A 60,948-nucleotide genomic window follows, 5' to 3' on the forward strand; every position below is an offset into this window, starting at 1 on the left:
ACACTGGCCATAGTTGATAAACATGAATATTTATTAAAGAAAAATAGAGAAAGGAAAAGTAAACAAACATTATCTATTCTGCAATAAGCAAATCTCAGAATCATAACATTCCACGATAGCCCACAGTCCCTGACTATAGTAGAATAATTATTCCCCAGTGTCAAGGACAGGTTACTATTATTCTGGGACCTTCCTTGGCCTGAACCAGCCCCACAATCTCTGTGTTTTTCTGATCTATATGGTGGCCAACATATCTAGCTGGACTTGCACACACAGAGTTATCCAGGAGTGAGATTATTGTGTGTCTATATACAGTAACACAGCCTCCCTCTTGATTTGGGAGATCAATTTTTGCCCTAGGTTACCAAGGCAGCCAAAAGCGTTAATTCTGCTTATAGTCAGGGTATTCAAATTTCCTCTAAGTCCTGCTCTTCTTCTCTTTTTTCACAAGACGTTTGGGTGCCCTCTCTCTAAGAGAATATGCTTTTCTTGTTCAAAGATTGTCAAGGCAACCTACTGCTTCCCCTCTTCCTCTTATTTAGGCTCTGGATAATAATAGATTAACAAACTCAATTGCAAATGGAAATACCTGAACCCCATCAAAAAGAGAGAGACAGAGACAAAGAGAGAGAGAGAGAATAATAATAAACAACTATGTGTCAGGCACTAGTTTAAATGTTTTTATTTATTTTCTCACCTAACAAGTGCTATTGGCATCTTTTCGCACCCTACAACAGGTACCATTAGCATCTCCGTCTTACAAATGACACTCCATCTAAGAAACAGAGCCATTAAATGGCTTGATGGAGCCAGGATCAAAGATGGACAGTATGGCTACAGAGCCTATTGCATCCCTGCTTGTTTTCACCAGCCTCTTTCAGAAACGTTTCCAATTCCCACATCATGGGAGTTGAGGTCAGGTCTCCAAAGTCAGAGCCCCAACCCAGGAATGAACCATCACTGTTACTTGAGAGCCACACTATGTCAGACACTATGTCCTAGAACTACTTCTCCTACAGTTCACAAGGTAAGTGTCATTCCCATTTCCTGGGAAGGAAACGGAGACATCAGCTGCTCCCCCAACAAGAGCTTAAGCAATCTCCCCAAAGCCATGCACCTAGTAATTGACTGGTCAGACATAGGAATAGTATTCCTCCACGGGACAAGACTAGGTCATTATATATTGTGTTGGTGATGACAACCATTTTTGCAATGATCTTTAAAAAGTATAGAGAAAGAAAAAGCAAATGCTAGAAAACTGAGATTTTGGCTTTGCATAATATATTAGGAGGAAGTTAAATTAACAACAACAAATTCATTCTTACGGCCTCATTTCACTTAGTCTGCCCAGGAAGCAGAGTTCTATGCATTGATCAGACACTCATTCTCTCTAGGCAGTGCAGCAAAGCAGAAGGGTGCTGGGCCTTGGGTCAGGGCCCTAAATTGGAGTCCAAGCTCTGGCATTGCCATGGGAAGGTTGTTCAACCTCCCTGACCTTTAGTTTTCTAGTCTGTACAGTGGGAATTATAACCATCCTATCTGTCTTACCTAATTATTGTCAAGATTAAAGGAGATCAAGTATAAGACAGCGCTCTATATCTAAGATATTAAAATTGATTGTTGTTCTTATGTGAGTTACTGGGATGCTTCCACAGAAAAGAGAAAAACTGTGTGCGCATGTGTACTTATGGGTGCCTGTAATTGTGCATGTACATTCACATGTATGCATGAACAAATGTGTGTACAAGTACATATGCATAAGTAAGTTATATTGTGCAAATGAAGATAAAAAAACTAGTCAAAACCTCACAGAGGGGTGGCTGGTCAGCTCAGTTACTTAGAGCGTGGTGCTCATAACACCAAGGTTGCCGGTTTGATCTTGGCATGTGAACTGTGCCTCCTTAAAAATAAATAAATAGATAAATAAATAAAAATAAATGAAAAAGCCTCACAGGAAAAGCCTGATAAAGTGTGCTAGGGCAGGTCTGCAGGTTTCTGATTTTAGCTGCTTAACTCTCAGATATGCAGACAATGTGGAAAGATTGCGGCTGTGACCAAGATAAAAGGAACATAGCCCTCAAAGGAGAGCACCACAGCCCATGACCCCACAGGAAACTTCAGGGAGCTGCAGTGGACACCCTAACTCCAACCCAGAGGGCCCTGGAAAAGGAGCTTTGATATTCCAGGGAGTGTGGGAGCATGGAAAGGAAGGAGGAAAGATGAAGGTACTAAACGGGGCATGGGACTCTTTGACAGGTACTTATAAGGAATCAGCAATCAACACCCCTGGACACGATAAGCTTGTCGTGAGGGACCCTTTGCTGCCTTCTAACCTTTCCCTCCCAGGTCCTCCCTCATTCCCCCTTCTCTCTTTTTTGTTTCCCAATTCCTCTGCTATGTTTGCTCACCTATAGTTTTCCTGATAAAGCTTTTACTTTACTGGATTTATCACGTCTATTTTTCTTTCCTGCTGCTCAGTCTTTAAATGCATCAGCCAGAATAATCAATATCACTAACAATTATATGTGCACTTGGAATTACTTTTGTAAAGGGATGTTTCAGAACTTCCCAAGGAAATCTCTCTTTGAGAATTATATAAGTTGGAAATCATTTTTAACTGACATGTGTGATAAAACACATTATGTACCAATGAAATTGAATGCTCAAATAGAATAATAAAATATGTTCGCAGAACACATTTCCCTAGATCCTTAAAAGAAATCACATTTTCATTAGATAGTTTTCTCAAGTCAGTGACCAACTCTCTCCCATTTCTCCTGAGGTTGATATGAAGCTGGCCCATTTTAACACCACTGGAAAAATATTCTACCTAGAGAGAAGAAAGAGAGGAACAGTAGATTTAATATTTATTAGTTTGTAGTATTAAGAAGCCAGATGTAACCCTAATCCCTTGTGCTTCTCAAATCCTAGAAGTGAATAGAAAATAGAATAAGGAATGGAATATCAGCAACAGAAAGAGTTCACTAATATTTACTTCCTCCTCCCATCTGCTTTTCTGCTAACAAGTAAGTCTAACATCATAGATAGGATTGCTGGAAAATGTATGGTCTAGAACAGGGGTTGCCAACTTTTTCTATAAAAGGCCAGAGAGTAAATATTTTAGGCCTTTGCAGCTATATGGTCTCTATTGCAACCATTCAACTTTGTGGTTGAATGCCACAAAAGCAGCCATAGACAAGTGAACATGGCTGTGCTCCAATAAAACTCTATTTATAGACCTTGAAATTTGAATTTCATATGATTTTCACACATCAGAAATCATACTTTAAAAAATTTTCCCAGCCATTTAAAAATGTAAAAACTATTGCTAGCTTGCCGACCCTACAAAAACAGGCAGTGGCCTATGGGCCACAGAATGCCAATCCCTGGTCTCAATTTTTTATATATTAAGGATATTCTTCACATTAAACCCACTGAAATTGAAGTTATTTGTTTCTTTTTGCCCATCTGCTTTCCCTAAGTCTGTTATGTTTTCCTCACACCCTCCCTCCTATTCTGATTTAACAGTATATCACTTCTCATCTACCTTCAGCTATTTTTTTTTCCCACTATGAGCCTCACAAAAAATAAGGACCATTTGGCAAAGACCCAACTATAAGCACCCAGCACTGCAGTGGGCACAAACAAGGTGGAAGACACAGAGCCTGTGGCTGGCCATGATGACACAGTCAGTTATCCATTCTCTTCTCTCCTTTCCGTCCTAGTAGAGTCCACTTGAGCAATAGAGGCTGAAAATATCAATTCTGTCATCACTTTTCCACCCTTCCTTGCAGACAAGACATGGGTATGTCTGTGATCCATTCCTAGACAATGAGACCTGAGGAGAAGTCTGATTGGGTGTTTCTGGGAATGTTTTTTCTCACTGGAGAGATGATAGATAGATAGATAGATAGATAGATAGATAGATAGATAGATAGATAGATAGATAAGAAAGGCAGAAAGAAATGAAGGAAGGAAGGAAGAAAGGAAGGAAGGAAGGAAGGAAGGAAGGAAGGAAGGAAGGAAGGAAGGAAGGAAGGAAAAGAAAGAAAGAAAGAAAGAAAGAAAGAAAGAAAGAAAGAAAGAAAGAAAGAAAGAGAAAGAAAAGAAAGAAAGAAAGAAAGAAAGAAAGAAAGAAAGAAAGAAAGAAAGAAAGAAAGAAAGAAAGAAAGAAAGAAAGAAAGAAAGAAAGAGAAAGAAAAGAAACAAGAGTAGAAGCCCAAGCTTCTCCTTGCTTCCTACTTTTGGATGCGGTCATGTAATGATATGATGTTTGGAGCTGCAGCAGCCATCTTGCAGCCATGAGGAAAGTCCAAAAGATGATCCAGAGGCATAATATTGTTAATTCACTGAACTACCCCTTCAACTCTCTCCCTCTGGTTTTCGTGTTATAGGAGATAATAAATCCTGGGATAGGAATTCTGTTGTTACACAGACAGCATTCATTTTTCTGAAATTTATATTGTTAGAGGGGTGATGTGACACATAAAATGAAAAACTATTAGAGGAAAACACAAAATATAGTTTCAGTGCCTCTTGATTAAGAAAAAGCATATATCAACTACTCCCTCCCTGGCAGCCCTATTCCATCTACATTAAAATATGTTCATATCTCTCCCAATAGTTACTGGCCTATCTCCACCTTCCACTTCTTCATAAGCAAGCTTCTTGAAAGTTATTTTACTTTTAGTATTACCCTTACTACCTCCACTTCCTATGCTGTTGTCCTCACTCCTCAAATGGCAATAGTCTGCCTTTCTTTCATCCACACTATTCCATCAAATTGCTTCCAACAGTCGCCGGCTTAGGATATCTGTGTTGAAAAACCACAGCTCAGTTTTTACTTATCTTGTTTGATCTCTCAACAGTGTTGATACACTATTCACCAGATATCCCAACACCGTACTTTCCTGATTTTCTTTTCCATTTTTTCATCTTTATTGCTGTCTTCTCCTTGTCTACTGGTCTCTGAATGTTAGTGTTCCTGTGTTCTTCCCTCATCTTACACACTCTTCTTAAGTAGTCTCATCTACATGTATGGCTTTAGTTGCTACTGATCAATTAATGATGCCCACACTTATAAACCTCGCTCCCGAGTTACATACCCACGTAACTCGATGCCAAGTGGATAACTCCATTTGAATGTCTTGAGGGTACCTTGAACTCTACATGGCCAAGCCAAATCATCATCTACCCCTCATAGCTCAGTGAATGGCATTACAATCTGCCAAGCTGCTCAGGTCAGAACCCCAGACATCATCTTGACATATCCCTCCACGGTCGTGCACAAAAAATGCATTCCCTCTGCTTGCAGTGTTCTTCTCTTACTTTGTCACATGGAGAATGCCTCCTCATCCCTCATGACCCAAACGAAAAGCCAGCTCTGCTAGGAAGCCTTTTCTAACGCTTTCTAACTACAGGCTGCTTTCTCCTCCACAGTTCCTTATTTCTTAGGACACGTGTCTATCACAGCCCTAATCATATTGTGTGTATCATCTGCTTATCTGAGATGACTGAGCTGGAGAACAAGAACTGTGTGTCATTCATCTTTGTATGCCCATTGTCTAACACAGTGCTGGGTACCTTCTAGAAGACTGTCAATAAATATTTGTTGAGTGAATTAATGAATGGACACATTGTAATTATTTGTAGGATAACATTATTTTAATGAGAAAAAACTCTAAGATTTCATGCCTGATAGACAAATATTCTTTCTAATACAACACTTTTGTCAATGATTGGATAGCAAACCTACATAATTTTTAAATTTAGAGTTGGAAAAATCTGCATATATCTAGTCCAGCTGCTTTATGAATGCATTAGGGCTCATTTGTAATTGGCAATAACAACTGTCCTGTTGACAGTTAACTACTAAAATCCTTCACATGTAAGTTCTTTTAGTTAGGTTAAACATGCTCCCAGGAGTTCAAGTAATATTATTCATTTGCTTACAAACCTTTTCTTCCCATAGATGAACTTCAAACCAATTCAAATTATCCCTAATTCTCAACTCTGCACATCCAAATGAATAGAATTTTAGCATATTTTACAAGTTGCTTTATATCCTATCACTTCATTAAACTCTGTATCATAGTTTCTTAGCAAATATATGTAGACATCTGGCACTAAGTCTGGGATTTTTCTGGCACAATAATCACTGTTATCACTAGACATTGCAGGAACTACCATGTAGATGGATCAGTGTATTGTTTAATGAAGGGGAGCAGTTACTTTAAGAAATGCTAGTTGTCAAAACTCTGGACTTCTAGTTGGGTAGAAATAGTCATTAATTATAATTAATGTTCTTACAATTGCATTTCTGGCTACATTTCTAAGGAATTCTTACACAGTATATAATAAAGTATATTAAAGAAGCTTAATGAGTTTTTAAATAATCTACTTGACCCTTGGGGAAAATGAAAATGCGTGATTTTACACATTTCTTGCTTCACTAATCTTCAGTGCCTAATAACTGATAAAAACAAAATAATCTTTTAAATTCTAAAAAAAAAAAAAATGGGGTTATCACTTTGTGAGGTGTATAAACATCTAATCATTATATTGTTTTGTATACTTGAAACTAATAATAAAAAAAAGACTGAAGAAAAATTTTTACTTTTAATAGCATACTAATCAAAAGGTCCCTGTATCATTTACTTGGCCCTTATTTGCACTAACTAGTTTCCAGAGCAGCTATTTTCCTGTCATTTAATCAAGCACCTTCCTTTATTATTAACACCAAACTAAATATAGGCCGAAGTCTACATTTTCCAGCACTGTGGCATAAATGTCATCAAACTCTAGAATGTAAGCCATATTCCCTGTAAACCGTTTTTATGTTTTGTTTTTTTCTGTTTCTGTTTTGTTTGTTTATTTTGTTCTTTAGATTTCACATATAAGTGAAATTACACTGCATCTGTCTTTCTCTGTCTGACATACTCCACTCAGCACAATACCCTCCAGGTCCATCCATGTCACCGCAGTTGGCAAGAACCCATTCCTTTCCATAGCTAAGCAATATTCCATTGTATATATGTACCACCTGCTCTTTATCTGTTCATCCATTGATAGACACCCAGGTTACCTCCATATCTTGGCTCTTGTAAACAGTGCTGCAATGAACCTATGGATGCACACATCCCCTCAAAGTAGCATTTTGGGTTTCTTTGGATAAATACCCAGAAGTGGGATTACTGGGTCCCTGTTATAGACTTTGTTTTAAAGTAATTTTGTCTGGTATAAGTATTGCTACCTCAGCTTTTGTTTGTTTGTTTCTATTTTCATGAAATATCTTTTCCTCATCCTTTTACTTTCAGTCTGTATGTGTCATTCAATCTGAAGTGAGTCTCTTGTAGGCAGCATATGTCAGGGTCTCGTTTTCTTATCTATTCAGACACTCTACCCTATCTTTTGATTGGAGCACTTAATCCATTTATATTTAAAGTAATTATTGATAAATATGTCATTATTGCCATTCTATTATTCATATTTTTGTCCTTTTTTTTTTCCTATCTTAAAGAAGTCCCTGTAAGATTCCTTGTAATACTGGTTTGGTGGTGATAACCCCTTTAGTTTTTTTTCTTTTTTGGGAAGATCTTTATCTGTCCTTCAATTCTAAATGATAGCTTTCCTGGGTAGAGTAATCTTGGTTGTAGGTCCTTGCTTTTCATCATGTTGAGTATTTTGTGCCAATCCCTCCTGGCCTGCAAAGTTTCTGTTGAGAAATCAGCTGACTGTCTTATGGGAGCTCCCTTGTAGGTAACTAACTGCTTTTTTCTTGCTACTTTTAAGATTCTTTGTCTTTAACCTTTGGCATTTTAATTATGATGTGTCTTGGTGTGGGCCTCTTTGGGTTCATTTTGTTTGGGACTTTGCACTTCCCGGGCTTGTATGTATATTTCCTTTGCCAGGTTAGGGAAGTTTTCCATCATTACAAGTATTTCTTCAAGAAGGTTTTCAATTCCTTGCTGTCTCTCTTCTCCTTCTGGTACCTCTATAATGCAAATGTTGGTACACTTGATATTGTCCCAGAGGCCCTTTAAACCAGCTTCATTTTTTTGGATTCTGTTTTCTTTTTGTTGTCCTGATTGGGTGTTTTCTGCTACATTATCTTCTAAATTGCTCATTTGATCCTCTGTTTCATCTAATCTACTGTTGATTCCCTCTAATGTATTCTTCATTTCAGTTATTGTAGTCTTTATTTCTAACTGGTTCTTTTTTATGTTTTCTATCTCCATTTTTATGTTTCCTATCTCTTTGTTGAATTCCTCCCTTAGATCACTGAGCATCCTTATAATCAGTATTTTAAACTCTGCATCTGGTAGATTGCTTGTCTCCATTTTGTTTGGTTCTTTTCCAGAAGCTTTGGTCTGTTCTTTTATTTGGGACATGTTTCTTTATCTCCCCATTTTGGCAGCCACCCTGTGTTTGTTTCTGTGTATTAGACAGGAATACCATGCCTCCCGGTCTTAGTAGAGGGGACTTATGTAGTAGGTGTCCTATAGGGCCCAGTAATGCAGTCTCTCTGGTCACCAGAGCCAGGGGTTCCAGGTGTGTCTCTTGTGTGGGTTGTGTGTAGCCTATTGTAGTTGAGCCTTGGGTGCTGTTTGCACATCAATAGGAGGGACTGACCCTTGGGCTGATTGGTTGTGAGGACTGGTTGTGACTACATTGGAGGAGCTATTGTGCAGAGGCTGACCCTACAAGCAGGATTCACTTTAGCAGGGCTCTGGTGGCTTCCCAGTCTGCCCTTTGGCTGTGTCATCTTTAGAGGTGATGAGGTGATGCTCTGGCTTGGTCCAAAGCTGGCCACTTGGCATGCCAGCCTTGGGGGCCCTACTGTGGGCCAAGCTCAGAGCATGTGAGTCTGTCAGCAAGTAAGACTGTGCATGGGCCCTTTAAGAGGTGCCTGGGACTGCAGCCTCCCTTGTCTCACTCAGCCACAATCTCCACTTGTTTTCACAGCCAGAATTTATGGAGATTTCTCTCCCTGGCACTGGAACCCTGGGCTGGGGAGCCTGGTATGGGGCTGGAACCTATTGCTCCTCTGGGCAAGGGAGTGGGGGGAAGACCTCTGCAGCCATGATATTCCTCCCAATGTTTAATGATCACACGTGGGTATGGGATCAGCCTCTCTGTCCCGCCTGTCAGTCTCAACATGGCTTCTTCTGCATGTCCTTAGTTACAGGGCTTCAGTTCAGCTAGACTTCAGGTTATTCTCAGTGGTGGTGGTTCTGTAGGTTAGTTGTAATTTTGATGTGTTCCTCTGTAAACCACTTTTAAATGTCAGTCATTATCTTCCATTTCTGTTCCCTTGAAGAATTCTAATGGAAAACTTGAAATAATGATAACTTTATACAAATATCAATTAATAAATATGTATAAAACTTCTACTTAGTTTTGCCAAATAGTGTGTAATATGAGTAACTACTTCCACTTCTCAAAAACAGAAGGAGCAGGAGCAGGACGGGTGTCTCCACACCCAAAATTGGGTTTAGAATTCAAGATTGATGATGATGCCAGACATACCACAAAAGGATTTGGAAAGGTTTTTATTCACATCATGAGGCTTTCTGGAGACAGCAGGGTGGTCTGAAAGCGGCTTGAGAGATCAGGGAAAGAAGAATGGCTTTGGAATTTTTATGGTGGTTAGGGGCTGGGGCTGGGCTGAGGTTCTTGTGCATGGTCGAGGGCTTGCGCAGTTTGAACTTCCTCCTGGCACCAAAGGAAGGATCACCCAGGCTTTCTTATCAGCTTGGTCAGATGTGGGGCATGGCAGAGCTTGAAAGCTGTCAGCAAACATCAAAACTGGAATCATACTGTGTATTACAATAGTTAGAAACAGAAGGAAACCTAGTATATTGCTATATATATATATATATATATTGCTACAATAATATTAAATAACAAATAACCCTGAAATCTTAATGGCACACAAAAATAAATGTTTATTCTCACATGTCTAGAGTCACCTAGACAGCTGTGCTGATCTTGCCTGAACTCACTCACTCACCTGTCTGAGTCAGCTGTCAGCTTATCTCAGGTAGCTTTGCCTACAGTGGCTGTGGTGATTCAGCTCTGCTACATGTTCTCATTCTCCAACAGGCTAGCATAGCCGTAGCAAAGGCAGAGGTATGAGAGGAAGCAAGCCCAATCTCACAAGTACTTTTTAAGCTTCTACTTGTGGTACTTTACTAAAGTCCTGGTGTCCAAGTAAGTTACATGGCCAAGCCTAGAGTCATACATAGTGGGAAGGCAAACGATGTGTATATAGAAGAGTGAAGAATTGGGACCATTTTTGCAACCTACCACATGAATGGATTACTAACATATCACAATCTCTTACCCTACTTTACAGTATTAACAGAAGGAAAGTCAATTCAGTGAGCTACTCACTATTTAAGTGCCAGGTACTGTACTTGGAATTGGGGCTACAAAAGATAAATGAGACAGTGCTAAGGAGCTCACAGTCTGACATGGGAGTAAAAGTAAACAAATTAATACATTATTAAAATAAATTAAAATTCAGTGTGATAATGCAACAACAGATATTCTAAGGAGATAACACAGAAAACAAACTGATTAACTCTTTTACCTCCCTTACCATAGATTTCATAGCCAATTTAGTGATGTTTACTGTAATCAAACTTCCTCTTGATTCTGAGGACACAAAGAAAAAGGTGACTGAGATTTCCCAGTGAACGGCTTCATAAAAATACAGGCTCTTTAGAAGCAAAACTAGATTGTAACTTCTGTTAGGCTAGCAGAAAGTCATTTGATTCTTTTGTCGCTCCATTATACTTAGTATCCATCCAATTTCAACCAAAATGTATTGTGTGCCTATCCATGCAAGCTATTTTTCAGGGAATTTGCTAGGAATTGAGGATGCCTAGCAAAGATGACTAAAAATAAAAGACTAAAGAAAGGGGTATCTGCCTTCAAATAATTTATAGTTTAATCCTGCTTACTCTTAAATCCACTATGTAAAACATATACAAGCAAAGCTGGTCCTGAAGCAGAAACTGGGAGGCCGGAGTCCTCTCTGACCCAGGCCACGCCTGGGGACACAGTTTGGAGATCTGAAGATTCTCCAGTCTAATCCATCTCAGTAGTTTATAGTCACATTGCTGGAAATATGTACATCCTTGGTCTCTTCAGTGCTGTCTCATATGTACACATACAGTGACCCACCCTCAATACAGTGATTTTTGTGTAATGTGGCATTAAATGAAGCCTGGATTAGAACTGTATTAAACTTCAAATGGAAGAGAGTTCTGAAGATAGTTCATCAATCTCCAGGTCATTGGCTGTAAACAGAATTACTCAGAATTGGTGAGGGGTTACTCTCGCAGTTTGGGAATAAGCTGATGGATTAATCTTCCGCCTTGTGGCAGATAGCTTCTTAAATTTTGAAAGAAATTCTTTGAGACATAAAGATAGGGATAGAACTACTTTAGTAGATCTTCTCCATTAGTCAAGATTGTTTCAGAGGGAAAAGTTTGCCATTGTTCTGAAATATTTTTTCTTCTAGTTAATCCACATTATTTTTAGGTGGCTTTGCCTAGGAGGAGGACTAATTCCTTTCGTTCCTTCTCTCTCTTTCACGTCCTATTCCCACACCTTTAAACTGTCACACGGGATCTTTTGGGAGGGCTGAACAAAAATGGGCAGGCAGAAATTGAATTAAATTATAAATAAATTCTCTATGAAGCACCTCCCTCCTGTAAACAGTTCTGTCCGGATGGACTCTTTGAGATGTGTTTTATTTCCATTAAAAAACGCAAAAACTTTCAAACGTTCACTGTTCACGTCTCAAAACTTGATGGGAAAAATATTCAACATTTGAGGTATTCAAGACAAACTTGAAAGTAATGAAAGAAACCAGTTGCTCCCTGGACCGCTTTAGGAGGCAGATGTTCCCGGAGAGCCTTCAGGGTTCATTCGGAAAGGAACCCAAGATGGGCGTTAAAAGCCTGTCCAAATGATGTTCTTCTAAAAAGGAGTACAAGAGATCCGCGGACTGGTGGTGCCCACAGCGCACGGGTCAGCGTCAGTGTCTTCCTCCTTTCGCCGCTTTCCTCTCCTTCATCTTCACCCTGCCCTCCAGTGAGCCTCTCGCACAGTCCTCACTTGCTCACCAGCCCCCTCCTGCTCACCCTCTCTTCCCCGCTCCTAAGCCCCCTCGCCGTCCTGGACTGCCTACACGCCCACCCGAGAACCAGGTCGGTTCGGGGCTCCTGTGCGCCCCCACACTCACGCCTCCTTCTCCGCCTCCCAGGCTCCCCGCTCCGGCCGCCCCTACTCTTCCCGGCAAAAAAGGATCCCAGCCAAGGGGGCCGCCCCGGCCTCGGCCCTCCCCCGCCCCGGGGCCGGTCCGGCCATAAAGCGCCGGGCGGCGGCCTCCCAGCCCTGCAGCAAGCGCACCAGCTGTGTGCAGCGCCAGGACGAGAGTGCCGCCCCCGACGGCAGCCGCGGACTCCAGCCTCGCGCCTTCCCCGCGCCGCGCACCCTTCACCTGCGCCGCCAGCGAGGGGCCCCACCCAGACACAGCGCGCCGCCTGGGGACACTGAGGCAGAGCCAAAGCTGCCGTCGCTCGCGGGCACCCGCGGGGAGCAGGAAGAGCCAACATGCTGTCCCCGCGTGGAGCCGCCTTTCTGCTGCTACACCTGGCCCTGCAGCCCTGTCTGGGGGACGGCGCCCAGGCCACCCCCCAGGGTAAGTGGGCTCGAGCTGCGGCGAGGACAGCGGGCCCCGGGCTCCGTTTGCACAGAGACCGCTGTCCGCGCTCCGCTGGGGCAAGTGGGGGGGGGGGGGATCAGTTCAGCGCGCCCTTGGCTCCTGTGGCCTCGCTCGGCACCTCTCTGTCCCTCGGGGACCCGAGCCAAAGCATACTGTGATTGGAAGCCGTGATTAGAGTAGCATTTCTGAGATTCGATTATCCTGCGATGAGACCAATTCCCTAAACAGTAGTTTGTGAGGTGCAACACTTATTTTCAGTCTATGCAAATACGTGGGCTTTAACTTCAAAGCTGACTACACTGCCCCAGAATTCTAACATGCCCCGTCTGAGGTAGAGTGTAACCCGGGTTTTGTCCCCTGAGGCTGTCTGGCCGCAGCTCCCCTCTCCCCTTCCTCCCTAAATCCTTCGAGGCGGCTGGAGCTCTGTTTGCCTACAAAGTCTGACACCGACCACCCCGAGAAAGGCGCAGGATTACCCCATTTGCCCTGCCACTCATCTTTCTCTGCGCTAAATTTGCTTCAATCCCAAAACCTCCTGAGGGAGTTGGCTTGATCTCTTGATTCCTGAGATAAATAGAACAGGAATCCGTCTTTCTCTATGAAGAAGTAAAAATTCGATAAATACAGTAATTGAAAAGACACCTGGATAAGTCTCAAGCCCCTTTGTGAGATGGGGTGAAAATAGCCGTTGGGCAGAAAGCACTTAAGCTTAAACAGGAATTTTTGTAAAGGCCAAAAGGAAAAAAAATATTTAAGCAAGACCTTAGGGCTCTAACTCGCTATCCAATGATGACCTTCATCTGTTTTAAATTGGTGCCCAGGTTGATTTACTACCGACTAAGGAAATAAAGCTGGACGAGAACACACAACTTGAAGTTATTTCTCATATAGTCAGAATGAAGAATGCCTGTGAGGGCGTTCTCAAATCCCTTTCCCTCCCATTGCAGTAATCACCCATTTAAACTTTGCATTTCGCCAAATAACTCATTTTGATTCCAAACCAAGCAACCAGAATTGTGGTTTCAGGAGGGTACGGTACTACTTTTACTTTGGGTTGACATATTTGAAATACTGTAGTCTACAATATTTATTCCCTGTGACCTTGTTTCTAGGAAGGTAAGAAAGAAAACTTTTATTCCTTTAAAATAGTTGACATGTAGTGTTATATTAGTTTAAGTGTGCATGATTCAATACCATGTTTCCCCAAAAATAAGACCTAACCGGAAAATAAGCCCTAGCATGATTTTTCAGGATGCTCGTAATATGAAATAAGCCCTAATGCGTCTTTTGGAGCAAAAATTAATATAAGACCCAGTCTTATTTTTGGGGAAATATGGTAGGGCTTATTTTATATCACGAGCATCCTGAAAAATCATGCTAGGGCTTATTTTCCGGTTAGGTCTTATTTTCGGGGAAACACAGTATGTATATATTGTGCAATGATCACCACAGTAAGTAAACGTCCATCACCTCATATAGTTACAGAAATTTTTTTCATATGATGAGAACTTTTGAGATCTACTCTCTTGGCAACTTTCAAACATGCAATACAGTATTATTAATTATTGTTATGCTGTACATTACATCCCAATGATTTATTTATAACTGGAAGTTTGTACCTTTTGACCCCCTTCATCCATTTTGCCCAACTGCCACCTTTGGCAGCCACCGATCTATTCTCTATCCATGAGCTTGTTTTTTTAATTTTTTTTTTAGATTCCATATGTAAGTGAGATCATGCAGTATTTGCCTTTCTCTGTCTGACTTATTTCACTTAGCATATGCCATCATGTCACAAGTGGGAAGTTTCATCCTTTTTATGGCTGAATAATATTCCATTGTATATATGTATTTGTGTGTGTGTATGTGTGTGTGTGTGTGCATGTAGCATTTGTATCATATTTTCTTTATCCATTCATCTATCTTATGGACACTTAGGTTATTTCCATATCTTGGCTATTATAAATAATGCTGCCGTGAACATGGGGGTTTATATATCTTTTCAAGTTAGTGTTTTTCTGTTTGTTTTTTGATAAATGCCCAGAAGTAGAATTGCTGGATCATATGGTGGTCCTAGTTTTAATTTTTTTCCCCAAATACTAATTTTTCACCTTTTTTAAAAATATAAATTTCATTGGGGAATATTGGGGAACAGTGTGTTTCTCCAGGGCCCATCGGCTCCAAGTCGTTATCCTTCAATCTAGTTGTGGAGGGTGCAGCTCAGCTCCAAGTCCAGTCTCCGTTTTCATTCTTTAATTTCAGGAGGCACAGCCCACATTCCCATGCAGGAGTTCAACCGGCAACCTTGTTGGTGAGTGCTTTCGCTCTAACCAACTGAGCCATCCGGCCACCCCTATTTTTAAATTTTTTTGAGGAACCTCCGTACTGTTTTCCATAGTGACTATACCAATTTACATTCTTACCAACAGTGTACAAGTGTTCCCTTTTTTCCACATCCCCACCAACTCTTGGTGTTTCTTAACTTTTTAATTAGACATTCTAACAGGTGTGAAGTAATAGTTCATTGTGGTTTTGATTTACATTTGATTAATGATCTTGAGCATCTTCACATGTACCCATTGACCATGTGTATGTCATCTGTGGAAAAAATGTATTCAGATCTGCTTATTTTTAAATCAGATTGTTTGGGTTTTATTTATTTATTTAATTTTTTGCTATTGAATTGTATGAGTTCTTTATATATTTTGGATATTAAACCCTTTTTGGGTACATGATTTGCAAATATTTTTTCCCATTCAGTAGGTTACCTTTTCATTTTGTTGATGGTTTCCTTTGCTGTGCAGAAGCTTTTGTTTACTTTTGCTTTTGTGGCCGTTGGTGTAAGAAAGGAAGCTTTTTTACAAACAGAATTCAAAAGTTTTCTTATTGCAGACATTATTTGGCAGGTTTGAATGTATGGGTATACTATTTTGTGTTATATGAATTTCTGACATTTAAACATGCAACTTTCTAGTGTTCTACTGGTATGGATTTTGCTTCTCCTTAGACAGAGCCGCCTGTTTTATGGAGACTTGAAATCAGGCCATACTACCTAAATTATCCGGTTAATATAGTTGCCGTAGATTATCTGATTAAGTTAAGTTTCTGATAGATACTTAATGTTGAGATAATTACTCTTGGGATTATCAGCTTGATTGGATAATTTGCTTATCTCCTTTCTCCTCTGAGCTAGCCTTGCTAATCTTATTAGTATGCATTTGATTTTCATACCATGGTAGTAGGGCTCATTGGTAGCAGTAATTTCACCTCTAATACTAGAAGGTTGTGCTTAGATTCTAGCGCTATTACTAAAATGTAATAACATTCATAGAAAATTGTAGTGTCTCATTTCCATTTCAAAACACTCTCCAAATTCATTACTAACTAATGCCAATTCTGCCTCTTGAGAGAGAAGCCAGCAGATTAGACAAACCATACAGATTGAAGTACGGTAAATTTAGCTTGAGCTAAATTATGGAAATGATCATAGTCAAAGCAAGAATCAGGAATTCTTGAGTTTGGCTTTGAATGCAGTTTCCATGCCTTAAAGACACATCTCTTTTCTGAAGATGCCTTGTTCTGAATGGAACTTTTAAACATATTGCCTTATTTCCTTTTGCCCTCACTGGTGGAATTTCCAATTCTCTGGACATTTAAAAATTCTATTTCTCTTTTGAAGTATAGTAGGCAGCACTCTTCATGTTTGGGGAATGTGGGGTGCTAGAAGGAACATAATACTCTTCTTTCCAGCACTTCTAGTAGTAAATTCATTATTGTGTAAGATTTGGAACATATAAAAGAAACACTATAGATTCACTCTGAAGATAGATTGTCTTTTAAAAAGAGTAGACAATCTTGAATAACTAGGTTTTTGAATAACTAGGTATTACTTTATTTTTCTTATTACAAAAGCCATACCTGTTTATTGTAAAAAATAGAAAATTGGATAAGCAAAAGAATATTTAAAAATTTATAATTATACAACCCAGAGATAGCTACTATTCATAGCATTTTGTTATGTTGTCTTTCAAATATTTTTCTATGCAAGTATATATTTCAAATGGAATCCTGTTATATGTATAGTTTTATAATCTTTTTTTCCACTTAATATCAACATCTTTCCATATCTATAAGTGTTTAGCTACATTACCTTTGTAATAGATAGTATTCTACTTTTTGGAAGGACCAAAATTTACTTATCCAGGGCTCTACTATAAGTTGTTTCCAGTGTTTTGATATTACAAATAGTAATTGCTGAACAGTTGCAGTGCCACAGGTTGGCTTTGGATGGCTAAAATCCCCTTAATCTCTATCAAGTCCTTCTTTCTCCGCTGAGGACACTTTCTTTTCGTAACAAAGTGCTGTGCCAACAGAGCTTCAGATTTCCCACCTCTTACAATTAGATTTTGACATAACTCCTTCCAAAATAGAAATTCTAGAATTACCACTGGGGGTGAATATCATTGTACCCAAATAATTTATCATGTTATCCATTATTTCCTTAGGGTAAATTCCTGTATGTAGAATTGCTGAATCAAAAAGCATGTTTGTCTTAGAGCCTTTGATACTGTTATTTAAACTGTCTTCAAAATGCTTATACTCATTTAAACCTTACCCACCAGTATATGAGTTCCCATTTCCCTGAACCCTCATTAACAGTTAGGTATTATTTATTGTATTTATTGTTTTTCCAATTTTGATGTGAAAATACCTTATTGTTTAAGTTAGCGATTCCTTCATCATTAGTTAAACATATAAACATTTATATTTATATATGTGTATGTATGTGTGTGTGTGTGTGTATATATATATATCTTTGCCATTGTAACTCTTTTCTGTAAATGGCTTTTTCATGTTCTTTGCGCATTTTTCCATAAGGATGCTTATTTTATTGATTTTTAACAGCTCTTTATAAATTATGAGTACTATTACGCTTTTAGTAACCAGATTATTGTATCCAGGAGACAGCTCAGAGGCTGAAGTTCATGCAGGCTGTGGAATTGTTCAAGCAATATTTGCATAAACCAACAGAAATACTAAGTAGCTTCTAGTGAATATGACCCAAATTTGGCCATTTCCTTTTAAATAACTCTGGATGTACTCTCTCGTAGCTTTCTTAGATATTACAAAGTTGGAGAGAAAGTGCTGGTAGCTTGATCAAAAGCAATTTATACAAATGCAGATTCTAGTTTTTGTACACCAACTCTATGTCAGGTACAGTCAAGAAATAGAGACCACTTTGTTTTGTTTTGTTTCTGCATTTGGGATGTTTTAACAGAGAAATACTGAAGAACTGTAAATGTCCAAAGGGAACACTTAGGTCTCACAAAGGTAGTGAATTGTTTTTCTGACACTTTATCTCCCACCACATCCATGATTTCTGCTGTGTTCCTATGTCATTTATCATTGACCAGGAAAATATAATTGGCTCTGGCCCAAGAGGTGTATGAGTAACCCCAGGGACCCCAGAAATTCACTACTTGAGGACATAAGAAAAGCAATGACTTGGATGCTCTCACCTGTCCCCTTGTACTTTAATCCTTCAGTGCTTTTCCCAGTGGGCATTTTCAGAGCCACTTCTTCAGCCAAATGCAATTTTGGATTTGAAAACTTAGTCTTCTCTTGGGGGCTGTAACATAGTGATAAATACTGTGCTATATTTCTTCTGGTTCAAATGTTCAGCCCCTGTAAGAGTAATAAGGAAGAACCAAGGAATTCGGCAATGTTGAAAAATAATTACCATGTTAGTATACATTACCTCATAGCTTAATGTCAAATTGTCCCCCCTCAAAAAAAGCATGTTTACCCCAAAGTTAAATCTTTTGCTGATGACCCCTCTCTCCCCTTCCTCCCCAGTCTTTGACCTTCTGCCATCCTCCAGCCAGAGGCTGAACCCAGGTGCCTTACAGCCAATCCTGACAGACCCCACCCTGAATGAGCTCTATGTGATCTCCACGTTCAAGCTGCAGACTAAAAGTTCAGCCACCATCTTCGGCCTTTACTCTTCAACTGACAATAGCAAATACTTTGAATTTACTGTGATGGGACGCTTAAACAAAGGTAAGCAAATTTGCATACATCATTTTCTTGGAAATCCTCTTTTTCTGTTCCAGGATTTGGGATCTACTTTTCAGAAGATGGTTCTCTTGTACAATTTTAGTCTCAGCCACTATTCATTTCAGTTTTCAATACCGAATTCTTCTAATTGTATATTTACCTATCTAGGGAGCGTGAGTTGATATTGGGAGAGAAAAATGAAGGACTGCGTGTGGTGAAAATGTTCTTTGACATTGTCCCTCATGTTGTTCTGGATCCAGTTCTGGAAGGGATAGGACCCAGGACAGTTAGGCCGCTATCTTAGTCAGCTCCGGCTGCTATAACAAATACCTTAGACGGGGTGGCTTAAACAACAGATGTTTATTTCTCACAGTTCTGGAAGCTGGTAGGTCCAAGATCAAGGTGCCAGCAGTTTCAGTTCCAAATGAGAAACTGGGTCCTCATATGGCCTCTCCTCAGCGCATGCCAGTGGAGAGAGAGCGCGCTTTTTGTCTTCCTTTTCTTATAAGAACACTAATGCCATGATGGGGTGTCCTACCTTTCTTACCTAATTTATATCTCATTACCCCCTGAAAGCCCACTCTAATACCATCTCATTGAGAGGTAGGAGTTCAACATAGGAATTTGGGGCGGGGACCACAAATATTCAGCGCTTAACCACCACACCATTTGATGTTAACTTGGAAGCATGTGGCTGAGCAAACCTAACTCCTAGCTTTGTAAGCACCTTTCTGGACTTAATGGAGAGACTATACCTCAACCAATAGAATTAAATGAACAGATCTCTTTTCCACCTGTTTTGTGCCAGTTTACACAAGTCTGTCACCTGTTTGGTCCCTTTGCTGTCAAATGTTTCACTGTCAAAATGAGTTGCTACAAAAAATGACTCCCAAAGAAAAAGATCGTTCTTTTGTCGTCTCCTTCCCCTCTGCCGGTACCCTGGGGACAACACCTGTTCCTGCTTATTGAGGAATATGACAGTTACGTCTTCATGCTGCCTCATGCTTTTAATAAAAGAAAGAGGACCAGTCCTTCCAACTAGATTTTATATTTATTTCAGTTTGCTTTACAAAGAACATGGATACCGTGTTGCCCCAAAAATAAGACGTAGCCAGGCAATCAGCTCTAATGCGTCTTTTGGAGCAAACATTAATATTCTTATTCTACTATAAGATCCAGCATAATATAATATAGTATAATATAATATATTAATGTTTTCTCCAAAAGACGCATTAGAGCTGATTGTCCGGCTAGGTCTTATTTTTGGGGAAACATGTAATAACAGTGCTCCAGACTCTTAGATTCTAATTGTGATTGAACACTTAGCTACTCAGCAGGCATTAGTTGCTGAAAAACATTCCCAATTCTTAGCTTTCATAGGACTATAGAATTAAAAGCAAGAAGGAATGGGATTTTTAACCCCTCCTATGTCAAGTTCCAACATCCTCCTCCCCTACTCCCACCCCACTCACAAGTCTGCTTTCTCTATCTGTGTGTCTCACAGCTCTTTGGGGTCTGTGGTGAGGTTTCACATAATGAAGAGCGTCTGGGGACATCGCTCCTGCTCCCTTTCCTTCTCCCTTTGCCCCACCTCCAACCCTGGTAGAAGGTAATTTTGCCCATCTCTCTGTCTTGAATCAGCCCCATTTTGCCTCGCATCTATTGAAGGAATATCATCTTCTACTAATATAGCTACTCAGTTTGTGATCTGTAAAAACCACCCTTCATCTAAAGATCAGTAGCTTTGCACTAAACTGTCTATTTTAGATGCATGGAAGATTTTTCTTTTAGCTCATTCAGCTTAGTGGCTAAAAGGCCCTCTGTAGAGTGAAAAACTCTGCTTCTAGCATTTCACCCTCACTGAATCTCACCCTCTTGGCCAGTATGTGTGAACCCATTGTGGAAAGTCTGTTACCTAGAAACATAGGAAGCACTTCCACTAAACTAATTCTTACTGTAAATTTTAATAAGCAGGGGTAATGCTAGATATATGGGCAGGTAGATGGATAGGTAAGGGACTTGTTAGTATGTTTCCTTCGAAGAATCACCCATCATGTGATTCAGTTGTAAATCCCAGCTGATCACCATGTTAGAGGAGAAAATGAGAGGAATGATAAACACCTCTGCATCCTCCAACCTATTGGAGGAGACAAATAGCTCTTAGGGGGGGAAAAATTTTTTTTTTAATAATCTAAAAAGAATCAGGAAATGAAAATTCTCAGGAAACAAAGGAATTTATACTGGTATTAGAGTTCATAGAGATGAAGAATTTGACATAGGGAAGTTTCACTGGAGCAATAGGAAAAAGTACAGAGATTTACCGTCGTTGGTGAATCTGGAAGTTCTAGGAAAGAGGAGCAACCCATTCTGACTGGGACAAGGAAAGGTGCTGTGAGACAAGAAAAAGGTCCAAGGAAAAGACCTGGTATATAGTTGTGACACCCCGTTGAGGTACTCAGTGGTGGCCATACAGACCTGACATAATTTGTGGGGGGTGGGGGGAGAATCATCTTCCTGGAAGGTGAGTCCCTGTCATTACTCAACTGGGAAGGCTTAGCTGATCTCCTGTTCTCTGGATTTGCATGGAAAAAGTGAAACAGTCAGAAGAAATTCAGATGTATCTCTACTGACTTAAAACATCTGACTAGGAAATAGGACCCATCTTTCCCTGCATTGAAGGCCATGATTTGGGAGAGAGTGACTTCACAGACAGTGAGAGATTTGATTGTCTGGGCCCTAGGTGAGCTCCTATAACAAACTGAAGTGTATCCCATGAAGACTGCCAAGAATTACTTTACCACTGAGCGCTCTGCTCCACGTCATCCTACCCACGGCAGCTTCATTACTGTTTATAAAGCATAGCTGGGATCAAGTTATGCTCACCTCAGAGACCTTTCATGGCTCCCCATTCCAAACTGAATAAGATATAAACAAACACCCCATCTGTGCATTCAGGGTTTTCCACTGCATGACCCCCAACCAACCTTTCCAATTTATCTCTCCTTCCAGCCCTCCATGCAGCCTTTACTTCAGCTAGATGGACTGGCTACCGTTCCCTGGACCCACCCATGCTGTCTTTCCTTCTCCATCCTCTTGCCCTGTGCTCCCCTTGGTACATGCCCTGCACCATCTCCAAATGCCAAAATCCCACACATTCAAAACTCATCTCAAGTTCCTGACATCTTTCCTTATATTACTTTGTACCTCTATGGAAGGCACTGATCTTTGATTGTCTTAGTACTCGAATTACTTCTAGGTTTTCTCTTCACAAGGTTGTAAGCTCCCTGAAGGCAGGGACTGAGCATCCCTTAACTCACCTTTGTTTCAGCACCTAGCACAGGGCCTTGTACATAAAAGTGGCTCCTGAACGGATTGAATAGAATAAGTAGAGGCCGAGAAGAGTAGATTTGTTTGTTAAAGAAGACACACACTATTATGGAAATTTTGGAAGTATACAATATCTGACATGTAGTAAGCTCCGATTCATTTTTGAATGAATGAATGTTGACAATTAAGATGAGGATATTTAAGAAATATAGGTAGTATTTCTGGTAAAAATTATCTATCAGATTATTAGTAATATAGGTGGTATAACCTTGATAAAAATAGGCATTCTATAGAAACAATCTGACTGGATAGAAGATATGGTTGATGCTTTTGTCATATCTGGAATAGAGGCAACTTTCCAGTTAGTATCTGCATGTGAGTCACAGTTAAAACCTTAACAACTGTGTCACTGTGACTATATGTCTGAATCGCTCTTAGCTTTAATTACGATCTCTAAAGTGAGATAATAGCCGCCTCACAGGTTGATTGCAAGAAGTGAATTATATAAAGTATAATAACTTTTTTTAGACTGTGATGCTCAGTAAAAATGTCAGATTCTTATATAAAGAAGGGAGGGAGGGAGGGAGGGGAGGAAGAAAAGGACAGCAGGAAGGGAGGGGAGCTGGGGAAGGAGGGAGAGAGAGAGAGAGGGAGATGGAGGTGGCAGTGTAGCGGTAGATAGATATCTCTCTACTGTTTAGGTAACTATCTTCCAAAGACAGTGATGATTTGGTGAACTCTTCTTGGCTTGCCTTGATGAAAGCTTTAACCTTTTAGAAAAAGCAAATGAGAAGAACTGCTTCTTTAGTTAATTTGATCACCACAGAAGAACAACTTGGTGCTGTGGAAATTAAGGGAACCCCAAGAATTTGCAGTAATGACTGGAAAGAGTCAGGCAAGCTCCTTAGCCTGAAGGTATCTTATGTCAGATAGTTCAGAGTAGTGGTTCTGAAGCCTGTGGCCTAAAGAGAGATACAGCTTGAGAGAGATGAAAGAGTTTAAAAATTAGAATTCTGAACCCAATAATGAATGGCAAAAAAATGAGGTGCCTCAAACAGTAATAATATTTATGGAACCCTGACAGTGTATCAGGACTGTGCTAAATGCTCAACACTCATTTTCCCTTTTAACTTTCACAATATTCTTATGAGGTGCCTTTGAATGAACTCAATTTTAAATTGGTCATATGCAGAAAATGGAAAGAGTTTAGTGAACTTTAGGACAGACCCCAAGAGGGTTAGATTATTATTCATGTATTTTAGGATTACCTAGAAAAGAAAGCTAGGATTATTTGAAGACAAATAGGTTTACTAAAAATAAGTCATGCCAAACTTTTTTTGTAAGTAAAGTCTCTACACTGATAGAGCAAAAAGATGCTATGAATATAATGTATCTCGACTTCAGAAAAGAATTTTATTAAGTTACTCATTATACCCTTCTGAATAACATTTTAAAAGTGAGCTACATAAATAGTACTGTTAGGAGTTGGTAGGTTGCCTTATAGCAAATTATCTGGTGGTTTTTGACAAGGCTCTATCTTGGGCATTGAACTCTTCAACTTCTTAGTGACTTAGGTGAAGACATAGACAGTATTTTATCATGTTTGCAATTGGTACAAAGCTGAAAAAGACAGTAGAACATATTGGATGCCATCATCAAGATTTATAAGGACCTACCAGGATGACATGATATGCCACCACCAGTCAGATAAAATTTAACAGGAATAAATGTAAATTCATCATCTAGGCATGAGAAGGAAATTGCAGAAATACAGGATGTGGGAGATCTATCCTAAGGGTTCTAGTCACCAACATTAAGGACAAATCATTGTTGATCACAATGCCTCACATAGTCGTTGCTCAAAAATATTTGCTGAATGAACAAACAGATACAGTGATGCAATGGTTTTATAAAGCTCCTTAAATTATAGGCTTTGTTAATGCATGCATGTGGCCAGATGAAGGGAGCTAATAGTCCGACTGCACTCTGAATTGTCCAGCCCACATCTGGAATCTCGTGTCTATTCCTGGACACATTTCATGGGGACACCATCAAGTCAGAGATTACCTTGAGAGTCACCAAAACAGCACCCCTCTGAACTTATTGTTTACTGCATCATAAGTCAAAAAATTAAAGGAATTGGAGAAATAAAGGAGCCAGACGGAAGAGAAAGAGAGGTAAAAGTTGCCTTAAACTATTTGAAGACTATCATTCAGATTGAGGATAAGACTAAATCTGTCTATAGCTCTGAAGAGTAAAATGAGGACCCACTGGTGGAAGGGAGAGGAAACAAATACTGGCTCTATATTAGGAAAATCTTGGAGAGCAATCCAAAACTGAAATGGTTTTCTCCACAAAGTAATGAGTTCCTTGTTACTGGAAATGTGCTGGTAGAGGCTGCATTTGTATTGAAGGAATTTGTGAAATGAGATATTAAGCTGGATAACTTATAATGCTAATATTCTGTGGCTCTTCCAAGGCTAGAGAGGTTCCGTGGGCACTTAAGAAATTGCTTTGCAACTCTCTCCTATAACATGACCTTCGGATTCTGTGCATACTCCCTGCTTTTTCATCCACAAGATAGTTGTGTACAGTGATGAGTCTCATAATTCCTCAAAATATAAAGCCTGCTGCAGATGCTTAATATAATTACTGTGCTTCCTTTCAGTGGATGATTTCTTTGCGCTCTCTGTGAGTGTGTGTGTGTGTGTGTGTGTGTGTGTGTGTGTGTGTACACTCTGTAAACTGCATTTTTTCAAACCACTGTAAGAAAATTTTGAACCACACAAACTACATTTATCACACCTGGGAGTTACCCAGAATACTTACAGGAAAAGCAATTTGATGATTTGCTTTTTATATATTTCCAAAGCGCTAAAGTTACAAAGACCTAGAGTATAGGGCATAAAGATAAATAAGCAAAGACAAACAAGAATATCCATCACAAGAGACATTAATGGCAATAAAGCTTTTTGAAATATACAATTATTTTAAAAGGAGAGGAAAGGTTGACACCAATGGCTTTCATCATATATTTAAAAGTGCCAAAGAGCAAAGCCATTTGCCAAGCAAAGCAGAGAGTGCTACCTTCCCGAGTTTGCTGCCTGCAGGCCAGGTCACTCTGAACTCCTTTGCCCAAGCAGACAAAATATAATTTCCAGTTCTTTAAAGCTGACACTGCTTCATTGCTTTGACATTCAACACATCATAATATTTTTGACTACCGGGTCCGTTTAAAAAAAAAAAAAAAAGAACTCTTTGGAAATTCTTCCCCAAGATAGCAATATTTCAAATCTTTATTGCTTGGGTTTGCTTTTTCATCTCCTGCCTGTCACTGAGATGGTATTTAACCAGGCCGAGCTGTGTGGTTCCTATGTTAGCTTGATACCGAGGCATGGGAATGTAGCCATAAAATCTGGCCCCAAATTATCAAGTACACGAAGGTGCTAAGGTTAGAAGGAAAGGATTTAGGTAAATAAACCAAAAGATACCTGCCCCCCACATTTTTAAAAAGACTGTAGTTTTTAAAATATCAGAGTGAACATGTGATACTCTATTTTTTGTGTGCAATAAATAGTTGTATTTGGTGCTCTCTGATGCTATGGTACATGGGAAAATTAGTAAGAAATAGATCCCTAGAGTTTATGCTCTAGTAGAGAAGATAAGAGAAATAAACACAAATAGATATACTAATGCCTACATTTGTATAGCAGTTTATAGTTTTGCATTTTCTTATTTGACTACCACTGAAATCAAAATGAAGTAGGAAAAACAGCTTCTTAACACTCCATTTAGAAGCTTAAGAAGTGGACACAGTTACGTGACCCTAGGCTTGTTAGTTTTGCTATTAAGTATCTGAGCCGTAACTGGAATTTGAATCATGGAAAAGTTCCAAGAAAGTGTTATGGGACTATAAATGAGACATATAACTTTCAAGCATGGGGAAGAAGGAAGACTCCAGGGAGTGGGGTGCATTTGAGCTGAATATTCGCTTCAGATGTGTAGCAATGGACAGCTATGGAGAAGAAAACATTCCACACAGGAAGAACAGGATGAGGCAGGCTGGAGAAAGCTAGAGAGGGGTGAAAACCTAGAACAAGTTGTTTAGCTTGGCTGGGCATCGGCAGCATGGAGAGTCATGAAGGTGGCAGAAGGTTGGGGTTAGTCCTGGGGTAAGGAATGCAGGCATTATTTAGGACCCACTAGGGAGCTCTTAAAGGAGTTCATTTGCTTGTTCCTGGGTTGATTTGAGAAGGCAATAACTTGGTCAGAAGAGTCCTCTAAGAAGCTCCAGTTGTCCAGAAAAACTGCAGAAAGAGACTTAAGTAGGAAGGTGAGTCAGAAATCTGACAAAGCAACCCAGAGATGGAACAGGGTAGAGGCAGAAACGCCATTTGAAGATCTACAGCCTTCAGCTCTATCAGATGAGCAGAGTTCTTTGTATGGGCCGAGGGAGAGAGCTAGGACGAAATCACCAAGCAAACTTGTTTCAGTTCGTGGTGAATGCAAAGGTTGCAAGAGAACTGAATATGCCACAGCTAAAGAAACAAGAGTTGTTTTCCTGAGAGAGATGCTCCAGGAGGCATGCGGAGATGTGGGAGACCCAGGAGAAGACCATGCCTACCAATCTCAGGACACCGGCTTGTCACTCCTCCAGAAGGGGAAATGATTGTCTCGTTCTGTAGTATTTTGTCCTCTGGTTTGATCCCTCTGCTATGTGTGTGTGCTGGGCTAAGATAGGATGAGGTGATCACTCGGAAAGGGGGGCCAGAGAGAAGAGGGAACCATGTCTGTTGTCTCCACTCTGATGGTGCTGCTTCTGGAGAAGGTCACCCAGCAGGCTGCAAGCTCTGGGCCAGAGCTTTAGGCTGTTTCTGGACTCTGTATGACTGATGTGAAAATGTTGAGTTTTCTGAGCAGGTGCCTGTCTGCCCTCTGGGGTAGTCTTACTGCTCTGAAGATGAAATAAGTATAGAAGCACTGAAGTAAGGAATTTGCAATAAAAAAGAAAAATGAAAAATGGAAGCCATAAGAGAAACAAGAATTATTGGATCAAGTATGAAGAATGGTAAATGTCAAAGCACTTGATAATATTTCTGCTAACAGACACTGTGAAGATGGAAGTTTCCATAATTCTTCTTTTCCTTTTTTCTTCTTCTTGCTATTGTCACGAGATCTAGGAGCATAAGGAATTTGTCATTTCAGTGTTCATTGCAGCACAGAGCAAGGCAGAAGTACCCTTAAATGGCAGCATGAACACAATAGTAGGTTTTGCTACCTGCAATAAATGTTGAATTGCCACTCTCTAAACTTTTTATATTTTATGTGAAAAGCTTTAAATGCAATCATTTAGTTATTCATTGTAAGTTCATATTCACAACATTTAATGTGCACCTGTTATGTGTAAAGTACTCCACTAGGTTCTGTATTTATAAATTAAACTTAGCTGTTCAGCTATGAAAATAAATCATGGCTCACATGCCCTGGAAGGTCTGTTAAAAGCAGGCAAGATGCCTGTGAAAATATGCTTCCTTTGAATTCCACAGAAATCTCAGTTTGGGGAACAAAAACAAGAGTATTTGTTTTAAGCCACTCTGTGTATCCTCTGAAATTGTTAATATGAGGAACAGAGGTTGTAGCTGTCATGAGAATAAGGAGATATTGAGTATATGTGTCTGTGACCTAATTGAAGTTTGGTGGTCCAAGTGGTATTTTTATGACCTGTAAAAACTCCAGGTATTTGGAAAAAATAAAGACATAGAAGTTTAAAAAATGTAATGAATGCCTGTTTGGGTTCAATTTCTCCTTCTTTTGGGTATTTTATACACCTCTAATTTCCAGCCATGCAGTTACTATTGTAAATTCTTAACAATTTTAAATAAAGGGGTAAAAATTCTGTTCTATCCCATATTTAAAAGACCTCAAGAATTTTAATTCATGTTTATTTTCCTCCATCCCACTATTTTCTTTCTCTTCCTACCATAGTTATTTAAGTCCTCGATATTTTACTTCAGGAAACATAGTATTGTTCTAGAGTCTAGCCAATCTGTCCTGCCAGGTCTTATCAGTTCTTTTCTCTCAGTAAGCAAGTGGTGGTGACCACGTAGGTGGAAGAGAGCTTTTGTCTGACTCCTCCTGGCATCTCCGAACGTCGCAGAACCTGATGCCAGCTGGCCCTCGCCAGCCATGGTCAAATGGAAGCTTAAATCTAGTCAGAGCTTAAAGGGGTGTGAACATCAACCGAGAAAGTGTCATGTGGAGAAAGCCTTCAAGTTGCACAGTAGTGATTCTTTTCTTTGGCAAGACAGCAACATAAGCAGGTATTCCTGGCTGGCTACTCCATGGGGCAGCACCAAGTTGGCATTTACACTACAAAACAGGGACCTGAGGAAAGATGATCCGAATTACTTGCTGCAAATCGTGCAGATTGAGAGAAGCACCTTTTGGGTATATGTGTGTAATTCATTTCTGTTTTACTTTTTTGTATTATAAAAGTAATACAGGTTTCGTGTAGAAAAATGAGACAATGAAGATAGGCAAGAGAAAAAATACATCATCTAAGCACACAGCAATGAGCAGATTAACATTGACATATGTCCTTCTAATTTTATATATATGCATATATACATATATACATACACATGTATTATTTTCCTAAATGAAACTATACTGACTTACAACCTTTTTTCACTCAACAAAATACTGGGAATGTCTTTTTATGTTTTTTCCAGTTAAATTTAAGGGGGTAACATTGGTTAATAACGTTATATAAGTTACAAGTGTACAATTCTATCATCTGTATATTGTCTTGTGTACCCACCACCCACTCTAATCTCCTTCTGTCACCATATATTTGACCCCCTTTACCCTCTTCATCCTCCTCCCACACCCTTCCCCTCTGGTAACCACCATACTGTTGTCTGTGTCTATGAATTTGTTTGTTTTGTTGGTTTGTTTTTTACTTTCTGTTTATATCCCACACATGAATGAAATTATATGGTTCTTCTCCTTTTCCATCTGACTTACTTCACTTAATATGGTACTCTCACAATTGATCCATGTTGTCCCAAATGGCAGTATTTTGTCCTTTTTTATGGCTGAATAGTATTCCCTTATATATGTATGACATCTTCTTTACCCAGTCATCCACCGAAGGACACTTAGGTTGTTTCCATGCCTTGGCTACTATGAAAAATGCTGCAAAGAACATAGTGGTACATATGACTTTACAAACAAATGTTTCCAAAGTTTTCAGGTAGATATCCAGAAGTGGGATTGCTGGGTCACGTGGTAGCTCTAGTCTTAATTTTTTGAGGACCCTCCATACTGTTTTCCACAGTGGCTGTACCAATTTACATTCCCACCAGCAGTGTACAAGAGTTCCTTTCCACATCCTAACACTTGTTTTTTCTTATATTATTCATAATAGCCATTTTAACAGGTGTGAGGTGGTATGTCATTGTGGTTTTGATTTGCATTTCCCTTATAAGTGAATATAGCTAGTGAATTTGAGCATCTTTTTTCATATATCTCTTGGCCATTTGTATGTCTTCTTGGAAAGAGTGTCTGTTCAGATTATTGGCCCTTTTTTTTAAAAAAAAGATTTTATTGGGGAAGGGGAACAGGACTTTATTGGGGAACAGAGTGTACTTCCAGGACTTTTTTCCAAGTCAAGTTGTTGTCCTTTCAATCTTAGTTGTGGAGGGTGCCGTTCAGCTTCAAGTTGTTGTCCTTTCAGTCTTAGTTGTGGAGGGCGCAGCTCAGCTCCAGGTCCAGTTGCCGTTGCTAGTTGCAGGGGGCGCAGCCCACCATCCCTTGAGGCAGTCAAACCGGTAACCTTGTGGTTGAGAGGATGAGCTCCAACCAACTGAGCCATCCAAGGCCCATTTTTTTACTTGGATTGTTTGTTTGTTTTTTGTCGAGTTGTATGAGTTCTTTATATATTTTGGTATTAGCTCCTTATCAGAGGTGTGGTTTGCAAATAGCTTCTCCCATTCAATTGGTTACTTTTTTGTTTTGTTGATGGTTTCTTTTGCCATGCAGAAGCTTGTAAGTTTGATGTAGTCCCATTTGTTTATTTTTGCTTTTACTTCCCTTGCCTTTGGGGGTCAAGTTCACAAAAACCTCTCTGAGACCAAGGTCCATAAGTTTAGTACCAATGTTTTCTTTTATGTATCTTAGTGTTTCAGGTCTTATATTTAAGTCTTTCACCTATTTTTAGTGAATTTTTGTATATGCTGTCAGATAGCAGTCTAGATTCATTCTTTTTCATGTGGCTTTCCAATTTTCCCAGCACCATTTATTGAAGAGGCTTTCCTTTTTCCATTGTATGTTTTTGGCTCCTCTGTCAAAAATTAGTTGCCCGTATAATTGTGGGTTTATTTCTGGGCTCTCAATTCTGTTCCATTGGTCTGTGTGTCTGTTTTTCTGCCAGTATCATACTGTTTTGATTATTGTAGCTTTGTGGTATAATTTGAAGTCAGGGAATGTGATACCTCTGGCTTTTTTTTTTCTTCTCAGAATTGCTTTGGCTATTCAGGGTCTTTTGTGGTTCCATACAAATTGATGATTTTTTTGTTGGTGTTCTATTTCTTCGAAAAATGCCATTGGGGTTTTGATGGGGATTGCATTAAATCTGTATATTGCTTTAGTTATGGCCATTTTAACTATGTTGATTCTTCTAATCCATGAACACGGAATATCTTCCCATTTTTTTTGTGTATTTGTCAGTTTCTTTCAACAATTTCTTGTAGTTGTCTGTGTATAGGTCCTTCACTACCTTTGTTCAGTTTATTCCTAGGTATTTTATCCTTTTTGTTACAATTGCAAATGGGATTGTTTTCTTCATTTCTTTTTCTGATATTTCATTTAGTATATAGGAACACAACAGATTTTCATACATTAATTTGGTATCCTGCAACTTTACTGTATTTGTTTGTTGTTTCTAATAGTCTTTTGGTAGAATTGTTGGAATTTTCTGTATATAGAATCATATCATCTGCAAAAAATGACAGTGTTTCTTCTTCATTCCTAATTTGGATACCTTTAATTTCTAGGACTTGGCTAGGACTTCCAGTACTATGTTGACATGGTATGTACTATGGTGGCAAGAGTGGGCGTCCTTGTCTTGTCCCTGATCTTAAAGGAAAAACATTCAGTTTTCATCATTGAGTATATTAGCTGAAGGCTTGTCATGTATGGCCTTTATTATATTGAGGTACTTCTATACCCATTTTATTAAGTGTTTTAGTCATAAGTGGATGTTGTAGCTTGTCAAATGCTTTTCTATATCTAGTGATATGATCATATGATTTTTATCTTTTATTTTATTAATGTGTATCACATTGATTGATTTGCATATGTTGAATCATCCTTGCATCCCTAAAATAAACCCCACTCAGTCATGATGTATAATTTTTTAAATTTATCATTGTATTTGATTTGCTAGTATTTTGTTTAGAATTTTTGCATCTATGTTCATCAGAGATATTAACCTGTAATGTTCTTTCATTGCGTTGTCCTTGCCAGGTTTTGGTATCAGGGTAATGTTGGCCTCATAAAATTTGTTAGGAGGTACTGCCTCTTCTTCGATTTTTGGAAACATTTGAGAAGGATAAGTATTAAATCTTTGAATGTTTTGTAGAATTCACTAGTGAAGCCATTTGGTCCTGGACTTTTGGTTTTCAGAAGGTTTTTTATAACTTTCATTGTGTTACTGTTAATCAATCTATTTAGGTTTTCCAGTTCTTTATGGTTCAGTCTAAAAGGTTATATATCTCGAAGAATTTATCCATTTCTTTCAGGGTATCAAATTTGGTGGCATATAGCCTTTCATCATATTTTCCAGTAGGTGGTGCTGAAGTGCAATTTTTTTGTTTTCTCTTACCTGCATTACTCAGACTTCCAAGATCTCTGTGAGGTGGTGCCACCTTGGCTATGGAAAAAGCCCTGTACTCCCCAAGGAGGTCGACATCCTCTCTATGACTGGGTCGCCTTGGTCTCACAGCACTACCCCCATGGTGGGGTGTATTGGGCAATGGGGCTCTCGACCTATGAGTTCTAAGTGCTGCTTACCAGCAACCAGAAGCCACCAGCCACAGGGTACTATCTGAGGTATTCCAGCTGCCTCTATTGGGTTCTGCCATGATAGATGGGGGAGGGGTGGGCAGTGGGAGGGTGTTTCAAGCATCTGTGACTTTGTTTTTTCCACTGGGTTTTGCCACAGTGAGTATAGCCCAGTCTGGATGGAATGTTACTTCTGCCCCTTCATGACCTGTCTCCACTGCTGCTATGTCTGATGGGGCTGGAGGGTGAGGGAGGCTCAAGGGTGAGAGGGGGTCGGATTTGCACATCTGCAGCTTTATTGTTTTCCTCTGGTGATAGTAGTGGCTCAACCACAGCTGCCAGCCTTTACACCACTTCTCCACTTAACCCTGGGCTCAACCTCAATGTGTACCAGCCTCTGGTCTGCTGAGTGGGGTTTGCAACCAGATTCTCCACTGCTACTGGATCCACTCAGACAATGGCGAGTGCTGCGGTGTGTCTGCCATTCCCGTCTCTGTCCTTCCCTGTCTTGCCTCCCCTGCTTGCTCTGATTCGCTTACTTTGGGTTTGGCAGTGGTACCTGTGAATTGACCTGGAGTTGTACTTGGTAGACTCACTAAACCCTTGGAAGCAAATCCCTTTGGTCTTTATAGCAAACCTCACCCAATGAGTTTCATTCCCAAAGGCTCAGCATCTAGGAACAGATTTTAGCCCAGGGCTTATTATATTTAGGGCAATAATGGAGTAAAAAAGCAAGGCAGAAAACCAGAATTTTAAAATTTGGATGAATTTTGATTTAGTGAGTTTAACAAGATATGTGAATGGATAGCTACCTGTATGGGGGGAAAAAAAATAAGGTAGTGGATCCCCCTCCTAGTCCTTCTTTTGCAACCATAGATACCTTTAACTTTCTAACTAAGCATTGTTAAAGTTGAGGATGGGTTGCTGAGAGAGAATAAACAGATTACATTCAATTCAGAATAGACAGATTACATTCAATTCAACATATGCTTATAGAGGCCTATCCAGGCCTAGCATTCTTTTAGTAGTGGAATAAACCACACTCAGTTTCAGCTTCTAGTCCTACCACTTTTCTGTGTCCTTGAGCAAGTTCCTTCCCTTATCTGAGCTTCACTTTTCTCCTCTGTAGGTATTCCAATTTCATAGGGTTGCAATGAGTAGAAATTAAGTGTTTAAAGCAACTAAGGGCAGCATGCGGCCCTATGGTAGTGCTCAGTAAATGTTTGGTGAATTAATGAATTCACGCCCTCTGGAGTTTACTTGGATTTTAGTTGACTCTTCATAGGTTCTGCTTGCTCATTGTACCAATCAGTATCTGAAATTATATTGTTTATTTCCAAATTTAATACTTATTGTCTGTCTTTCCAGGAGCATGAAACATTCTCAGCTATAGGGTGGGTTGCCAGTGCCAAGAACAATGCCTGGCACACAAGATGATGCCTATCGATGGTTCCAACTTGCTTCCATTCTTTCTGGTGACTCATGACTCAGCCTTGCGACCTTGAGGCTATTCAACACAGAACCACCCTGTTCCCCTTATCTCATTACCTATCGATCTGTGCTTGGTTCCAGCCATCCTCCGTTACCTGAAGAATGATAGGAAGATCCATTTGGTGGTTTTCAACAACTTGCAGCTGGCTGACGGCAAGCGTCACAGGATCCTCCTAAGACTGAGCAATTTGCAGCGAGGCGCTGGCTCGGTAGAGCTCTATGTGGACTGCACCCAAGTGGATTCCATTCACAATCTTCCCAGAGCCTTTTCGGGTCTCTCCCAGAGTCCTGAGTCTGTTGAATTGAGGACTTTCCAGAGGAGGGCACAGGTAGGAACCCACAAACCATTCTCTGATGTGGAAAGATGGGCTGCCGAGGCTCAGGGAATGTAGAGGCATGTGCTGAGGTCATGGATGGGTTTAATTCTGGCTGCACAGTAGAATCACCTGCCAAACAAACAAACAAAAAAAAACACTGCTAGAGGATCCATCCTCAAGTCAAACTGAATCAGAATCTATATGGGTCGTGTCTAGACATCAGTTTTTTAAAAAATATTGATTCTAATATAAAGCCAAAATCGAGAGCTTCTGCTTTAGATGATAAATGGAGACTTTTTGGATACAATTGTAAAGTTGGAAAGGAATGGAAAAATTTTTTTAACTATCTTAGGGTGATAGGACGATCTATTTTTAATTTTCTTACAGTTATCATTTATTATGTTTAATGAAAATTAAAGTGAACGATTGGAAGTGGCCAAGCAATAGGATCATTTGTCACAAGATCTTATCAGAACATCCCTAACAAAAGGATCGTATTGCCAACTTAGTTCCATGTGCCCTGAAAAATCCCAGCTCCTCTGTCTTCTGTTCTATGTTATATTGATGGTATATTTTTTTCATTATGTCATTGTACCTACTATAGAAATTGCCACATTTATTTCTTTTAGAATTGTGTGCTAGGAAGTCCTTTGTTTCCTATAAAGAACTAGTATTCTTTGTCTTTTCCATTAACTATAACTGTAACTGGTCATAGTTCCTGAATTTTATCTGATATGGAAGTAGTGCCAAAATCGGTAACTATGTTCATCTGTTATGGCCCATAATATTGTTGTCTTCTAGCTCTCAATCCTCATTTTCCATTTCTATTTTATTATCTGTGCTTTAGTTACAAGCTGCTCTGAGCCCTTTGTACAAAGAGGCAGGGTGTAAGCAATAATTTCCATTACAACTAGGAATGCTCAGAAGTTTTAGATAATATAAAAATAAATAAAAACTATGAATCTGATACTAGAGTTTTGCGCTTTTTTAAGCATTTTTAGGCAGAAATTCTAAGAAAACTAAAATCCAAGGTTTTTATTTTGTTTTTGCAGAGATAAATGTCATATGTATATATATTTAGTGTAGATTTATATTGAGAGAAAAAGATTAATGAATAGAAATATACTAAACTTTATTCCTGAATCCCCAGAGTAGCCAAAATAATCAGAATGACAGAAATCATATCGCTGACCAGAAATTAGTGTCTGCCACCAAATGAATGAATTTCTAAAAGCCAGGAGTCAGCCATGACAAGGTCATCAGAAACTACACTGATTGGAATTTTCTCAAAAGTCCTGCTCCTTAGACGATCAGCAGGGACCACAGTGCTCTGTCTTTATAGTCACCTACTCATTCACTCAATCAATTAGTGAATAAATAGGCACATTCTAGGCATTCGGGATACTGTGGTGGGCAGAACAGTTGTGGTCCTGCCTCCATAGAGCTTCTAGTCCAATGTCAAACACACTGTGTTACACAGCACACATTGCATATATCTTAACTCAGCTCAATTAAAAAGTAGAATTCCTCTGACGGTCCTTAGCATACTCATTTCTAAAATAAGGATGATGACTTTACATTGGCAGACAACAAACTTTCTGTCGCACAGATCTCATAATGGGTATGAGGAAGAGTTACAAAATAAAGCGGTGAGCAAATTGACTTTGTGACTAACAATGAATGATAGATATCCACCAGTAAAGTGAAAATATGCCAACTAATAATCAGAATAGTATTAATATACTATTTATACAGAGACTTTGCTAAAACCTGGAACCAAGACATCCTAAAAACAATACTGTTTAAAATTGGGACGAATATCTTATTTATTACAGTCCAAACTCCATAAACAAATTCCAGACAATGCTTAGAGGCTCCGGCCACAAAATAACTTGTTTATCATGAAGGAAAAAGTCATTATTCTTCTCTGAGCCACCTTCATGAACTCTCAGGCCAAGTTGGAGGCTGGCAATTTTCTCAGCGACTGGCTACTTCTATATTTGTTTCAGTAAAAAGGATGGGGCTGGCAGGCTTTAGGAAAAATGTGAACCCACAAAATTACACAAGATGTCAGGGTCCAAGTAGACAGGGCTGCTCTGTTATGAAAGTTCTGTGAATACGCAAGCACTTTGGTTTTTGAATGGCATCAGCACTGTGTGGTATGAATCTGATTTCTTCCAGGACTCCTTGGAAGAGCTGAAGCTGGTGGTGAGAGGCTCGCTGTTACAGGCGGCCAGCCTACAAGACTGCTTTCTGCAGCAGAGTGAGCCACTGGTTGCCACAAGCACAGGTATGGGCTCTTCATCAACAGACAAACCCCCGGGCCCTTGAAGGGGCTGGGTCCCATCACCAAAAGGTGGGCTGTCTGCAGAGTGATTTTACAGGATGTGTCTACAGAAATCAAGCTCTTGTGTCAAAGTTCAGGGCAAGGCATATTTTCATTGTACTTTTTTATTTTTTTAATAACTCATATGAATTTGAACTAGCCAGTGACATTGTTGTCATTACTTTCTAGGTGAATTAGATGAATTACGCCAAATTAAATTCTTGTGCCCTAGTTTTTTGTCATGATGATTCTCTGGGAAATCATTTGTTTTTGAGTCACGGTAGAAATGACTGTCACTGGCTGAGTGCTCTTTACCTTTTGCTGTTGCTACAGGAGACTTTAATCGGCAGTTCTTGGGGCAAATGACACAACTAAACCAGCTACTGGGAGAGGTGAAGGATCTTCTGAGACAGCAGGTAACAGCCAGGACACACCATCAGAAAAGCCCGTCTTACCAGAGATGCTCTTTGTGCGAACTAGAGGAGAGGTGGGCCTGCAGAGGCAGGGAGGCAGGCCTGCAGCCAGACCTCAGGTCGCCCCACCCTGGGACTCTGCTAGAAAAGCTCTGGAAATGGGGGACAAGCATGTGATAAACATAGCATGGCTCCAAGCAGAGTGGGAGCCATCAAAGATTACTTTAGAACTACTTTAAGAAGTTTTTGATAGCTGGCTAACCATGGATTCTTTCATTCCTGGAGTATGTATCAGGTAGTCCTTTCCCATCTTTTTTTTTTTTCCTCTTCCCATTTCTAAAGGTCAAGGAAACATCATTTTTGCGAAACACCATAGCTGAATGCCAGGCTTGCGGTAAGTGCTTTTCTAGTAACTGGCTCATTCTGAGTTGGACGAGCAGATGCGGACTGAGGAAGGGCCTGGGGTGAGGCTACATTGGCTGCAGCTTCTGGGGGTTTGGCACAGAGATAGAGGGAAGAGAAGTTCGTTAAAAAAACAAATTTCATTTTGTTTCAGGTATGTTTTCCTGGTGGTGAATAAGCCCATGGGTTTTTGTTTTTCCCTTAGGTCCTCTCAGCTTTCAGTCTCCAACCCCAAACACACTGGTGCCCCCGGCACCCCCTGCACCCCCAGCACCCCCAGTGCGCCAATGTGACTCCAATCCATGTTTCCGTGGAGTCCGATGTACCAACACCAGAGACGGCTTTCAGTGTGGGCCCTGCCCCGAGGGCTACACAGGAAACGGGATCACTTGTTCTGATGTTGATGAGGTAAAAGTTCAACTGGACAGGGTAGGGGCTCCCTAAGTATCTTGTACGCCCTGTGGCTTATGGAAGAAGAAGCCAGGTTAATGACTAAGGGATGACTTGGGTTGTCCTCCAGGCTACAGAACTACTTCCTCATGAGTCCTTAGAGACTGGAACACCATGAGCAGTGAGAGGAAGGAGGCACACACAGTTGTGGCCATGTTGGAAATATCTCCTTTCTGTGTTTCCAACTCTTCTACTCGTCCATGTTGCTACAATGCTGAGATTTCAGCTTTATACTCTAACATTGACTATTTCTTTTAAGCAATCTGTGTTATAAATTTGATTTTCCACACCTGCAAATGTGGAATGGGGGAAATCAGTGTAAGGGTATATTCCAGAGGTTGCAACTGATTTCTGCAGGCTTCCTAAAATAGAGGAGCAGAGGGGAATCTCAAACTAACAAGACCTGTTGAGGAGACCCCATAACCTGTGAGTAACCAAAAATGCCCAGGAATGGAACCAGAAAGGCACAGACAGCAAATACAGGCTGGTTGGTTGGTTTCCAAAGCCTCTGAAGTAGACTATGTCAAGATCATGACTAGCCAGTCAGTAATCCCAACTGACTAATCCCAACTGACATCCCAACTGACTAATCCCAACGTAGTGTTCATAGTAGGTAACAAGACTGCCATCAGAATGTGCCTTTCCTTCCCACCTGGCCAGAGGAAGGCCAGAAGGAGAAATGGAGGAGATAGGTACATGCAAGGAGCTTAGACACACACACACCACACACACACACGTTCATGGCAGCACTCCACTGATTACCTCCCCAGGTGGTATGCAATTAAGATGAACTCTAGTAATCCCTCAGTTGCAGAAACATCTGTACATGTTTCACAGAACTGCATCTGGTTTTTATCTGTGCGCTGGAATTTTCCTCCTTTTGAAAAGGCAGGAAGTGGTCATGTTTTTTACATTAATCGAAGTAGTAAAAAAAAAATGTCCTCGACTCCAAGAGCCTTGGAAGTGCCATGGACTTGATAGGGTATGAAGGCAGGCACAGACTCTAATGGGTCACGTCTTACTAAAGAAACAACAATTGGACTAGCTTTGTCTTCCCAAGGTCTTTTCTTTTGAGTAATTGGTTCAAAATGCTTTTGGACTCATCTAACAGCCAGCTGATGGTCCAGGAGCACAGTCTTTTCATAGAGATTTCTAAATTCCAAGTTAGAACATCAGGGAATTTACACTGGGAGGTAGAATGATTAACACTTCGGACCCTTTCCACCTGGCTGTGCCATTATTCTGTAATACAGAAAAGCAACCGCAGCTCGTGTGGGTCAGGGATTCCTAGGGTAGCTATGAAATTGGAAGCCTTTATTTCCTTTCATCATTTTGACCACCAAAAAATGAACAGTTAAATGAATAAACAAGCATGGGCAGACAGATAAATGAATGTTTGAGAGTGTTTACTCCATGTGACTAAAGACTTTGAATTTTTTTCTCTCCAGTGCAAATACCATCCCTGCTATCCGGGCGTGCGCTGCGTGAACTTGGCTCCTGGATTCAGATGTGATGCCTGTCCAGTGGGCTTCACAGGACCCATGGTGCAGGGGGTTGGGGTCAGTTTTGCCAAGTCAAACAAGCAGGTGGGTTGAAGTTACGGTCTTTCTATTCAATTTTTACCTTAATTACCAACAGAAAAACTTTGGCTGGTTCCTACCTCTTCCAGTATAACCCTTTACCTCCTGGAGCAGCCAATGCCATGTGGAATGTCATGGTGCCATTGAGCAAATTAGGAAGTTTTCCAACTCATTTCTGAATGTATATGTTCATAAAGTTTACTAGGGAGGAAGCTATTAAATTGGGATAATAGAGTATCATCAGAAAAGAAGTGAATGGGGTAATATTGAATATGTAGCATGATTTCAGGCTTGTTGTGTTGGTAGCCATTACACATTTTGACCTGCAGAATGAGAATCAGGGAAACAAATAAAAGCTTTGAAAAATTAGGTCACTTTTATAGTTATTATTGTTGATCAGAAGCTGTTTTAGAGATGAAAGTATTTCAAGAGTAGAAATAATCTCCAGAGGAACCCCCCTTCTTCTTCTTATATAAGCTATAAATTGCCATAAAACTCTTGAGCATTTTGTGACAGTCTCCATTTATTTCCAAATGTTCTATATCCTGGTCATTATTTAACTGACTGACTGTGAAATTCTTTTTGATGTTTTCAGCCCTTAAAAATGGTTGGTCTATAAATATATTTTACTACCCGAGGGAAATTATTAGCTTTAAAGAAGGGCAATGTTCATTATTTCCTAGCTGCCTATCAAAGGATTCTAGAGGGCACCGTTTCTTAGACTAGAAAAAGAAGGTAAGCTAGACAGATGGGAATGACAAGAAACCATTAGAGTAATGACCCAAAGATTTTCTTCCTCTCGTCTAAAGACAAAATCTCCAGGACTAAACCAAGGAAAACAGACAAAATGAAATAGAAGGCGCTTTATGTAAGCTATCAGGGAGCACTTCCCAGTAGATTTCCAGCGATATGGTAGACTAAACTGAACTAGAAGGGAGTCACCTTGATCAAATTTAAGAACATATTTTAATGCATCACCAGTAGCAAAAGAAATACAAGGAAACGCACAGGTTCTGGAAACAAAGAGAGAACTCAAAACCAGAGCTGTGGGTGGAAGCTGATGCCACAGCATCTCATGGGAGCTGGGAATATGTCCTAGGAGTGGGGAGCTGGGGTTTTAGCACCTACGTGGGCACTAACGATGTGGTCCTGCACCTTTAGGAAGATCTAACACTTCTGCATAAAGCCAGGCGCCTCAGAGAGCTACCTTACCCATAACAAGGAGATGAGAAAACTTTATTCGCCCCCCAAATCAACAGGGAAGTTTGATATCAGTTTCGAGACAGGGTGAACACAAATGAAAATTGTCCACAACAAATCAAAGCTCCACACTTATATCACATACAGTTGTGAGCTCCAAATCGATGTTACACATATAATGCAGAAACACAAGCCAAAAATCAACATACAAACCAGCCCTGGAGCAGTAAAATCTCCAGGGCCCTGGCTAATGCCAAAGCCATACCACTTTTTGAAGAGACTCCAAACTCAGAGCTAGTGGAACGCTCACAGGCAAAGGCAGGGCCACTAAGGATATGCTCATAAACAAAAAGGGCAATTTATATGATGAAGCTACCATGAGGAAACATGATAAATGTAAAATAAATTCAAAAGGATAAAGAGGAAAAGGAAGGAATAGATACCATACTTAAAGAATAGAGCAATGTGGGATAAAAGGGCAACTTTGAAAAATAGCCTAGTAAAATTTAGTCAATGAAAAATATCATTATTGACGTTAAAAACTCAATAGATGGGCATGACGGCCTACAGGGAGTTTATAGATTGGAAAGTGGATTTAAGGAAATCATCCAGAATGCAGCACAGAAAAAAAAAGGTAGGGAAAATATGAATAAGAGGTTAAGAGTCAAAAGAAGACCTTAATGAGAAAGTCCAATATTTGTTTAATTGTAGTTCCAAAGAAAGAATAGAAAGAAAAGAAGCAAAGGGAAGCTCAGAATTCTGCAGAAAAATAGGAATTCTCAGACAGAATTACATTGCGTCCCAAACGGGGTAAAGAAGAACCTGACTAAAAAGGCTGTGGAACAAATTAATTGTATAAGTTGTCTTTTCTGAACAACTGTAAGTACCAAGTAGGCAACTATCAACTTGAAATTAGGTTATGTACAGACTGGTACAAACACAGGGAGATGGCTAAAATGACACCCCAATTACCAGTCTACCTGAAATTCTGTGTCTTCACTTCACACAACAATGTTAAAACAAAGCAAATTTCTTTTGTATTTCTACTTAAACAGAGTGTCTCTTTAAACCTTTCTTTACTAGATCTGCACTGATATTGATGAGTGTCGAAATGGAGCATGTGTTCTCAATTCTATCTGCATTAACACTTTGGTAAGTATTTTTGATGGCTGATGTTATCAAAACAGATACTATTAAACCAAGTGTATGTGTATAAATCATAACCCCAAAACACACATAGAACATATGGGCATAATTTATTTGATTGACGAATGAGGACAAAAGTTTGTGCTGAAAAACAGTTTTTAATATAAGAGTAATTTTATAAGTAATTTTTTTATATTAGAATAATGTTATAACTGCCAAACTTGATTTTGTATCTTCTATCAAAGTTGCAATGTTGGGCTTTTGATGAATATTTATTGACTAAAATAAACTCTTTCTTGTATTTTTTAAAGAAGAGCTTCTTAGTTTATATTAATAGTTCAGTATTCCAGAATATGAATTTTACTGGTGATGACACAATCCCCAAATCGTATTCATTATTTCCATAAAACTTTTCAAAAGTTATTTGTATTAAATCAAAATGCTTAGCCCTTAAGGGGTCTAAAATTTTAATATTCAGATATGCGTTTTATTTCTGAAAGTTCCTGTCAACTGTTTCTGAGATGATAGGTATAGCACAGTAGACTGTCAACAAAGGAATTTCTTATTCCAAGTATGACTGCTTCTAACTTACTATATGGCCCTGGGAAACTTATTCAATCTCTAGGCTTCTAGTTTCCTTGTATGCAAACGCATTTTATAAGTATTGAGTCACTTATTTTAATCGTCACAACAACCCTAGCAACAGGCACTATTATCTTCCCCATTTTGCAGTTGAAGAAACTGAAGCACAAAAGGTTAAGCAATTAGGCTCAGGCCACACACATCTAATAAGACTTCCAGTCTCGCTACATAGCCTGTGTTCTCATCCACATGCTATACTGCCTAGGAATACACAGGGATTTATTGCTTCTTAGCTTTTTACCAGGACACAGCTAGTCTGCACAAATAGATTTGGGAGACATTGACATAAAAGTAATAACTAAAGTCACCCAGGGAGAAGAAAAGTAGACAGCGGAACTGTCTAGAAAGTAGAACTACAAAGAACCTCAAAAAATAAAGACGTAGGCAAAGGAAAAAGAGCAGAAGCTTAAGAAAAGGAGAGAACTGACCAAACAGAGTAAGTAGTCCAATGAGACTGACAGATCAACAAAGATCACTGAAGAGCAGCCTTTGAACTTGGCAATTCAGGGGTTGTTAGTGACTAGAATCATTGAGTTGTATTCTTTACGTGGGTCTCTTTCATAATATGTCAATTTTATCTCAATAAAGCTGTTTGAAAACAAAGTCATGCCTGGCCCTGGAGGTGCCATAGCAATGGAGCTGACAGCGTATGTGCCAGGTTTCTTCCATAGCAGCCTAACTGACGAAGGATTCTCAGGGGAAAGCCACCGCCAATTCTCTGTACCCTGTTCCTTTGTCACTCAATTGTAAAAAAACAAAAGGAACCGTTTTTAAAAATTCTAACTTGTGTTTTAATCAAACCATCTCTCTTGTCCCTGAGTAAGGACCCGATGGGAACTGTCAATCCTTTCCCCTTTTGCCCTCCTCAGTGGAGCTGGCAAGTCAAAGTGATGGTTCACCGTCTAGCCTTCTGCCTTCACTCTTTCTATTCCTTCATGCCTACGTGGCCTGTCACAGCTTCCAATCTGGTGGTGTCTTCCCAGTATTCACAAGATCTTAGAAGCCACGCACCTAAGCAAAGAGGCAGACACGTGTCTCACTTACTCCTGGCATCACTGAGTACATGTAAAAGTAAACACATTCACAGCAGCTTTGCTCACAGTTTGGAGGTACTGGCTCATGTCTGGTCTTTGCCCCTTGCAGGGATCTTATCGCTGTGGGCCTTGTAAACCTGGGTATACTGGTGATCAGACAAGGGGGTGCAAACCTGAAAGAAACTGCAGAAATCCAGAACTGAATCCTTGCAGTGTGAACGCGCAGTGCATCGAAGAGAGGCAGGGGGATATAACATGCGTGGTAAGTTGTTGTTACTTGCTTTACCATGTTTCCTCTTCCATTTTAAACACCACCCTTCTCTGGTTTCTACTTGCTTCAGGGTAAAAGTACTCAAAAATGAAAACATTTCAATCAAGGTAAACAGAGAATGTAACAATAGCAAGATGGTCCGCTGGGTTTGTGGGGAGCAATTGGAAGTCCATCTGCCCATCAGTTACCTCTTCTCTCCCTGCTGGCCAACACTTTCCCCTTGGGCATCTCAGTGATGGAGCCCCAGCGCCCCCACACCTTCTGCGGAAGGCCTGAGAAGAGCAGCTGGAGGTGAAGGAGGCTCCTTGCCTCCCTTCTGTCTCTTGCCCTAGCTACTTGTTTGTGTAACTTGTTAGCATACTGCTGTCATCTCTAACAGTCCTTACCCTTTAGACAACCAGTTTCAAAATCTAGCCTAATTCCCTAGGAGGTGGGTTGCAGTGGAGAGGTGGTGGGCTGATATGTACCCACAGAAAGAAACCTCCTGTTTCCCGAAGGAAAGTGGGAGGGAGTGGACGGCACCATTCTCTATGTCCACTTTCACCCAGATTCAGGAATAGCCCCGTGGGTAATCCCTCTTCTTCTTATGCATTTCCCAACCCTGGAGCCAATCTGAAGAGGAGGAGGCTGGGAAGAGAGCAGGGCAGGCATAGCCTGATGGAGACTCATGCCAGGTGGGTGTGTAGTGGGCCATTGGTGAGGAAAAAGGCTTGTTCCTGCCATCCATTCCCGAATCTCAGGCTCCAGAGTCCTTGGGGACTCGAGGTATTGATAAATCACTCATTTTCAGCTGCTTACCTCCTTCCTTCCCAGGGAGCCAGGCCCTGGGAGACAGCCCTCAAGAATCTGAGATTCACAGGTTCCTGCTGAGCATGTCCAAGTGGCAGGATGGTTTCTGGGAGACCTCTCTACCTCAAAGTTAGACTTCTTGAAGCTCGCAGAAATGTTCTACAATGAGCATATCACTTTTCAAATAGGAAATATGAGAAGAATCAAAACTAAAGAAATAAATGTAATGACATCAGTGGTCTCTGGCAATACAAGGTCCTGAGGAAGGAACAAACTGGGTCAAAAGGTGCAAAAAAAACCCACAATAGTTTCCCTAATTCCCATTGATTGGTCATGTTTATTAGCATTGAGAGGCAAGTATATATCTATATTTAAATCCTCATTTTCTGTGAAACAATTAACGACTTCCCTGGGATGGTAGGTGATGGGGCTCTTAATATGTTTTCAAATTTGTAATAAGGCACAACAACAGATGGTAAAGGATTAATACACTTGATGTGACTACTAAAATAATTTCATCTGCCAGAAAATGGCTCATTAAAAATGTATTTGTTCCTAGAGGAAATTTTTTTCTACATTCAAATGAGTCAAGGACCATACCCCATTGCTGAGCTTTCCAGGTCTTCCGAAGGCCCTGCTGAAGCAATTGAGCGGAAATAAGGGTAGTTACGGGAGGGATGTCTTTGGAATCCTGCCTTCAAAATCCCTGGTTGCAGAAGGAGAGTGCAGATGACTGAGAACAGGCAGGCTGCCGCTGAGGAAGTCACTGGTCTTACATCACCTTGTTTTGATTAGTGAGGCCAGGAAATTTAACATTTACACGTGTAAAGTTTCTTTTCTCTTGGCCCTGACTCTGTTCCTCACACTCTTTTCCTCTCCCTGCCCTTCTAATTCCCTGTCATTTTCCAGGTCCCTCTCCCGTGTTCCTTCTGCTGTTCTGCCTGTCCCTCCTGCGGGTGCCCACCCTACTCCTGGGCTGGGCTCCAAGGTGCCATCTCATCCTCAGGTCACCACGTGTGGAATGATTTCCTTTCCCTTTGGTTTGTCAGCTATCCCTTAACGAGGCCATCGAGGATATGGAACATCAGAGGAAGAACGCAAAGTGCATGTTAACCAAATATAAATGGCAAAAGACATTGGAGTGCGACAGGTTCAAGGCCTGAGACCCTGAGCAGGGGACTTAACCACTCTGAGCCTAGTTGATTCTTTTGTAAAATGGGAAACAGTGACCTTGTGGTATCATTAGAACAATTGGAGGAAATGGCTATAGATTCTGATATAACTGGTATTTTAATGCCTACTCTGCTGACAATGAGGCTTGCTCTCAGTGGCTGGTGGAGGCAGGGTATTTGGGTAGGCTTCTCCAAGGAAGTAGTGAACACACAGACCCCAGCTCTGCACCTGTGGGAACCTTCTCCTGTTTTGTTTTTTTAAAAGGGGGTGGGATATGAATAGAGGTAAAGCACCTTAGAGGGCTCTTCCTTTGGTGGAAATTGATCTATGTAGAAGACTGTCAGATTGAGTCATGACTGTGGTTCAAGAATGATAAGCAAAGTGCCACAGAAACCCCGCCACCCAGTCATGCATTCATTTCCACTGGGAAAAGAAACTGGACAATCATATGGAGAACACTTTGGCAGTAACTCAAAATTACAAATGCAAACACCCTTTAAACTAGGAATTCCAGGCTAAAAAACCAGTACATGCGCAGAATGACACATGTACTAGAGCTATTTGTTGCGGCATTGTTTGCAATCTAAAAAGATTTTAAAAACCTGACTCACCTGTAGAGAACTGGTTGAATTAATTGAGGCCCATGTATACCACCTTATGTATGGTATATCTACGGCCATTTAAAAAAAGACATAAATCTACATGGAGTGATATAGAAAGAGCTCCTCGATATAATGCTAACTTTTTTAAAAAATCAAGGTGCAGAACAGCATATCTGTCTGCTACCAATTGTGTTAAAGGACAAAAAGAGAAAAAGAATGGATGTGTATTTGCCTGTCGCATAGCCTATCTCTGAAAGTATGCGTGAGAACTGACTCCCTTGATTGCCTATGCTAAGGGAACAGAAGCAGGAAGTTTTCACTATCTATCCCTTTGTACCTTTTGAATTTTGAACCATTTAGACTATTCAAAAAACAGTTTAGCAGTTTTAAAACCCTACCCAACAAGGCCATGTGGCTCTGGACCCTCCCTCTGGTGATGCACACACAGGAGCAGAGGCCCTGTCAGCCACCAGCCTCCCGCCAGACTCAGCTTCCCAGGCCTCTAACGGGCTTTCCCCTCACAGTGTGGCGTCGGATGGGCTGGTGATGGCTACGTCTGTGGAAAGGATGTGGACATTGACAGCTACCCTGATGAAGAACTGCCATGCTCTGCCAGGAACTGCAAGAAGGTAAGGAGGGCAGGCTGAAAAAAAAAAAAGAAATACACACGTTCTGTGGCTTTCCAAAGCCCCCCTTACATGGGGAAGAGGTTCTGCAGATTCCCTTTAAATGGGCATTATTAAAGGAGCTGCTTCTTAAATGTAGCAAAACAGCCATCAACAATAAAGCCAGGCAGCCACAGCTGTCTTCAGGTCACAAATCATTTAAGACAGATGTAGACGGGGTAGGGAAAATAGGGAGAAGTTGGTAAAAGGGTGCAAACTTTCAATTGTAAAATGAATAAGGTCTGAGGATCTAATGTATAACGAGGTGACTGTGGTTGATAACACTGTATTGTGTAATTGAAATTTGCTAAGAGAGTAGAACTTAAATGTTCTCAGCAAAAAAAAAAGGAGGGGGACATGTGAGGTGATGGATCTGTTCATTAACTCAATGGGGGGATCCTTTCACAATATATACATATATCAAATGATCACATTGTACACTTTAAATATCTTACAATTTTATTTGTCAAGTCTACCTCAGTAAAGCTGAAAGAAAAAGGAAAAAAAAAAGACAAATGTAGGTGTCTCTGAGCTGTGTTTCCCTCCTTAGGACAACTGCAAGTATGTGCCAAATTCCGGCCAAGAAGATGCAGACAGAGATGGTATTGGCGATGCTTGTGATGAGGATGCTGATGGAGATGGGATCCTGAATGAGCAGGTACCTGCTTTGCTGGGAGGGCCTGTAAATTGCCACATGCCAGGGATGGTGGGGGAAAGGCCCTGAAGTCAGCTATTTATAGTAATAATCCCAAATGTTAGTTTCCATGCCTGCATTCCACTGCCACATCTTATTCTAAGATTGTCAAATGTTTAAAATATAAAAGTGACAACCTTGGACCTCTTGAGTTCTGACAGCTGTGACCATTCGGGGGGGTGAGGGGTGGAGTTTGGCCAACAACCGCCACAGAACCAGGCACACAGTAGGGATACAGTAAAAGTCCAAGTAAGTGTTTAGTCTTCTGATCCTTTAGGATAACTGTGTCCTGACTCACAACGTGGACCAAAGGAACAGTGACAAAGATATCTTTGGAGACGCCTGCGATAACTGCCGGGATATCCTAAATAATGACCAAAGAGACACTGACGGGGATGGAAAAGGAGACGCCTGTGATGATGACATGGATGGAGATGGTGGGTTTGCCTCGCTTTGTCTTGTATTTGTCCTCCTGCCCTTGTTCTCTGTTAGGAACAGGAATAGAAGTACTGCCTAGGAGGGCCTTCCCCCTCTGGGTTGTTTCACGCAGCCTGCGTCTGGGGGACCCAAGGTCCACTTGTGTCTGTGGAAGAAGACTCCACAGCCCACTCCTTGGTATTTAACAACCTGGGTGTTTCTGGAACTCTACATCACTGCTAGAAACTTCGTAGGAAATACTTCAATCGGTGGCTTGTCAGGACTGTGTCTTTGCAGGGCAGCTATCTTCCAAATTACACCTTTCCCCACTGCTACCATCCTTTTCATGCATGAGAGTCCTGGAAGTGGAGAATTGAATGAGTGGGCCTTGAGCAGGGTCACAGGCTGTAGCGCCTGGGTCAGGCTCCTCCTGCAGAGAATCAGGTACTTCTCAGGAGACATGGCCATCTCCTCCCTATTTCGGGGACCGCTGTGGAGTCAGGGCAGCTGCATTGCCCAGCTCCAGGCTCCACTGAAGGGGCCTTGCATTGTGATCTGTGTGAATGGTACCCTCTGGAGCACAGTCTTAGTTCTGGAGCCTCACAGGACTTGAGGAAGGACAGTTGTTCCTGTATAGCTTTCATAACACACACGTGACTATCAGCAGACTATAGGCTGGATCTGATAGTCTCTGAAAAACTATCATATCACAGGCCCTGGAAGGAAAATCCTTTTAGAAATACACCCCCCTGCTACACAAACCCCCCCCCATACACACACACACCTCTAGAACATCAATACCTTCCTAAAACATGACCTCCCCCTCTACAAGCCCAACTAATGACCCAGATCCAGTGATGTGCTGGTAAACCAGCTCAATGAAACAAAAAAAACCCCAAGTTATAGCATTTGCCAGTTTCCACAATATAAATACCACTCCCGCCACCACTGAGTGGGCGGGAAGCTGAAAAGAGAGGGGCACGATGGGCCTGACTCCAGCACACCCCTGGGGTCCCAGGCCTAGCTTACACCCACAAGCTCTTCCCTCTTCGGGGTCAGCCCACCTAGCCCCCATTATCTCCTCATCAAGTGGCAGTGATAGCCCTTGATATCTTGGATGAATTGTAACTCATTCGATAAATGCCTCAGATCACTGTTCATTTTTAAGTTTCCCAGAATCCATCCTTTGACGTTACCCCTAGATACCTGCTGGAAAAGGTAGTGGCTCCCTGAGGATGGCCCAGGCAGATGTCACTCACCACTTACCTGTGTGTAGGCCTGATTTCTACAGACCCTAGAAGTCTGTTCCAGACCTGTCTGTGAGGTTCACCTGACTCAGGAAAGCATTCCTTTCTCCTAGGAATAAAAAACATTCTGGACAACTGCCAAAAAGTTCCCAATCGTGACCAACGGGACAGGGATGGTGACGGCGTGGGGGATGCCTGTGACAGTTGTCCTGATGTCAGCAACCCTAACCAGGTTCGTAGGATCCAGGGAAACTCAAACTCTAGGCTGGACTCCCCAATGTAGAGACTCATATAAGACCGGTGTCAAACAACGCAGCAGCGCCCTCCAGCTCAGTTCTCTGCTGCTGCCGTATACCTGCTGGAGCAGAGGTGGGGAAATCGCACACTTGAGGGCTGGAGGCGATAGGAAGAACATTACAGGAGATCTGAGGCCCTCTGAACTGATCTCACAGGCTGTGGAGTGCCTATGACATTAACAATGCCCCAAACAAGTTTTTTTTCTGCTCAAAGGAAAATGTTAACACGGAATTAACCATTGGGAGCCTCGTGTCCCTTTTCCCAAACCCCCTACACAGCCTATGTATGGACATTTCAGATTAAGTTCAGTCAGCGACATGTTGTTTGCCTTCTCACTCCTTCCGGTCGGGATAATTGGGGATGATATGTCATGTATTTTTAAAGCCCTGAGAGAGGAGAGTCATTGCTGCCCTCTGACTCATTTCCACTCTGGCTCAATTCCAAAATTCAGAAGCAAAGCAAAATCAGTTTGCCTCGTCCCCATCCATGCCTCCAATAGGCTGTCTCCCTTCCAACCTGTGCCAGAGTTCCACGCCTCCACCTGCCACCAGGCTGCCCCAGTGCCCTTTTACAATCAGCTCATCTGGTGTGTAGGCAGCCCATCCGTGTAGCTTGATATTTTGGAAGGCTTTTCTGAAAATTCAGCATTGTGCCTACACCAATATGGTGGTATCCTTTTCAAGTTTTGCGCCATCCCAATTCTAGAGAAATAATTCCTGAGATCCAGTGATGAGGGGCCAGGTCTGCCTTCTCTGAAACATTCTGTGCGTGCAGGCCCAGTGATAAATAACACATTCTGTTCTGTTTGCAGTCCGATGTGGATAACGATCTGGTTGGGGACTCCTGTGACACCAATCAGGACAGGTATGGCCCATCTCCCAGCTGCATAGGGCCAGATGAAACATCTGGAGAGTTTTATCTTTCAGAGCTTTCAGCTGCTACCATGCTTTGGGATCTCTCTGGGTAGACTGAGCTGCTGGTGGGACAGTAGCCCTGCCTCAGGTCATCACACCTCCCTGAAAATTCTGTATAGCAGAGTGATGGTATCAGGAGAGGCCAGTAGGCACTCTAGCAAGGGAGCTTCTGTTCCAGGAGAGGCAGTATAGCATCATGCTTCAGAGAGATGGGCTCTGGAGTGACACAGCGAGATATAAACCCCAGCTCCTTCACTTACAGACTGTCGAAATTTAGGCAAGTCATCTAATCTCTCTGTGCCTCAGTTTTCTGCCTCGGTTTTCTCATCTGTAAAATGGGGATGGAATGTAGCTATTGTGAACATTGAACTTATGAAAAGTACATATTACAGTTTCTGTTACATAGATAGCACTCCATAGATATTAGCTCTTCTACTATTATATTCTCTCACCTCAGGAAAGCGTAACCATCATTCCAAAATAGAAAACCGTCAGTTTGCTGAGGGATCACTGTTATTTCATTGTTCTTGAAATTTTTCCATGCAGTTTCCCTTATTTGAGTGGATTTGTTCTTTGCAAATGAACTTTCTCAACCCTCCTAGCCCCACGTGGATGGAGTCCTAGGTCAGGACACAAGGCTGGATCAGATGCTGTAAGAACATTACCCACAATGTGCAGTTCTGCCCGAGAGGCTCCTGCTGTCCAAGGCTCTAAACCGTTTCCTCTCCATAGGGAATCCTGATGGAGGGAGGAGGGGAACAGAGAGAGGGAAAGGATTCCAAAAGGCAAAGCAGGAAGAAACATAGCTTCCCTTCTCAACCTCTCTGAGGCTGCCCTGCAGACAGTGTTCTCGAGCCAAACCTTGCTCAAGGGCAGCTCCTAGGAAGTCCCATTCTGCCCTGTGTTCTGTCTGTGCTGCAGCGCACATGCAAGCTAAGGAAACTTAAACACACTTCTCAATCTCTCAAAGTCCCAACTTCTTCATCTACAGAGTAGAGATAATTGTGTCTCGCAGGTTATGGTGAAAATGAGAGATAATGTAGGTAAAGCTCCCGGCACAGTGCTGGTCCTCAGCTGACCTGCGGGGACTGGTGGCTGATACTGTTATTACAGCACGAGGAGACGCAAGTCAGTGACAGAGGCGGACATAGGCTGTCTGTTGTTGAGTGGAAGGTGGGACTGGTACCCTGACAACTTCCCTAAATGATGTCCATCAAGAGTGTTCCCTGTGGCAGGTCATCTTGCACTCTGAGTGCCACTGAAGTAATTTCTAAAACATCCCATCCCACCAGCCTCTAGATATTTGCATAAAATAAATGACTCATGCTGCTACATTTTAATTCCCACAATCTTGAACGTTGGGGAGGAGGAGAAGAACTGCTGATTGCTGCATTAAGATGTTCATGGCTATGTAGAATGGCTGCTAATGGAAAGAGCTCGATCTTACGATGTAAAAGGCAGCCCTGCAACAGGCACAGGAATTCCACTGTTTGAGCCACGTCGTCATCTGCTTGGCCAGCTTGGCCTCACTTTCTTTGGAACCCATCTGGGAAGCACGGCCTGAAGGGCAGGGACTGGTCCCTGGCTTCCATGCTCTGTCCCATCTTAGACAGTATAGGAGCAGTTCCCGGCCCAGAATAGGCCCTGGTTGGAGCGGGGTGAAAGGAATATCTGTTAAGATCCAGACTAGCCATGGGTTGTCTCCAACAACTCAGGGAAAGCTCTGGGGACAGGGCATTAAGCCTGGAAAGAAAAAAAGTCAGATAGGCAGAGAGAGGTTCTGAGAAGTGCTTTACACCAGGACTTGAGTCCACCCTATATGCTTACGTCTCAGGGAAGGGGCCGCCCTATTCTCTTTGCCATTCACATCTGATCCTTCTTGGGTCTACTGGCCGGGGATTGTGAAGGTAAACAGAAAACATTGTGGGGCTTCCTAAGACCCGGCACTTAGAAGTGCTTTTTCCTATATTAAAATTGAATATGCAAGATTCTAGTCATTTAATCTTCATAAGAACCTTCTGAGGTAGGCTCTGTTATTCCCGTTTTACAGATGAGGACACTGAGTCATAGAGGGGTCCACTATCCTGCCTGGGGCCACATGCTGTTAAGGGGCTGAGCAGTCTGGCTCCACTGCCCATCGCTTTGAGCCCTTGGCACATTCTCTCAGTTGAGGATGAGCTAGTAGTCTCCAGGGACTGATAGGAGCATCTGGTCACAAAATCACAAACTTGACCCTTATCTTCCTGAGTAGGAAGTGATCTATTATTTCATGAGGTGCAGGAAGTGGGAAAATGGTCTCTGAGATCCACAGGGCAGCCTTATCTAAAGACACATAGGTTTGATAAAAGACCAAGCCTGGTTAAAACCCCAGACCCAAATTCTCCTTCCTCAGAGCTGGACTCTCACTGCCCTCTGCTGACCTGTGATGCAAACTACCTCTCCTTTCTCCCACAGTGATGGAGATGGGCACCAGGACAGTACAGACAACTGCCCCAACGTCATTAACAGTGCCCAGCTGGACACCGATAAGGATGGCATTGGTGACGAATGTGATGATGATGATGACAATGATGGCATTCCAGACCTGGTGCCCCCTGGACCGGACAACTGCCGGCTGGTCCCCAACCCGGCCCAAGAGGATAGCAACAGTAAGTGGACTCAGCCCAGGGCTGCATGGGACCCCTAGGCTCCCTTCGGCCAGGCAGAACATGATACCCCCCCCCCCAGGACCCCACCTTCTCTGAGTAGCCACAGCTTATGGACATTAGATGTCTGATAGATACCAGTCTCCAACTCCGTCAGAGAAAAGCTGCTTTGCTGCTTCGGAGCAGCCCTAGGATGAGATAACGTGGAGCAGGGAAGCCATTCAAGGGGCTTGGAGAGCTGCTCCGCCATCTTGCTTGCTCCTTTCACCCAGAGTTACAGAAAAGGAGCAGGTGAGAGAGAAGGCACAGCAGCAAATGCCTTCGGTGAGTTCACAAACTCAGATGCCCGCAGGGGCCAGGCTAATGAGGAAAGGGGTGCACTGACTAGAAATGAGACAGCAGAGTGGGGAGGACCGTGGTGAGCTGGCGAGGGCACACCCATCCACAGCTATGCAAATTCAAATATTTCAATACCATCAAGTCAGCAGCGCAAAACACAGCGTGAGCCAGATTCAGTTGAAGAACCACCAGAAATTATGGTCTTAGAGAGAATTCTGGTAACAGTAATTTCCCTGCTTTTTTGTTGTACCCTAGAAAGTGCTATAGACATTTGTTTATGTAAGGTCAGGCTTAAGATCCTCCAGTTGGTAAACCCCACTGTTCTCAGAGGACACCCAGGGTTTCCTGTAAGGTCAGTTTTGAACAGTTGCCCTCTACTCTATCCCCAGGAAGCTCGTTTGCTTACATACAGTGGGGTTCTCCAACCCACTGCAAGGCCTCCAGGTGGGTCCGGGGCAGGCTCACACATGGCGGGTGTCAGGGCTCCTATCTCCACATGGGCTGAAAACCGTAGCCTGCAGGTGGAACTTGGGCTCGCTCTTGTCTAGCCCCTTTCTCTGTCAAGGGGTGGTGGTGGGTGTAGGCATTACCAAGCTCCACTCGTCCTTTCACCCCACTCAGATGACGGTGTGGGGGACGTCTGTGAGACAGACTTTGACCAGGACCAGGTCATCGATCGGATAGATGTCTGCCCAGAGAATGCGGAGATCACCCTGACCGACTTCCGGGCCTACCAGACCGTGGTCCTGGACCCTGAAGGGGATGCCCAGATTGATCCCAACTGGGTGGTCCTGAACCAGGTGAGTGCCACATAACTGGCACCACCTCAGCTTTGCTTCTCAGCACAGACTGGGCCTCTGAGAGGAGTAGGTAACATTGAGAGGGTGCTGACTGCAAGCCAGGCACTGTTCCAGATCACATTTATTCCTCACAATAGCCCTATGACAAAGTACTTTCATTGGCCCCATTTTACATATAAGGAAATATATATATAAAGCTTTAATGATTCTCATGGTAACAATGCAGGTAAGTGGCTGAGACTCCTGGAATGGAGACCCAGGCAGTCTGACCCTAGCACCATGCCCCTACTTTCTCTAGTAGACTGCCTGCCCTGTGTCCTCCTTGTGTACCTAAAGAAGGAAGGCACAGGGAGGCTTAGTAGATTTTCCAGCATCACCCAGCCAGACATTTGTTAGAAGTGTATGTATGTTCTCCAGTGAAGGCTTTACTAAATTTGCTTAAGTGACAATTTTAGCGCAATGATTTCTAGTCAGCTTTGAGCACATAACAAGGTAGAACAAGGCTCACCTGTGACGCCTGAGGTCCTGGGCTTCCTCGAGCTCACTCTGTCCCCTCGAAGATTGTTCTTAACTCCTTCCACTCTCTCTGCAGGGCATGGAGATTGTGCAGACCATGAACAGTGACCCCGGCCTGGCAGTGGGTATGTCCAGGACCTCAGTTACTACTTGAATAGCTGGATAGAGTGAATTCTATATATGTGGCTTTGTCTGCTGTTCTAATCTTATTCTGGTCGCTGCAGGATATACGGCTTTTAATGGAGTTGACTTCGAAGGGACCTTCCACGTAAATACCCAGACGGATGATGACTATGCCGGCTTTATCTTTGGTTACCAAGATAGCTCCAGCTTCTACGTGGTCATGTGGAAGCAGACAGAGCAGACGTATTGGCAAGCCACCCCGTTCCGAGCTGTTGCAGAACCTGGCATTCAGCTTAAGGTATTGGCGGTTTGAGGTCACTCATCTCCCTTTCTTCTGGGGCCTTCACCCTCCTTTAAGACTCTGTGTTGTCCCTCATGGTATTTAGGCCACCTAAGAAATGGTTGCATTTGTGCTAGGATTCAAGTCAGGGAACTCCAGAGCCCACCCAGGGCCTTTCCTTCATTCTTGTGTACAAGCTGCATTCTAACCTCTCAGTGACTCTAGTGGTGAGTAGGGCCCAAGAGGTGGGGAAGATTTGGGGTACAGCTCAGGCACACTATTGGAAACCGGCTGGTCTGTTTCCTTGATGGGGCCAACTATGTAAAAGAAGGCTGAGAGGCTGCCTCTGTCACTCCCACTGGGAGAAAAGGCAGATTTTAGAGCCCTTGTTGAGCGAATGTGTGGAACAATGGATTTTAGTAGGAATGGGGTAGTAGAATATTGGCCAGTGCTGATTATTAAAGGGTTGGGGACACCTCAATAGAAATGGCATCTAAGTGTTTATGCTTTTGTCCAAACCCAAGGCAGCCAGATTGTACTCATGAATTCTGTACCCATGAATTCACCTCCTCATCACGACCCCCGATAACCAGGAAAGGTGGACTGTGCATTCTATCCTAAAACCTTGCTTGTGTCATTCGTTGTCCAGGCTGTTAAGTCTAAGACAGGTCCAGGAGAGCATCTCCGAAACTCCCTGTGGCACACCGGGGACACCAGCGACCAGGTCAGGCTGCTGTGGAAGGACTCCAGGAATGTGGGCTGGAAGGACAAGGTGTCCTACCGCTGGTTCCTGCAGCACAGGCCCCAGGTGGGCTACATCAGGTAGGTGGATCACCCAGCTCCTCACCTTGCACTTGAGCAAAACACACCCTCATTTTGCATCTCAGAGCCTTCGTTCCCCTGAGCAGGCCGGACCCAGGATAGTCTTCAAGGGTATGCCAAGACCTCAGGCTACCGCTCACAGAAAAGGGGGAGGAAGACACCCAAGCTCAGACTGACCACCTGGACATTAGGGCCAGACTAGCGGTAGAAGGACGTGGTCAGGGGACTGATGCCCCTGCATGGTGATCCCCTCCTGCCATATTCTTCAGAGAAGCCTGAGAGTGGACATGCTGACCCATGTGAGGTTGAGGTGAGACGTGTCTGAGTCTCCCCTCCACACACACCTCCCTTGTGTTATCTCTGGGCCCTGTATGATCGCTTCTTCACGAGTATTTCACACTACAATGAGGCCTTTAAAGTCCGTCTTCCCTCCTGGACCATAAACTCCATGCAGGCAGTGCCTGTGTCTTATTTTATCTTGGTCTCCAACGCGCCTGGCACAGTGCCTGGCATGTACCACCTGCCACATGAAATAATCTTCATGTAAGTCCATGTAAACTGCCTGATATCCCTATAGGACTATTGAAAACAACAAAAACTATTCTCAGAAGGTAGGATGGCTTGGGACTACATCTTTCTTTGAAATTTAGACAGTGTACTTGCTTTCTCCTTCCTCACACTTGCAGCTCAACACCCACGCCAGCTTATGGAGTGCATTTATGAAGGAGTACTGATAGCATTCTCCTGACCAGAGGAGGAAAGCAGCCTAGTGGAAAACAAATCATGAGGGCTAATTCGTATTTTGTTCTTCTTTGAGCCTTTACATAGAATGTACTGTTGGTCTCCCAGTAACCTAATCATGTTCTCAGCCCTGTTAAGCCCAATGTCCCTTTTTTATAACAGCTATTAAATGCCCTCTCTTCTATCCCAAAATGAAATCAGAGAAAATATAACCTATCTGCCCATGGAATTTTAGGAAATCAATCTGATCCTTAACAATAGAGAATAAGAATACTTCATAACACAATCCTGTAAATGCTTGGACACAACCACACCAAAACACAAAGTGAAATAGATATTTGCACCTATCCCTGAAATTACTGGGAAGGTAACATTCTAATACAGGTTTGTGTGTTGGTGACTTAACTACTACACTGCTGTTGCCAACAGTAATGTGAATTTCTACAACGGCAAACAGCTTTTCATTTTCAAACAGAATAAAGTACCCAACAGTTTCTCAGTGTACCCTGGAAAATTCAGTTCATGTTAAAACAATACCAAAAAAAAAAAAAAATCAATACATGGTCACAAGTAAAAGGGAGTTAGGTTCTAGGCCCAGGTAATGACACCTCCCCAAGTGTCTGGAGGAACATTCCAAAAGTATCTGGGATACAGGACAAGTTTTGATTATTCTCTCCTGGGCCTTGTAAGCCATCCAGCATCCCTCGCTTCTGTCAATGCCACAATGACAGCCAAAAAGGCCCCCACAAATGTCTAAAACCCTGCTTTAGGGAGTACTGTTGCTTCTGATGAAAATCATTGCTCAGAAATTCCACCAAATGGTACCCATCTGCCCTAAAGAAAAGCAGTGATTTTTAGGCATGATGTCTCGCCAAGGTAACTCACAGGACAATGAAGTCACAAAGTTTCTTGGCCCTGGGTCATATTGTGGTTTCTCTGTAACTCATTAGCATGTACCCATCGAGTTTGACCAACATCGTGTTAGGCCTTTGGAGAGACAGAAGATGGGAGGGCATGGACACGTGATCCCTGACTGCATGGAACTTCCCATCTAGTAGGGAAGGGAGAACAGCTAAAGCACAATTCAATCTGTGAAAAGCAGAGTAGGAAACAGAGCAAAGACAGGTGTATATGAAGTGGGACCCCTGGATCTCACAATGGGCACTTCACCCTTACCTTTGTTTGAGTTTCATGGACACCCACTTGGGCTGTGTTGTCTGCAGAGTGCGGTTTTATGAAGGCTCCGAGCTGGTGGCTGACTCTGGAGTCACCATAGACACCACCATGCGTGGAGGCCGGCTTGGTGTGTTCTGCTTCTCCCAAGAAAACATCATTTGGTCCAACCTCAAGTATCGCTGCAATGGTAATGTACATTCTTGTTACTATACAATATTACTATTAAAATTAATCAAATAATGCCACCTTATTTTTATAGCACACTTTCTTCCCAAAAGCCCCAAGCTCATGCTACATATTCACTAAAACTTGATAGTCCCTGTATAATTGAAGTAAAATGTCATTGTTACTTCATTTTTCCTATTTGATAGCTGAGGAAATTGAGACACGTAGAATTTAACTGCTTGGCTTAGGATTTGAGGTTCAGTGAGAAATTCAGTCAGGTTTCATTTTCAGGCAGCCTTTATTTTCATATAGCTCAAACATACTCAGACTTCAAATGTATGCTGCCTGCTAATTGTCGTTAGACCTGTGAATTAGCACTCCTGGGCTTCAGGCCAACAATTTGCAAATCTGCCTGCAGTAGAAAATGGCAGCAGGGCCTTTTGGAGCCTGTAGGGCAGGCTGACAGTGACCCCTACAGGAGGCCTGCACAGGGAAGGTGGATCAGGATTCCAGAGATAAGGAGCCTTACTAACCCCACCTGTGTTTCTTCTTGTTCGTAGACACCATCCCAGAGGACTTCCAAGAATTTCAAACCCAGAATTTTGATCGCCTGGATAATTAAGCCCAAGAAGCAATTCGTAACTGCTTTTCCAAACAGTAAAGCCATATATTTTTAAACTTTCATTATATACACTGTGGCTTTCTTTTACCAGCCCAAATATATCAAACTTTTTATATGAATGTGGCAATAAAGAAGAGATAATTTCTAAAACCAGCTCAGACATCACTTACCCCCGGGTGGCTCAGGCTTTGTTGGTATGCATGTTGTCCTCGGAGGTATCCACGTTGGACTTACTGGGAGATCTTTTTACCTCAGACTGGGTCAGTCAGTGAGATTGAGCATGTGCATGAATTGCAAGGTCCAAGCCCAAGGTCTCATCTTCGGTCACTCCAGTTGGCTTTACACAAAAACCTAACAGTTACATGCTCACCTGAGCAGCCTCCTTATTCTGGATAAAGACCCTCAGAAACACGTACTCAAGGGCACCTTCACTATGAAGACTTTTCCTGACCAATCCTGGGGCGTATTTGCCTAATTCTTTGATACCCTCCCCCACCCCACACACCTGCGCAGGGACTTTATCCCAGTACCTTCAACAATTATGCTTATTTATATATTTGGCTCCCCCTAGTGGAATGTAGGCTTATTGAACATAAAGGACCAGGTCTACTACAATCAGTATCCCCAAATGCCTAACATAGTAGTCATTTCTTGGTATCCATGGGGAATTGGTTCTAGGACCCCCTGCAGATAGATACCCAAATACAAGAATATTCAAGTCCCTTATATGAAATGGCATATTATTTGCATGTAACCTACACACATTCTCCCACATTCTTTAAATCATCTCTACTTATAATATCTCATACAATGTAAATGCTGTATAAATAGTTGTTATACTGCATCGTTTGAGGAATAGTGACAAGAAAAAAAATGTTGGTACATGTTCAGTATAGCCCTGACCATCGTAGGCCTAACTATATAGTATATATCGGCAACTACATTTTTCCCCCAAACATTTTCTCTGTGGTTGGTTGAATCCACGGATGCAGAACTTGTGGATACAAAGGACTGACTGTACCTGGCATGCAGCAGATATATCCAGTAAATATTTATTTGCTGGATGAATGGATGGATGAATGCCACTTAAGTAATGAGGACAATCGTGTAGATGGATCATATGAGCCTTCCTACCACTTAAAAAAGCTGCTCACACATATGCTCTAATGATGGTGAGGCGCTATCGTAGCACTGCGATATGTACAAGACAGAAACTTGCCTAATTTGTGCACTAACCTTTCTTCCATTCCATTTGTAAGGCAAATATCCAGGCAAATTTTTATAAATTCCCTAAGAATTTTGTTTCAAAGATAGTGCTGGGTAGTAATGTTCTCCGATTCCAGAATTCCTGGAAATATCTTAGATCATAAATAAAAGATAAACACTCACCAGTTTTATCATAATTTCAATAGTCAGAAAATACAATGGCATATGTATGGCCAATATGTCAGAACAACTCCCCCTCACATGTAAAGCCTAGAGGTGTATGTTGCCTCATAATTCAGGACATAGGATCTCTTACATCCAGGTCTTCAATGAGTGTACAGAACTCAAGCCTGTCCAACAATTGTTCCCTCTGCTGACACTATGTAGTCTCCTAGAGAGATCCGTGCAACAGGAGCTGCCTTCCAAGGATTTCTGGGCCATATTGCTGTCATCGGCCTTTTCAACCTGTTGTTCCACACCTACAAATCTTTCCCAATTCAAAAAGAGACTAGAAAGGAGAAGTAAATTCATTTGGTTGGAGATTGCGATCTCTCAGTCTTCCTCCGTTTCCTCATTTTTTTGGATCTCACTGAAAGGTTGTTTCCTGAGCCCTTAGGACCTGCGGGAGCTTTCTAGTCCACTTGGTCCTCCACCCACTCTGTGGTACAGTTAGGTTATAATGTTATAGCTATTTTAATGCTCTTTCTCCAGAGTCCTTGGTACTTTACTAGGCAGTCTGTGAGGAAGGCTAGATATCTTCTTCTTGAGGGATTTCATTCTAATCACTGAAGTACATACCAGAGCCTGTACATGAACTACACTAATCTCTGAGAGGAAAGTGTGTTGGATGATCAGATCTGGATGGGACTCGGAGCTGAATTCTTACAGTATCCTTGGTGTCCTTATCAAAACCGTCCTGTAACTCTTACTTTCCCCTGCACTGCTTCCCTGAGCCTGGTAAAAAGAGGAGGCAGCCTCCCCATTTTTTAGTTTCCCTGCTGTTAGTTGTGCAGTTGCTCCAAGAAAGCAATTATCCACAGGAAGCAGTTTCTTAAGTTAATACTTTTCTGACTATAACCATGCTAGTACCAGGGGCCCACAGGAGACCTAGAACACAATTCCATTCCTTAGGGAGCTTATTAAATTGTTGGGAAGACAAAATTATATATGCAATCAGGGAGCAAACAGAAGAGTTAGATCCAGTGGTGTGCTAAAGACAGCACATACCAGCTCATGAGAACCAACCATTAAATTT

The 60,948-nt window shown here is 41.7% G+C and overlaps 1 protein-coding gene across 1 annotated transcript; it reads left to right on the top strand.

Moving 5' to 3' along the window:
* Nucleotides 1-12,410: 12,410 nt before the first annotated feature.
* THBS4 (thrombospondin 4) lies at nt 12,411-58,637 on the top strand. Its single transcript, XM_019728193.3, has 22 exons — nt 12,411-12,715; nt 18,596-18,799; nt 33,761-34,008; nt 36,178-36,286; nt 36,656-36,738; nt 37,078-37,129; nt 37,343-37,545; nt 39,036-39,173; nt 41,451-41,519; nt 43,299-43,451; nt 46,549-46,653; nt 47,240-47,347; nt 47,661-47,820; nt 49,161-49,279; nt 50,156-50,208; nt 52,713-52,906; nt 53,864-54,042; nt 54,635-54,683; nt 54,783-54,979; nt 55,611-55,783; nt 57,748-57,887; nt 58,426-58,637. The coding sequence occupies exons 1-22, from the start codon at nt 12,628-12,630 to the stop codon at nt 58,485-58,487; spliced, it is 2,886 nt and encodes a 961-aa protein (XP_019583752.2). The 5' UTR covers nt 12,411-12,627; the 3' UTR covers nt 58,488-58,637.
* Nucleotides 58,638-60,948: the final 2,311 nt, after the last annotated feature.

The sequence above is a fragment of the Rhinolophus sinicus genome, chromosome 3 (genome assembly GCF_057876585.1).
Source record: "Rhinolophus sinicus isolate RSI-liver-muscle chromosome 3, RSI-T2T, whole genome shotgun sequence".
In the NCBI taxonomy this organism is placed as follows: Eukaryota; Metazoa; Chordata; class Mammalia; order Chiroptera; family Rhinolophidae; genus Rhinolophus; species Rhinolophus sinicus.

Excerpts from the sequence above, each read along its gene's own strand:
- THBS4 (XM_019728193.3), top strand. The coding sequence starts at position 12,628 with ATGCTGTCCCCGCGTGGAGCCGCCTTTCTGCTGCTACACCTGGCCCTG. Across the intron at positions 39,174-41,450 it reads TTGCCAAGTCAAACAAGCAG|ATCTGCACTGATATTGATGA; the intron begins GTGGGTTGAAGT and ends TTTCTTTACTAG. Across the intron at positions 47,821-49,160 it reads TGATGACATGGATGGAGATG|GAATAAAAAACATTCTGGAC; the intron begins GTGGGTTTGCCT and ends CCTTTCTCCTAG.